Source organism: Rhinoraja longicauda, chromosome 27 (genome assembly GCF_053455715.1).
Source record: "Rhinoraja longicauda isolate Sanriku21f chromosome 27, sRhiLon1.1, whole genome shotgun sequence".
Lineage (NCBI taxonomy): Eukaryota > Metazoa > Chordata > Chondrichthyes > Rajiformes > Arhynchobatidae > Rhinoraja > Rhinoraja longicauda.
In genome coordinates, this window is record NC_135979.1 from 17,262,231 (window position 1) to 17,324,810 (window position 62,580).

The 62,580-nt window shown below is 41.5% G+C and overlaps 3 protein-coding genes across 6 annotated transcripts; all 3 read left to right on the forward strand.

The window, feature by feature from the left end:
• The first annotated feature begins 5,651 nt into the window (after positions 1-5,651).
• Positions 5,652-26,489, forward strand: LOC144606602 (zinc finger and BTB domain-containing protein 8B-like). Of its 2 annotated transcripts, none has more exons than XM_078422873.1 (4): positions 5,652-5,745; positions 7,491-8,461; positions 15,605-15,783; positions 23,232-26,489. In XM_078422873.1, exons 2-4 carry the CDS (start codon positions 7,531-7,533, stop codon positions 23,538-23,540), a joined length of 1,419 nt encoding a protein of 472 aa, XP_078278999.1. In that variant the 5' UTR covers positions 5,652-5,745; positions 7,491-7,530; the 3' UTR covers positions 23,541-26,489. The 2 variants fall into 2 exon arrangements, with proteins under 2 accessions (XP_078278999.1, XP_078278997.1); XM_078422871.1 differs by lacking the exon at positions 5,652-5,745 and adding an exon at positions 5,789-5,855.
• An 8,710-nt stretch (positions 26,490-35,199) lies between these two features.
• LOC144606831 (zinc finger and BTB domain-containing protein 8A.1-B-like) lies at positions 35,200-40,758 on the forward strand. Of its 3 annotated transcripts, none has more exons than XM_078423237.1 (4): positions 35,200-35,418; positions 37,186-38,135; positions 38,739-38,917; positions 39,592-40,758. In XM_078423237.1, the coding sequence occupies exons 2-4, from the start codon at positions 37,214-37,216 to the stop codon at positions 39,796-39,798; spliced, it is 1,308 nt and encodes a 435-aa protein (XP_078279363.1). In that variant the 5' UTR covers positions 35,200-35,418; positions 37,186-37,213; the 3' UTR covers positions 39,799-40,758. The 3 variants fall into 3 exon arrangements, with proteins under 3 accessions (XP_078279363.1, XP_078279365.1, XP_078279364.1); XM_078423239.1 differs by having other exon boundaries at positions 35,202-35,418; positions 37,878-38,135; XM_078423238.1 differs by lacking the exon at positions 35,200-35,418 and adding an exon at positions 35,443-35,806.
• A 5,441-nt stretch (positions 40,759-46,199) lies between these two features.
• On the forward strand, positions 46,200-60,040 carry LOC144606776 (tissue alpha-L-fucosidase-like). Its single transcript, XM_078423132.1, has 8 exons — positions 46,200-46,654; positions 48,983-49,117; positions 52,007-52,144; positions 52,886-52,991; positions 54,159-54,359; positions 55,069-55,259; positions 56,926-57,025; positions 58,966-60,040. The coding sequence occupies exons 1-8, from the start codon at positions 46,290-46,292 to the stop codon at positions 59,104-59,106; spliced, it is 1,377 nt and encodes a 458-aa protein (XP_078279258.1). The 5' UTR covers positions 46,200-46,289; the 3' UTR covers positions 59,107-60,040.
• Positions 60,041-62,580: the final 2,540 nt, after the last annotated feature.

A 62,580-nucleotide genomic window follows, 5' to 3' on the forward strand; every position in this document is an offset into this window, starting at 1 on the left:
TCCAGTGTATACAAACCTAGTCGCTCCAGTCTTTCAACATAGGACAGTCCCGCCATTCCGGGAATTAACCTAATAAACCTACGCTGCACGCCCTCAATAGCAAGAATATCCTTCCTCAAATTTGGAGACCAAAACTGCACACAGTACTCCAGGTGCGATCTCACTAGGGCCCTGTACAACTGCAGAAGGACCTCTTTGCTCCTATACTCAACTCCTCTTGTTATGAATGCCAACATTCCATTGGCTTTCTTCACTGCCTGCTGCACCTGCATGCTTCCTTTCAGTGACTGATGCACTAAGACACCCAGATCACGTTGTACGTCCCCTTTTCCTAACTTGACACCATTCAAATAATAATCTGCCTTCCGATTCTTACCACCAAAGTGGATAACCTCACACTTATCCACATTAAACTGCATCTGCCATGCATCCGCCCACTCACACAACCTGTCCAAGTCACCCTGCAACCTCATAGCATCTTCCTCACAGTTCACACTGCCACCTAGCTTTGTATCATCGGCAAATTTGCTAATGGTACTTTTAATCCCTTCATCCAAGTCATTGATGTATATTATAAATAGCTGCGGTCCCAACACCGAGCCTTGCGGTACCTCACTAGTCACTGCCTGCCATTCTGAAAGGGACCCATTTATCCCCACTCTTTGCTTTCTGTCTGTCAACCAACTTTCTATCCATGTCAGTACCCTACCTCCAATAACATGTGCTCTAATTTTGCCCACCAATCTCCTATGTGGGACCTTGTCGAAGGCTTTCTGAAAGTCGAGGTACACCACATCCACCGGCTCTCCCCTGTCAACTTTCATAGTTACATCCTCAAAAAATTCCAGCAGATTAGTCAAGCACGATTTCCCCTTCGTAAATCCATGCTGACTCGGAACGATCCCGTTACTGCGATCCAAATGCTCCGCAATTTCGTCTTTTATAATTGACTTCAGCATCTTCCCCACCACTGATGTCAGACTAACTGGTCTATAATTTCCCGTTTTCTCTCTCCCTCATTTCTTGAAAAGTGGGATAACATTAGCTACACTCCAATCCACAGGAACCGACCCGGAATCTATAGAACATTGGAAAATCATTACTAAAGCGTCCACAATTTCTAGAGCCACCTCCTTAAGCACCCTGGGATGCAGACCATCAGGCCCTGGGGATTTATCAGCCTCGAGTCCCATTAGTCTACCCAAAACTTTTTCCTGCCTAATGTGGATTTCCTCCAGTTCCTCTGTCACCCTAGGATCTCTGGCCACTAGAACATCTGGGAGATTGTTTGTATCCTCCTCCGTGAAGACAGATCCAAAGTACCGGTTCAACTCTTCTGCCATTTCCTTGTTCCCCATAATAAATTCCCCTGCTTCTGTCTTCAAGGGACCCACATTTGCCTTGACTATTTTTTTCCTCTTCACATACCTAAAAAAGCTTTTACTATCCTCCTTTATATTATTGGCTAGTTTACCCTCGTACCTCATCTTTTCTCCCCGTATTGCCTTTTTAGTTATCTTCTGTTGCTCTTTAAAAGAGTCCCAATCCTCTGGCTTCCCACTCTTCTTTGCTATGTTATACTTCTTCCCTTTTATTGTTATGCTGTCCTTGACTTCCCTTGTCAGCCACGGGTGCCTCTTACTCCCCTTAGAATCTTTCCTCCTCTTTGGGATAAATTGATCCTGCAACTTCTGCATTATTCCCAGGAATACCTGCCATTGCTGTTCCACAGTCTTCCCTGCTAGGGCCTCCTTCCAGTCAATTTTGGCCAACTCCTGCCTCATGCCTCTGTAATCCCCTTTGCTATACTGTAATACTGACACCTCCGATTTTCCCTTCTCCCTCTCCATTTGTAGAGTAAAACTTATCATATTGTGGTCACTGCCTCCTAATGGCTCATTTACCTCGAGTCCCCTTATCAGGTCAGGTTCATTACATAACACTAAATCCAGAATTGCCTTCTCCCTGGTAGGCTCCAGTACAAGCTGTTCTAAGAATCCATCTCGGAGGCACTCCACAAACTCTCTTTCCTGAGGTCCATTACCAACCTGATTTTCCCAGTCTACCTGCAAGTTGAAATCTCCCATGACCACCGTAGCATTACATTTGTGACATGCCAATTTTAGCTCCTGATTCAACTTGCACCCTATGTCGAGGCTAGTTTGGGGGCCTGTAGATGACTCCTATTAGGGTCTTTTTACCCTTACAATTCCTCATCTCTATCCATACTGATTCTACATCTCCTGATTCTATGTCACTCCTTGTAAGGGAGTGAATATCATTCCTTACTGGGGTTACTGGCTGTTCGTGCTGTTTCCTCCGATTAGGTAGCTGTGGAAGGGTCGTCGGCGGTCGTCTCCTTGTTTAAGGAGTCCAGAGCCTCAATCAACTGGTGTCCACCCGCGGCCTTCTCCTCTACCTCCTCAAGAAGGTCCCTGATCTGGGCTGCCTGTGCCACAATCACGCGGTCCAAGAGCTGGACCGGCGGTCTGGCTGACATGTTACAAAAGGCAGGTCCAGCTCTTGGACCGCGTGATTGTGGCACAGGCAGCCCAGATCAGGGACCTTCTTGAGGAGGTAGAGGAGAAGGCCGCGGGTGGGCACCAGTTGATTGAGGCTCTGGACTCCTTAAACAAGGAGACGACCCTTCCACAGCTACCTAATCGGAGGAAACAGCACGAACAGCCAGTGACCCCAGTAATAGCCCCATGGTGAGCATGTACCCCGATCCTGCACATCCTGGACATAGTTTAGTGTAGAGGGGAGGGTGGTTTAATTAACGTGGGTGTAAGTGAATATGTGTTGGCCAATTTTACGATGTGTCGTACGTTCCCCATCTTACAGTCAAGCATATGTCTTATAAGCACAGTGCGTTTATGATTCAGAGTCAAAGTATTCACGTAATTATGCATATGTCTAATAGAACTGTGTCAAAGTATTCATGTAATTATGCATATGTCTTATAGAACTGTGTAAAAGCATTCATGTACCATAGTCCCAAGCGCTCAATAAAAGCCTTTTTTTCCGTTTAAACCCTGGTCTTCAAATCTGGTCTGGTTGAATTTTTCTGCACTATCAACGCTCCTGCATCTAAGTCCAGTGTCTAGAACCGTAGGGGGTGAGTGGGTCGAACCACACACGGGGAACCAGTGTGCGCGGCCTGGTCGAGGGACCAGAGCAAGGCACAGGGACCTTAGGTCGGGCGAAAGCTCGGCACAGAAACCCCTTACAGTACCATAACAACATTTAAAAGACAGTTGGACAGGTACATGGGTAGGGAAGGTTTAGAGGGACATGGGCAGGTAGGTGGGACTAGTGTATAAGGGATGGCATGGGCAAGTTGGGCTGAAGGGCCTGTTTCTGTGCTGTATGACTGATTCAGAGGGGAGGCTGATGGGGTGGATGATGAGAAGATGTTTTCCTTAATGGTGGTATCCAGAACTAGACAGCAAAGCTTCAAATTCCTAGGGGTTAACATCTCAGGTGGCCGCCCTGGACCCAATACTTAGAAGTCGTATTGCCAGCACTACAACTTTCTTTGAAGTTTCAAGAGATTTGGTATGCCTCCAATATTCTAGCAAACCTTTACAAATGTACTGTAGAAAGTAACCTAACTTAATTGCCTCATGGTATAGCAATTTCAACGCATAATGTCCATCACGAGCATAGTCCTCATCATCAAAAGCATCTACATGAGAAGTTGCCTCAAGAAGGTGGCAGGATCCCCACCATCCGGGTTTGCCCTCTCCTCACTGCCACCGAGCCATTTGATCCATTAGAATAAGAGATTGACATGCGAAGAAAGATTGAGAGGGTTGACCTGAACATATTGAAGGATAGTGTAGGTAGACACAAAATGCTGGAGTAACTCAGCGGGTCAGGCAGCATCTCGGGAGAGAAGGAATGGGTGACGTTTCGGGTCGAGACCCTTCTTCCCTTTGATTTAAACGAGCATCTGCAGTTTTCTTTCCTACGAAGGATAGTATAGGATCTACTGAATCCCACAACAGAAAGCAAAGCACAAACAACACTTAGCTGAGCCAGACACCTTGTTTCACATTTATTCCAGAAGCCCCTTTTATCTACATTCTCACCAATCATAACCCGTGTGCAGATAAGGCCAATTAGTGCCTCTGACCGTGGAGTTGTTATTGAGTTCTTGTGGCTGGACCTACCCATGAAGCTGCTGGCGAATCACCAGCAGTGACAGGCTGTATGCCACACCAACGTGGGCGTGAAGGCGCCACAAAAGCACAGAAGCCTGAAGCCCCAAACCAGTATGCGCTGGAACAGCTACTTTCCTTCAAGTATCAGGTTTTTGAAATGGGGGGGGCAGGGTGTGGTGGAGAGAGACGCCCCTCCAAATAAGGGATACTGGGTAAATGTCTAAATGTAAGTAAATGTCTCAGTGAATGTCTGTATCAAATGTAACCTCCGGAAATGTCGGATGGGCTTGTTTAAAAATATGTTTTGTGAATGATATTTATTATTTGAATAAAGTATTTTTTGATTTAAAAAAAAATCAGGTTTTTGAATTGACCTGCACAACTCTGACCCTACCTCCATAATGGAACACTGGTGGACTACCGCTGTCACTCCTGCGGGACTTGTTTATTTTTGCATGAATGTCTTGTTTTTTTGCCTTTTTTCTTTATTTTAGAATTTTACTTGTAATTTATGTATAATTTGTTTTTTGTGTGCTTGTCTGAGTTTATGTACCTGTGATGATGCTGCAAGCAAAATGTTTTATTGTACCTGTGCCTCAGTCTGACAATAAACTTGAAGCGTCAAATAAAGAGTCGTTCATTTCAGTTAGAGATGAATTTTCTTCTCATAGTTGGTTGGTAAATCTTTGAATCTCACTATCGCAGATCTGTGGAGGAGGCAGAACCAATTAATATGTTTAAGGCCAAAATTGACAAGATATTTAAAATCGAAGTGAGTCAAGAAGTATGCGAAAGTGCGACTGAAACCAAAGATTTCAGGTTTTTACTAAACCACGATCTTACTAAATGTCGAGGCGGGCTTCAGAGTACAACTAGCCTACTCTTCATTCTAATGTATTAAATAAATCCTGATAAAAAAAACCATGGAGTTTCAATTACTTTAAGTTAACAGTCGGCATTTACTCCGCAGTTTTATACAGATGTCAGAGGAATGCAAGATCTCATCACAAAAGGGACAATGGCAACACATATTGTTGCCGCAAAGGTATTGGTGTTGCTGTGGCTGGTCCAAACGTTATAATAACACCGAACACACCTAGCCATTGCAGAGGGCGCAGCTGAGGGATGGCTGGTGAGTTTGGCGCATTTGCAGACTGCGGAGCAGCCTTCGGGCGGTTTGACAATCCAGGACCGCCGTGTGGTGGGAAAACAAGGTCATTTCTGTCCATCCTCTTTCTCTCCCAGGAACACCGCGTTTAGCTGGTGCTGCCAGGTGAAAATTATGCCGATTGCCATGTTCGATGTCAAGAAGTGAAGGGAACGGAAACCCATCGCCGGCCACTTGCCATTCCACAGACGTGACCCGCGGCTGGTTCGGCGCGCGGCACTCTGGGGGATGTAGTTCCTCCGGGGCAGGTTGCCGTGGCGACTAATGAGCGTGTAAACTACAACCCCCGGCATGCTGAGCGCCGCGCACGCTCATAGGCCTTCGGACCATGAAACCAAGCAGGGCGGCTCACTTGTCCCGCCCACCAGCCAGTTTTCCATTGGCTGCGGCGCTGCCCGGGGCTTTTAATTGGTACGTGTCTTTATCAATCAACGAGTGCCGCCGCGATTTCCGGTGTAAAATTAGGTTGGCAAGACGTATGGCCATCGGTTTGATCTCTGCCTTCACGAAAGGGAGGAAAGGTAAATAAAGAAACAAATACATCATTCCGGCTTTTTAACGAGTTGACCAGATAACAGTTGAGCTGTGACGGATGTCTGTGGAAGAGAATCAGAGATTGTAACCCTAAACTCTGACCTCTTGGAGTATTCATTGGGAACTGCTAAGAGCTGCGTTGCAGCAGGTATAGCCACTGAAATAGTTTTATGTCTAATTACTGGATTCATGTAATTATTAGTGCCTGGTATTTTACAGGGTGTTTCTTTTCTGAAGGCTTCATGTAATGGATCAATAAAATCCGTGACGTCATATAAAGAACCTTAATTTTTTTTAAATTAGCCCATCAGAATTGAACCCGAAACAATAGCCCACATCAGCTTCCTGAGTATTGCTAATTAGTAGCATTCAAAATATAGACCTTCCTTTATTTAAAAAGTATTCAGCTATTTGCTGTCTGATATTTTCTGAATCCGTTTTTTAATTTGAAATTGAGGATGCCACCGTTGATCAGACCTAACAGCTTCCTGGAAAACCATTACAGTTTTTTAGATAGCAAACTGAAGGTGTTTTTGTGTAAAATATGTATTTATGAATGAAAATATTACTATTTAAATAATATTGTTATCTAATGTTATGAATGACTTTCTTTTTGTCAACAGAACTTTACTATTAATACCATACTATAATAATGATTTTTTAAAAATCTGCTTCCTCTATTAAATGGTACTTAATCCTGCATCTGAAGTCACAGGATTTGATTATGCATTTATTTTAGTCTTGCCTATTCACACCGTTCAAACAATTTAATATGAATGGCAAGCATCCAGTTTATCTGGTGGTAAATGTGCATTTGTTGGTCTCTTGTCTAAAATTCAAATTGAATAGTTTTATTTTGTTCAGAGTATGACTGAAAATGTTGATAAATGAAATCAACAATGGTTTGATAGTGCCTGTTTCTTCGTTGGCAATCTGCATTTATTAAAGGTGGACACAAAATGCTGGAGTAACTCAGTGGGACAGGCAGCAACTCTGGAGAGAAGGAATGGGCGATGTTTCGGGTTGAGACCCTTCTTCAGACGTCTCCCATTCCTTCTCTCCAGAGATGCTGCCTGTCCCGCTGAGTTACTCCAGCATTTTGTGTCTACCTTCGATTTAAACCAGTATCTACAGTTCTTTCCCACACCTCTGCATTTATTAATGTTGACCTGAAGGGGTCATTCATTTCCTCGTGTAGCTACCAGTCAGGTATTTAGATTGTATGGTCTAGCTTTTATTAAGCATGATCGCACAGCACAATACTCTTCACAAGTATGCAGTGAATTACTAAACTACGACGGCAAGTTTCTAAACCAAATAAAATAATTGTTTTAGGCTCTTTTTATGATGGCACAAATTTTATTGAGCCATAACAAGCAGCTTTCAGAAAATAATAAACCAACTCCAATTAGGCTGCACTCTGACACAATGGACTAAATGAATGGACCTTTTTCCTCCACGTGATTATTGTGAGACCTTTTCCATCATTGGTATTTTATTCTTGAAAAACTATATTCAGCTTGGGCCGTCAATTGCTTGATGTTGATACCAAGGGTCAAATGGAAAACATTTTTTTTTGCTGTTTCATTTTGGTAAGCTCGTGCCTTTTGTTTATTTTGCAGGCAAAGAAATAGCTTTCGGATAAAGTCTTGCTCATGAAAGATGGAGATCACATCATATTACACTAAACTTCTGGGAGAACTAAATGAGCAGCGTAAGCAGGACTTCTTCTGTGACTGCAGTATTATTGTGGAGGGAAGAATCTTCAAAGCTCACCGGAATGTTCTATTTGCTAACAGTGGCTACTTCAGAGCCTTGTTAATTCACTATATTCATGACAGTGGACGTCCTAGTACTGCTTCCTTGGATATTGTTACGTCTGAGGCCTTTTCAATTATTCTGGACTTCCTTTATTCTGGAAAGTTGAACCTTTGCAGTAAGAATGTTATTGAAGTTATGTCCGCTGCTAGTTACCTGCAGATGACTGATGTGGTCAGCTTTTGTAAGTTATACATTCGATCTTCTCTTGACATCTGTGTGAAAGATGAAAAGGATGATGACTGCAGTCATGTGGAGAATCGAAATAATATAAATGCCTTTGGAGAGGCGGTGTCTTTTTGTGGGAGTCAATGTTCAAACCCCGTTACATCAATTCACCAACAGAAAGATTCGAACCCTGAGAATAATAAAGGACTCAACTGGAATGAATGCAGTACTTATCCCATAGATCTGGCACAAAAGGATCAAGATAATCTTTCTCCAGATAAAGTGCACCCTCCATCATTACCTAAGCTTCCAGAACCAAAAGTTGAATTTGACGACGATGAAGAAGAATCAGTAGACAGGTTCCGACAGTTTACACCATCTGGCACAGAGCAGGCTGAGGACAGACTGCAGGCTGCCCCAGCAATGGAAATAGCTTATGAAAATTATCAGATGAAGCAATTCCTGGAAGTTCTACTGAGGACAGGGAATGTCCAGCGGAAAGAGGACATCATGCAGCACTTTTCCCGAGGGGGGCGGCCGGATGATGGAGGGGGCAATTTCTCTAATATGATGGATGTACAGAGCGATTGGTATGGGGAAGATGCAGGTGAGATCTTTATTACTAAGGAATAATTACCAGCACTGCAACAGCATTATAATACAGGAGTGTTTATCAACGAACGGTAAATCCTCTGGTGATACAGAAAATGACTAACCTAAACATAAATACTAATATGGAGAACATTTTATCTCCATAAGAAGACTGGGAATAACTAAGTACCTAAATAACACTAAATAGGTCTGAAGAAAGGTTCCGACCTGAAACATCACCTCTTCCTTTTGTCCAGGGATGCTGCCAGACTCGCTCAGTTACTCTAGCATTTTGTGTCTATCTTTGTTGTAAACCAGCATCTGTAGTTCCTTCTTACATTCTTAAATAACATATAGGCCTGAGAGAAGCTATCATTAAACTGAAAAAAATCTGGGTTAATTTGGAAACATCAGCCATGTTAGTTTTGAATTTTCATAATGTGGCACTGAGGCCACATTTTTTTGTTTTTAATATCCACACTCTTAAATTAGGTTTGATTTAACATTGGTTACATTCCTCATGATCATAAAATGACCATGCAGAGTCCAGTGCATTAGGGCAATTAATATTTCCCGACATAAAGTTGTCTGGACACCAATCCATAGGTTGGATGTATTTCTTCCTATCAGCAAATGACTGTGTGGGGGAGGGTGGTGTTTGATTCTGTTTTCCCAGATAAGAACAGAAACGGGAATAGACATAAAAATGCTGGAATAACTTAGTGGGACAGGCAGCATCACAGGAATAGATTGTGCTTCCGCTCAAGCCTAGTCTGCTCTTTATTAAATTGGCCGTTTGTGCCTCGTTCACTAGGCTATCCTAACACTATCTTCTGATTCCCTTAAAGTCTGGAAATATATTGAACAAGGTATCAAATATGCCTACGACAACGTGCATCTGCAGCTCTCAGAAGTTATGAATTCCAGAGATTTCTAACTCTCTTAACTCTGCATATTACTCCAGATAGGACGCGATGAGAATTCTGTTCGGCTGTAAACTAACTTCCAGCTTTCTTTTCAAACCTCTTGAGATTTTAAAAAAAACAACATTCCACCAAGCTTTTTCTTTTTTCAAAAAAGGTTGCACTACATCTTAACTTGGATCCAAAATTCTGATCATCCACAATATTGAGCTTCTTGCTATTGAGAAAATACTCCAAGCTTTCTTTGCTAGATTTACATGCTACAATGTTGCCTGGTCAATTACCCTATAATGTTCTTTGCAACTTTGTACTTCCCTGCACGTTATTTATGCTCCTGCTAAACTCTATCATCAGTTAGCTTACATTTGCAATTTTCTGTTCCTTTAGCTATGTAATTTGCAAATGTAATGAAAAGCTCTAGCCCTTTCCTGATTCTTGGGAGGACATTGCTAGTCATATTTAGCCAATTTAAGCAAACATTGGTTCTCCTTACTTTTTTCTGCACACTTGAAGGTCATTCAGTCCATCATAGATAGTCTCCAGGGTAGACACAAAATGCTGGAGTAACTCAGCGGGACAGGCAGCATCTCTGGAGAGAAGGAATGGGTGACATTTCGGGTCGAGACCCTTCTTCAGAGTGATGTCAGGGGAGAGGTAGATACATAGATAAGGAAGTGTAAGGTGTGAAAATAGGGCAAGGGGAATGGAGATCAAGGAAAATATAGAATAGATCATTGTTAGCTGAGAGAAGGGAGAACTTCTTCAAAGTAGACATACCTTGAGGAGACTTCACAGTGGAGCAGACAAAATGTGTAGGAAAGAACTGCAAATGCTAGTTTAAATCGAAGGTAGATATAAGAAAGTGCAAGGTGTGAAAATAGGACAAAGGGGTCTCCCCCTTGTCCTATTTTCACACCTTACACTTCCATATCTATGTATCTCTCTCTCCCCTGACATCAGTTTGAAGAAGGGTCACGACCCGAAACGTCACACATTCATTCCTTCTCTGCAGAGATGCTGCCTGTCCCGCTGAGTTACTCCAGCATTTTGTGTCTACCTTGTTTTTAAACCAACATAACAGGTACATAGGGTGGTCAAGAAGGTTCCTGATACATTAACCTTCAATAGTCAGGGTATTGAGTATAGAACTTGGCCTGTTATGTTACATTTGTACAAGATGTTGAAGAGACCGCACTTGGACCATTGTGTTCGGTGTTGGTCACTCTGCTGCAGGAAGGATGTTGTTAAGCTGGAAAGTGGGCAGAGAAAATTTACAAGGATATTGCCAGGAGTTCAGGAACTGAACTATAGAGAGGTTGTATAGACCAGGACTATATTCCTTGGAACTCAGGAAGCTGATGGGTGATCTTATAGAGGTGTATAAGAAGTATTTTATGCAGAGTAGGGGAATTTAGACCAGAGGACATAGGTTAAGGGTGAGATTGGAAAGATTTAATAAGTACCTGAGGGGCAAATTTTTCATAGAGGGAAGTGTCGGTACGTAGAACGAAAGGCAAGAAGGTGTAGTTTTTGGGGTTGGGTAATTTTGGGTGCCTGTTTAGTGCTTTTATTGTTGGACTGTGGGTGATTGAATTAACATTTTGTTCAAGATGGCCGCGCCGTTGTGTTTGGCTGCCTGCCACTGTATGTTTCTTTTTTTTTCTTCCTGGTCAGATGTGCAGCACTTTTGTCAACGTGGGTTGTTTTTAAATGTGCTATACAAATAAATTGACTTGACTTGACTTGACTTGTAGTTGAAGCTGGTATAATATCACATTTAAAAGACTTTTGGACAGGTACATGGATAGGATATAGTGGACTTTGGGCTGACGCAGACAGGTGGGACTGGTGTAGAAGGGGCCCGTTGATTGACATGGGCAATAAGTTGGGCTGAAGGGGATATTTCGGGGCTGTATGGCTCTGACTTCAAATCTGGAGCTGCTCCCTGCAATAATAGGGTTAATAAAAGTTGCAAAGAAACCTCGAGTCATTACATTAAAATGACCACACAGACTTGGATGACTTGGACCAATCTGAAGTATATGGGGTTTACCCTCTGGTGAGTAGTCGTGAGGGGTTCTCCCATTCTCTCATTTTGTTTCAGTATCTCTTTCAGCAACATTTTTAACTGATTATTAAATGCTTCAGTTACTAATCTGGGTAATGAATTCCAGAGCCATTTATGATTTTAATGTTTCCCTGCTCCTTGGCCTAAATCTTGTGTTTAATCTAATATCTGCATCTTCTCAGCCGAGCTATCGCGAGAAATAACAATTTAAAAATAAAGTAATAATTATACTCTGAGTAAAGTTTGGGTTATGGGGATGAGCAGAGGGATTTGGGGATTCGCCTTTACAAACATAAAAAACAGTGGCAATTCCTCCTTGATCAGTTGTAATGAACACTCGATATAGTAAATTGTGTGCTGTGCTCCACTTTAAATTCCAGAAGCAAAGTGCAGTGCATGGGTATTATGCAATGCATAATATTTTTATATGTTCTCGCCTCTTGCCACAAAACACAATATTCTCTTATTTCGATATGGAGGTAGACTGAGAAAATCAGGTAGGTACTGGATCCCAAGAGAAGGAATTTGTAGAATGTCTAATTGCTGGTTTTATTAGAACAGCTTGTGGTCGAGCCTACTAGGGAAAAGGCAATTCTGGATTTGATGTTGTATAATGAGCCAGATTTGATTAGAGAGTTTAAGGTGAAGGGACCCTTATGAGCCAGTGATCATAATATGATAGAATTTAACCTGCAGTTTAAGGGGAAGGAGCTGAAATCGGATGTATCGGTATTACTGTTGATTAAAGGTGACTACCGAGGCATGAGGGAGGACCTGGCTGAAGTTGATTGGAAGGGGACCCTAATAGGAATGATGGTGGAGTAGCAATGGCAGGAGTGTCTGGGAGTAATTCAGAAAATGCAGAATCTTTTCATTCCAAAGTGGGAGAAATATACTAAGGGGAGAATGAGATGACCGTCACTGACAAAGGAGGTCATGGACAACATAAAAGCAAAAGAAAGGGTGTATAATATGGCAAAGATTAGCAAGAAGCTAGAAGATTGGATAGTTTATAAAACAACACCAGAAGGCAACTTAAAAAACAAAAAAGGGAGAATAGATGAAATACGAAAGTAAGATAGCCAATAATATAAAAAGGGATGTCAAAAGTTTTTTCGGGCATTTAAGAGTAAAAGAGAGGCAAGAATGGATGTTAGACAGCTGGAAAATATGCTTGAGAAGTAGTAACGGGGAATAAAGAAATGATGGACAATCTGATTTTTAGAGTCCATTATTAAAGATGACGGCGTACATGAAGCACTCCGATAAAACAGGCCAAAGTCAGCATGGTTTAGTTACGGAGCTATCTTGCCTGACGAATCGGTTGAAAATCTTTGTGGAAGTTACAAGTAGGACAGACAATGGAGAGTCAGTGGAAGTTGTTTACTTGGATTTTCAAACGGCCTGACTTGAACAGGTCGGGAGAGCGGGTTAAGAAGTGACAAATGGAATACAGCGTAGCAAAGTATGCAGTCATGCACTTTAGTAGGCGAATAAAGGTGTAAACTATTTTCTAAATGGAGAGAGGATTTGGAAATTGGTGGTGTAAAGGGACATGGGAATGCTGAAACAGGATTCCCAAAAGGTTAATTTGCAGGTTGATCCAGTAGTAAGAAAGGAAAATGCAATGTTAGCCATCCATTTTGAAGACTAGAATATAAAAGCAAGGATGTAAGGCTGAAGCTTTGTACGGTGCTGGTAAGGCCACATTTGGAATATTGTGACCTGTTTTGGGCCCCATATCTGAGGAAGTATGTGCTGGCATTGGAAATAATATACACAAAAATGATCCTGGGGATGATTGGGTTAAAGTGTGAGGAGTGTTTGACGGCTCTGGGCCTATATTCTCTGGAGGATAAGGGGCAAAACCTACCAAATAATGAAAAGCTTGGATAGAGTGGATGTGGAGAGGATGTTTCCACTAATGGGAGTCTCGGACCGGGGGGCGCAGCCTCAGAATGCAAAGACAAATCGAAGGTATCACAAAATGCTGGAGTAACTCAGCAGGTCAGGCAGCATCTCAGGAGAGAAGGAATGGGTGACGTTTCGGGTCGAGACCCTTCTTCAGTCTCAAGAAGGGTCTCGACCCGAAACGTCACCAATTCCTTCTCTCCTGAGATGCTGCCTGACCTGCTGAGTTACTCCAGCATTTTGTGATACCTCAGAATGCAAAGACATACCTTTAAAATGAGGATGAGGAGGAATTAATTTAGCCAGAGGATGGCCAGAGGAGAATCTATGAAATTCATTGCCACAGATGGCTGTGGTGGACAAGCCATTGGGTATTTTTAAAGTGGAGATTGATAGATTCTTGATTAGAAAGGGCATCAAAGGTTACGGTGAGAAGGAAGGAGAATAAGGTTGAGAGGGAAAAACAGATCAGCCATGACCAAATGGCGGAGCAGACTCAATGTACAGAATGGTCTAGTTCTGTTCCTATGTCTTATGATATAAAATTAATTACGTTTAATACAAGATATGGAAGTAGCTGGGCAATTTACATTGTTCCTCGTTTTTCAAAAATGAATTGCAACATCCAATTTGCCAATAATCCAAAGAGGAATTTCTCCTTGTTTTATTATCATTTTGTGGATAAATATTCCAACACTCTCTGACCTTCCCTGTAACTAAGCCTTCTCTGATTAAGGGTATGGTTATTTTTAACAAAGGATACCACTTCACAATGATAATTGATTTGCATCTTCCATTTATTTGATAACATCACCATCATGGTAATATGCTTTTACAACTTCTTTTGTTCTTTAGCATTATCTTTCATTTTAATATAAAGTGCAGGTTTGACCCTAATTTCATGTAGGTCTACCACGTGAATCATTGAAGTATACAATGAACAGTAGTAGTCTGTAATGCAACCCTGGGAGGCTTAGTTAATCACTCTCATGTACATGGGGAAGCTGTCCTTAGATTCCATTTTCTGTGTCCTCCCTTATAATCTGCTTTTAATCCAGTTTACTACGATTCACAATTCCATCTCCTTTAATGTTCAGTAGTATTCTGTTTAGGTCCTTGTCAAAGACAACTGGAAGGTTTGCTTATCCTACATTTATTGAGTTTTCCATCTGGGATACCATTCATCTCCTTGAAGGACCATCTCAGTATTGTTGAATATTAATTTCTTTTCAGGAATTTGTTAGCTGCTTCTCATTATTTTTCTTCCTCATAAGCAAATTAATCTTTATTGAAAGATTCTAAAATGTTCCCCACTGTAGATGTTAAAATGTAATTACACTGACTTTATGAAAGTGGATATCTCACTGGCCATTATTCAATTCTCTCACATACAGCTACAATTAATGGAAATATAAAAGTGCGAAGTGATGTATTATCAAAGAAAGCAAGACACTAACAATTAAATCGCATAATTTAAAGGGGATTCTGGAACAGAAACATGGAGAATTAAATGCACAAATACTTGAATGCTGAGATAACTGTTTTAGGATGCAATCTGATTTTAGGGCGTGGGAAACAAAAAATTACAAATCAAGGAAGTGACATGTTGGTTTTATTTTAGTACTTTTTTCTGTTACTACTTGGATCATATACTGTATTGTTCATGTATCAACTCAGTTTTGATGTTTACAGCTAGATTTAGCAACGCTCCTTTCCTCTCTCCCTGTCCTAACAATGTAATATGCATAATTAAAATTTAAAACCTTCTTGTTATTAATTCTATCATTTGTTTAAATAAAACCCTTTTGTAGTTTCTTCATTTATAGATTTCTTCACAGCCTATTTTTATTCTTGAAAAGTTTTTGATCGATCCATCATTCAAAGTTGTGTGGAAATCCTTGCAAAACTTTTTTTCCCCAAATCTCTTCTCGTTGACTCTAGTTTTGAAATTACTGGATTAGATATTCACCAGGTTAAATGCCTGGGATCCAATGTTTTAGATTACACATATTTAAATGGAATTGTAAGATCCTGTTTGAAGGTTGCTGAATTCTGAACCTATTATATTCAAGGGGAGGGTCATGGGTTACAAATCATTATTGATTGCCAGTGCTTCAAACAGATGTTGGAAAATTAAATCTGGATAATTTATTCTTGGAGTTTGCCAACAATATCCTATTTCAATTTACTTCTATTTCTGACCACAATTCCATTTGGGTTGTTCTATGTGATAACACTTGATGGTTTCTATTTTTAGGGAATGGGATAATTGTGCCAAAAAAGATCTACAAGTGTCCGTTTTGCACCTACACAGCAAAGCAGAAAGGAATCCTGAAACGGCACATGCGTTCACACACGGGAGAGCGCCCATATCCATGTGAGACCTGTGGAAAAAGATTCACCAGACTTGAGCATCTTCGAAGTCATGCTTTAAGTGTGAGTAAGAACTCATGACTGAACCATCCAATCCTCAACGATTGTTAAATATGAGCCCATACTTTGAAACATGCATATCTCGGCATTTGTTTTCCTGACTAATTTAAACAATGTTAATTATATCTTAGAGCCATTCTGTGGATTTATAGACAAAATCTAGGTTGCTGCTCCATTCTTGTGATGGTAGCCCATGGGAACACTTTTTATTCTCCCTCTCTTCCCTGTGCACCACCTGGATGTGAACCCATTTCTCCCCTTCCCTTTCCAACTATATTCTTTCCTCTGACGTCACATTTTCCGCCTCTTCTATTCTTATCATCTTCTCTAATGGTAAATGAGCCATTAGGAGGCAGTGCCCACAATATGATAAGTTTTACTCTACAAATGGAGAGGGAGAAGGGAAAATCGGAGGTGTCAGTATTACAGTATAGCAAAGGGGATTACAGAGGCATGAGGCAGGAGTTGGCCAAAATTGACTGGAAGGAGGCCCTAGCAGGGAAGACTGTGGAACAGCAATGGCAGGTATTCCTAGGAATAATGCAGAAGTTGCAGGATCAATTTATCCCAAAGAGGAGGAAAGATTCTAAGGGGAGTAAGAGGCACCGGTGGCTGACAAGGGAAGTCAAGGACAACATAAAAATAAAAGGGAAGAAGTATAACATAGCAAAGAAGAGTGGAAAGCCAGAGGATTGGGACTCTTTTAAAGAGCAACAGAAGATAACTAAAAAGGCAATACGGGGAGAAAAGATGAGGTACGAGGGTAAACTAGCCAATAATATAAAGGAGGATAGTAAAAGCTTTTTTAGGTATGTGAAGAGGAAAAAAATAGTCAAGGCAGATGTGGGTCCCTTGAAGACAGAAGCAGGGGAATTTATTATGGGGAACAAGGAAATCGCAGGAGAGTTGAACCGGTACTTTGGATCTGTCTTCACTGAGGAGGATACAAACAATCTCCCAGATGTTCTAGTGGCCAGAGATCCTAGGGTGACAGAGGAACTGGAGGAAATCCACATTAGGCAGGAAAAAGTTTTGGGTAGACTGATGGGACTCAAGGCTGATAAATCCCCAGGGCCTGATGGTCTGCATCCCAGGGTGCTTAAGGAGGTGGCTCTAGAAATTGAGGACGCATTAGTGATTATTTTCCAATGTTCTATAGATTCCGGGTCAGTTCCTGTGGATTGGAGGGTAGCTAATGTTATCCCACTTTTCAAGAAAGGAGGGAGAGAGAAAACGGGAAATTATAGACCAGTTAGTCTGACATCAGTGGTGGGGAAGATGCTGGAGTCAATTATAAAAGACGAAATTGCGGAGCATTTGGATCGCAGTAACAGGATCGTTCCGAGTCAGCATGGATTTACGAAGGGGAAATCGTGCTTGACTAATCTACTGGAATTTTTTGAGGATGTAACTAGGAAAATTGACAGGGGAGAGCCGGTGGATGTGGTGTACCTCGACTTTCAGAAAGCCTTCGACAAGGTCCCACATAGGAGATTGGTGGGCAAAATTAGAGCACATGGTATTGGAGGTAGGGTACTGACATGGATAGAAAGTTGGTCGACAGACAGAAAGCAAAGAGTGGGGATAAATGGGTCCCTTTCAGAATGGCAGGCAGTGACTAGTGGGGTACCGCAAGGCTCCGTGTTGGGACCGCAGCTATTTACAATATACATCAATGACTTGGATGAAGGGATTAAAAGTACCATTAGCAAATTTGCCGATGATACAAAGCTAGGTGGCAGTGTGAACTGTGAGGAAGATGCTATGAGGTTGCAGGGTGACTTGGACAGGTTGTGTGAGTGGGCGGATGCATGGCAGATGCAGTTTAATGTGGATAAGTGTGAGGTTATCCACTTTGGTGGTAAGAATAGGAAGGCAGATTATTATTTGAATGGTGTCAAGTTAGGAAAAGGGGACGTACAACGTGATCTGGGTGTCTTAGTGCATCAGTCACTGAAAGGAAGCATGCAGGTACAGCAGGCAGTGAAGAAAGCCAATGGAATGTTGGCATTCATAACGAGAGGAGTTGAGTATAGGAGCAAAGAGTTCCTTCTGCAGTTGTACAGGGCCCTAGTGAGACCGCACCTGGAGTACTGTGTGCAGTTTTGGTCTCCAAATATGAGGAAGGATATTCTTGCTATTGAGCGCGTGCGGCGTAGGTTTACTAGGTTAATTCCCGGAATGGCGGGACTGTCATATGTTGAAAGACTCGAGCGACTAGGTTTGTATACACTGGAATTTAGAAGGATGAGAGGGGATCTTATCGAAGCGTATAAGATTATTAAGGGGTTGGACATGTTAGAGGCAGGAAACATGTTCCCAATGTTGGGGGAGTCCAGAACCAGGGGCCACAGTTTAAGAATAAGGGGTAGGCCATTTACAACAGAGATGAGGAAAAACTTTTTTAGTCAGAGAGTTGTTAATCTGTGGAATTCTCTGCCTCAGAGGGCAGTGGTGGCCAATTCTCTGAATACATTCAAGAGAGAGCTAGATAGAGCTCTTAAGGATAGCGGAGTCAGGGGGTATGGGGAGAAGGCAGGAACGGGGTACTGATTGAGAATGATCAGCCATGATCACATTGAATGGCGGTGCTGGCTCGAAGGGCCGAATGGCCTACTCCTGCACCTATTGTCTATTGTCTCCTTAACTCTCACATTTTGTCTTTTCACTTCTGGCCTTTGTCCAGTAATCTGCCCATAACCCCCTGTTCCCACCCCCTCACCAGTATCCACCTATCACTTGCAGAGGCTTTTTCCCGCCTCCACCTCTTTTCCAGCTTTCTTCTCCCCCACTACAATCAGAAGAAGGATCCCGACTTGAAATGTTGTCTGTCCATTTTCTCCACAGATGCTGCCCGACCCACTGAGTTACTCCAGCACTTTGTGCCTTTTTGGTAAACCACCATCTATGGTTCCTTGTGTCTACCTTTTTTAAGGAACCAAGTTGATTTTATAATTTTAACTTGAAACTTGTCTTAATAAAATCTACCAGAGAACCATATTTTAACTCTGAAATGTATTTTTCTAACTTTCGGCTTGGTCATGATTTATTGAAAATCTGCAGAATAATGTTAGAAATATGATATTGCATCTCCCTCAACTACCACCTCTGGCAGTCCGTCCTCTATATATTAAAAAAATACAAGGAAGGTTGGGGATCAATGATTTTTTGTGAACTATAAAAATAATCAAGCTAATATCGAGAACATTAAAAATTCTAAAGGTAATTAATATATTAAAAAATCAGTTAACAGCAAAAGTAACAGTTGCTAAACACTTTAACTCCCCCTCCCATTCCCACACTAGCCTTTCTGTCCTGGGCCTCCTCCATTGTCAGAGTGAGGCCCAGTGCAAATTGGAGGAACAGTACCTCATATTTCAATTGGGCAGTTTACACCCCAGCGGTATGAACATTAACCAAGTAACCCTTGCTTCCTTCTCTCTCCATCCTTCCCGCTTCCCAGTTCTCCGACCAGTCTTATTATCTCTGACTACATTTTATCTCTGTTTGCTTTGTTGTTATCTTCTCCCAGCTAACAATGATCTATTCTACATTTGCCTTGAGCTGCATTCCCTTTGTCCCGTTTTCACACCTTACACTTCCTTCTCTATGTATCTCTCTCTCCCCTGACATCAGGCTGAAGAAGTGTCTCGACCCAAAACATCACCCATTCCTTCTCTCTAGAGATGCTGCCTGTTCCGCTGAGTTTCTCCAGCGTTTTGTGTCTATCTGCAGTTCCTTCATACACAACAGCATAATTAGCTTCTGATTATAATGATACAAGGACAGTGATGAAGGGAAATATTGCCCCATTCAAAATGGATACCACCAGGAATGGAATTAAAAAAATAAATTGCCTGATTTATTAAAACCAGAACTTCATCTATTTGTCAGCATAGAGGAAGAGGACAGTATAACGAAATCCAAAAGTAAGTTATGGGGGGAAAACGGTGGACAGATTTTAAGATGGTTTCTATTCCTGTGTATTCGGGGGGAAAAAAGGTGAGGAAATTGTAGATGCATTAGTCATAATTTTCCAGTGTTGTAGGTTCAGGAATTGTGCCCAAATAGTGACGGTGCCACCAATGTCAGTTAATTTTTTTAAGAAAAAAAGAAAAACAAGTAACTGAAGACCTCTCATTTTCCACAGCCTGAAAGTTGCCCAAACCTATCATCAGGATCCTTGCTATATTTCTTTGTTATTATACTTGCTATATTTTATCGAATGCTTTTTGAAAGTCTATTTTAATCGCGTTCTCTGCATTTCTCTTGGATGAAAAGTGGATGAAATATATACTTCCCTTTAGAAATCAGTGGTGGTTTTAGTTTGAATTGAGCTCCACCTAATCTATCCACCAATCTTAGATATTTTTCATATTGCCGTTTACCTTTCTAGCCTTTGCGTTGCCTGATTAAATATTTCTTATTACTGCTCTACAATTCTGTTCAATATTGGCGTCCATTTATTTTGTCAAAATGTCTCAATCTGTTGTAATTTTTTTCCCAGTCTACATTGAATCTAGTTATAATCTGGCCATAGTTTCTTAAATGTTTGACATTTTATCCTGTAACCATGTCTGGTACTGCATGCTTCTGCAGATAGCAATTTATTGAGTAAGGAAACCATCCTGGGCATACTATTAAACAAAAAAATCTGCTTTCATCACAGACTTTAAAAGAATGCAATCTACTTTTCATAAAGTTTACTCAATGTTAACGTTTAAGCAGACTGTTCTGGTTTGTCTCCAGCTGTTGCCCTCAGTTCATTTTGACTGTTTTACACTGTACTGTCAAGTGGCTGCTCATTTATTGCAAGAAAGTGTAAGAAAATAACTGCAGATGCTGGTACAAATCGAAGGTGTATTTATTCACAAAATGCTGGAGTAACTCAGCAGGTCAGGCAGCATCTCAGGAGAGAAGGAATGGGTGACGTTTCGGGTCGAGACCCTTCAGTTCTGTTTCTTTGTCTGTACGATTTTAAATTAGGCCCAGAAGTAGTAATGTGCTGAAAATGACATGCCATATGGCCATTGACTGGTTCACCAAGAATGAGTTCAGGCCTGCTGTAGTAGGTTTCAGTGGTACTCGAGGCCCAGGATTTTAGGCATCAGAAAAATGCAAGTTCATGAATCTGTATTTGCTGTCCCTGGGATAGAGGCCTGCCTAGGGCCTGGTGTGTTGCTTTTGTTATTGGGGAACTGATTGAGATGGACTGGGGAAGGAAACGGGGAGTAAAGTTCAATAAACTGAAGATCAATGTAACTTGGAGACATTTGGGGGGGGGGGGATCCAGGAGTTCGGACAGTCAGAGCGTTTAGAATGTTAGCATTTGGACTTCAGCTGATTTTTGTCAAGGTGGGGACTGCAGTTAAGTATAGGATTTGTTATACACTGAAGAATGTCAGTATAAGTGGTCATCTGCAAACTTGGTTATCTGACTTTTTAATCCCATCATTCAAATTATTCATAAATTTAGTTCAAAGTTGAAGTGTCGCCACAGAATCATCACATTCTGCCAATTAGAGAACCTGCACATTACCCCTCCTCAGTCTCCTGCTGCTCAAATTGTTGATTGCTATCCATTCAACAATCCCCAATGTTTGTTAACAGACTCAAGTTAGGGACTTTATCATATGCTTTTTTTGTCCATTTTTAAGAAAAAATATCTATAGATATTCTTCTATCCAATATTTTAGGCACCACTTAAAAGCTTCAGTAAGGTATTTCAAACATGACATTCCCTATTCAATTTTATGCTGGATTTTCAATTATCTGAATATTTTTTTCATGCCTGGCTGCTTTCACATTCATGACCTGGTATGCAAAATATTTTAGAAGACTGCCCCCAACTGACACTTTTTTGACTAAAGGATACAGTAGTTTGTTTTCCAGAATTTGTGATCCTCACATTAGAATTTATATTGAAGGGCATTCCCTTCAATTTTCTGTTATTCTTGCTGTTTGATTGCATATATGTCAAGTATCACAACTGAAAAAAATACTGCATTGCTAACATCATAACTTGAGCAAATCACCTTCTGGATTCCAAAAGATGCAGAAATGCAATCAGAAAAACAGTGCAAGGGCAAGTCTAATAAACAAATACCACAGATCAGTGTCAAAAATGCCTTGCATTAAGGGCTTTTGATCCCAGTCCTGGATGTACAAGCAGTCATTGATCAGCAGTGTTTGGGTAAACAAAAAAGCACAAGGCATCTGAATGTCACAGATGGTAAAGACATGTGTGTATAACTGCCCCATAATGAAAATAACGATTCAGATTTGTACTATATCAACTTAGTTTAATTTAGTTGACATAGCAAATTGGCGGTTCCAACTCCCTGGTGCACAATTCCATTGATCACTTCCATCGTGGTCCAAGTAGATTAAATTCAGCCGTGTACCCAAACAGCCCAATATCTAACCGCACAAATGCTTTACCCATTGGTGTTGCAAGAGGAACTGCTTGTGATCTGGAAGGGTATTCTATCCTTCGCATGAACTATTTATTCAACAGAAGGCAGTCTGAAAAACATCGGTGCAATTAGACCAGATATAAAATGTTATGCTATTTTGTTGCATAAACAGCAATTTTGTAATGAGCAGTGTTAGCCGTGGGTCAAATGGTGAAATCATTACCTTGAGGAATCAAAAGGTGATTTATTATTATTTAAATGAAGAGAGAATACCAATGAGAACATTTCTAAATCAAAATACTACTGGGAGGTATTCAGCAGGATGTGTGTTCTGATGTATGAATCACAGAAATATTAGTAGGCCGGTCCAACAAGTAGTTATGAAAGAAATTGGCATGTTGCCCTTTATTATGATGAGGTTAGAGCTTAAGAATAAGGATGTTTTGTTAATTGTACAGGATGTTGGTGAGACCAGCTGAGTACTGTGCTTGGTTCTGGTCCCATAACCTAAACATTACATAGCAGCATTAGAGGTGGTCCAAAGGAAATTTGCCCGACTAATCCTCGTGATAAGGGGGTTTCCTCTCAAGATAGACCTTGCAGTTTAGAAGAATAAAAGATGATCTTATTCAAATCATAAAATGTTCTTAAGAGGGCTTGACAGGGTATTCACTGGTGCAAGTCACGAACAAGATTATTAACTGTATTTAAGACGGAAAAGGATCGAGGAATAGAAAATTATGGGGAACTGGAGGAGTAAACGACAGCTTAGGTCAATCAAGGTCGTATTGTATGGCGAGGTTGACTTGGGGGGCCTAGTGGCCTATTCATATGCCCTTGCAATCTTGCAAGGTTACACGGTATAGATTTAAACCGTAATCTAGAGAGGGAGCAGAAAAATCTACACTGGGTATACAGTACAGTATTGAGAGTGCTCAATAAAGACTGGTGATAATTGACTTATTTTAGTTCTAGCTTAAAATGCTGAAGTGCACCATTCAATTAAAACATCTATTTGACTTCCACTTTCCTTAGGTGCATCGTTCTAACAGACCAATAGTCTGCAAAGGATGCAGGAGAACATTTACCAGCAACCTGCAGCATGGCGCAAGGCGGTTTGGCCTCTGCGATAGCTGCACGTGTGTGATGACAACAAATGAGGAAACGTCTCCAGTCAATCTGAGCCAGACTGAGCAGATTTTGGACACCCAAGAGAAGGAAGACAAAGATGCTAACTGGCCTGTGTATATAGAATCAAGTGAAGAGAATGAGTCTGCTGGAGACAATGTGGATGACAAGCAGCAGATCCAGAGAGGTTTGACAGATGGTGAAGGATTTATTTAGTGCTGCACTTTACTCCATCCTTTCCAGATGGATTGCAAATTCTCTTCCCTAAGCATCACAGTGAATAAGTGCAGTTACATACCATTATATAGAGTTGGAAACGTAAAGGCCAAAGAAACTCCAGCCAATACAGGTCCCTTATTGGTTTTCAAATGGGGCATGAACATGAATTGATACTTGCCCAAGGAGTCTAATACGAAGTTGGTAAACTGGACAGAATATTACGGAATGATTGCCAATCTGATTGGGGAAGCTGGGAAGACTCTTTCTGGGATAATTTCTAAGTTGGAAAGAGCCAAATACTTGCTGCTCCAGAACCAATTCCCTTTCAGTCTTTGCTGACCGTTTGTGAATCAATTTTTCCAAAAGAATCTCAACAAATATAATGGGGCTGTGCTAATTCTACTTTACATGACTTTTTCTGGGCAAATAAGCATTGGTTGACTGGTGTCATAGGCTGATCACTTGGTTCAAGGTCAAATAGCTTGAATTGTTCGGTGTTGAATAACTATGTGAAGAACGTTTTTTTAAAGCACTAAAAATTGTGGTATTAGTGCATCCAAATCTTCAGCTTTGAATTTTACTTGGATATTTTCTAACTTGTACATAGTGAACATTGTGTTGGTGTTCCATCGGTTGAGTAAAAAGTCTGTTCACCAAGATTATTGTTTTGGGGCCAATAGCCAGAGCCAAGGATTTGCCCAGTCCTGGGTGTGAAACTGAACGTTGTTTAACCAGGATATGACACAGATGGAGGGAGGCTGGGTGGACTCCAAACAACTGAAGAAAGTTCTCCAGCACTTGACTATATATTTATAATTGTAACCATTCTCATTATTGTCTTTTTCTGTTTGTCTTGTCTTTCTTTTTATTGTATGTGGATAAAATTGTTACTTTTCCCTCCAAGAACTGCTGTAATAATGAGAGTTTGATGAACCCTTTTCTTCACGTTGAAAGGTAAAATTAAAGGGCTAGAAAATAGTATTTTAAATGAACTTGGAAAGAATCTGAAACATGTCCAATATAAAATACTGTTCTGATCTGTCAGAACTGCTTTAGACTGCAATAATTATTTTTGATTCACATTCGACCTCTCAAAGGAAACAAGTAGAAGACCAGACTGGTTGTCTAAAAATAAACCTCACCATTGTTGCTCTAACGGACTGTATTACTGTTTGATAGCCCTAAATCACTAACCTGTCTCTGTTTGTATTGTCCACATAATAATGGGGTGGAAACGATATCCCTGTGTCTTGATGCATCATTCCCTTGGTGTCAGATGTTTGCCATTAATTCTGGCACCATTTTAAAACTTCTCTTTTTAATAATTACTGGTTGGATGTGATTTTAATGTATGTGTGCATGTTATAAAGTTTGTTTCTCAGTTGTAATGAGTCTAATGTTCTTTGACTAGCTCGAGAGAATCCTTTAAGCTTAAGGCCAGAATCATGCTGCACTAATCTCCAAAATATGAACAAAATTATGATTGTATATTTGTTTTCCTTATCCCATTGGTATTGGGTTCAAACATACCCCTCCCTCTGGATCATATGATGAAAGCCATTTTGTGATGTTTTTATTATTATTTGTCATCTATCTGCATAAACTTACTTGGAAGACCAAATCGTACATATAAGGTCTCTGGTGTACCAAATAATTCCAATAGGTTTCATGGTAATATTAACAAATACAATTTGACAGCAGGTTGCAGAATGAGATTGATCAAATAACCAAATACTTGAACAGAGCTTTTTTGTTTGTTTAAGGAAAGAGATAGAAGAATAGAGAGGTTTAATGATAGAATTCCAGACCCTAGGACCATGATAGCTGATGTTATAACCAACACTGGAACAATTTTAGGATTTATAGTTTGGATGTCAAAAGCGATTCAAGAAGTTTACCAGGCCCAGACGTTGACAGTTAAATAGATCAAGTGAGCAAGTTGGTACTCTTTTTAATTTGGGTATCTGTATGTTAAATCCAGCTTACAGTCTTAGAATATGGATCTCATCTAACTCCAATTGGTGGTAAATGTGAATGTGTGGCCAATAAATTATGAATCATTATTATGCAATTCTATTTGGATACAGATAATATGAGAGAAGTTATGTTATTGCATTAGTTAGCGAATCAAAAACAACCAACATAAGCAACCAAAAATTTTGTCCACTCTAATAGTGGATAGTCAATAGAAACTTGAGTTTTTTTGATGAAAAGGATTTTTTGATCTGTAGCTAAGGTGGGTACAGCAATATTATTAGTGTAGCAGATATGATGGTAAATCAATTACTAGCAATCAATAAAATTGGAAGACTCAGTAGATTTGGAGAGAAATTCATTCTCATGCTGATGTAAAGGAAAGGAACCTTTACCAGTAATGAACCGAGATGTAGCTCCATGTTTGATGATTAAAATTATATGAGTATTTCCTTTCATGCTAAGATCCAATTCAACTTGAAAGCTTTCTAAATTTATTTTTTTCATTAAGCTTTAAACTTTGTAAAATTTGTTCAATATTCCAATAAAATTTCCAGAATATTTTCAGTTTGAAGTGCAGACGGCTGCATAATATTCTGCAGTAAGTGCGATTAACGTAGATGTAACAATTAGCTAATGTTTTTCCAAATGTTTGAGGGCAAGGAATAAATGATGAGGAGGGAAGAATGAGTTGCGTATGAATAAGGTCTTGACTGCTGTTTAATAAGATTCTGGTTCAATTGTAATTTCAACTCTTGAACCCCAGTTGGCAGAAAAATGCAACAGTTTCAAAATACTTGGTTATCAATAAACCCCTTGCAGTGAAATCCATAAAAGTAGATTATATTTTTGTTTTGTATACACCATAATATTAGTGAGATATGAGGTTGCATATTGTAAATAAGGTGGGCATACCATCCTGTGTACTTGTTATCAATGATAGCTCCTTGCTAAGCAAGGCCTTGTTTTAAAAAAAACTCATTTGTTTCCAAATCCTTACATGGCCTTATCTTATAATTTTTATAAACTTCTTCAGCCAATGAGAAATCTTGCTACCTCCACATTTAGATGTTTGATTCCCAAATGGTATTATTGAAACATTACATATGAAACATATTACATATTTCATATTACATATGAAACATATGGCCATCTTACCACCAGTGCTGCCAAAGTCCTAATTTCTAGATTTCCAACCTTAAATCATTCTGCTTGTCTTTTCTTTCCAACCAAATTTATCTCCTTTTGTGACATGGTGTCAAATTATACATTTGGACCTTTTGCTGTGCTAAAGGAATAGAAATACAAAATGTATTTAAGCTTAATGTTTCAATTGTTATTATCAGTACTACAAAATAACACAACCACTGTTCCACAATTTAAGCATCTTAAATCCAATTGGATGATGTCATAAAATTCAGATATAAAATAACAAATCCTGTTTAAATACTGTTTTCCGGTGTATGTTAACCTCTCTTAAAAATGGGCTCAGTGAAAAATAAAGTAATTATCAAACTTGTACAAGTGTACAAGTTACAAGTGCAAAATTATTGCAGAGGCATAATCCTTTATAGCAAGCAAGAGTTGTTGGTGGGATTGAATGTTACTATTGCAAAATTATTATTGTCAACTCGTAGAAATATTTTTAAATGCATAATAAGATAGGATTTGTTTTCCTGAACTACCCATGCCAGCCATTTTACCTGGCGAAGCAGTAGAATTTATGACTATGATTACAGATTCATCAAAGTGTACCGGATGAAATAATAATGAGCTTTCCTGCTTTAGACTGACTTGCTACTGATTCTCACCTGACTAGATTTTCCTTTAAAAAAATATATTAGTCATTCTTGACGCCCTTTGTTATCTACCTTTGGATCACATGCCACAATGTATAGTAATGTTTGACTTGGGTACTTGGTAGGCAGCATCACAGCATTGTTCCATTTTTGCTGTTCTGCGATGTGGGAGTGGTGATTTAATTGCCATCCTACACTAGGATATTTGCATGTGCAGCTTGTGGCGTTTGTTCTTTTCAATTTTGCCCAGTTTTTCCCAACAGTTCTGTAACTCTTGATCCCACTATCTGGCAAAACTGTCTCACCAAAATCCTGTATTGCTACATTGGTTGAGATTTATTTTCCCAGAAGGAAACATGCATTTAAATAAGATTATATTTTTAACTACTCTGATTAGAAAAATTGACGTCCTTAGCGATCTTGCCTGCACAATTACTGATTCCATATCATATGTTTAAATCTGGCGTTTATAACCTGTTTTCAGTTGTAATATATTTTCATGACATTTAATGCTGCAGAGCAAACATCTTGGTTGCAACTCTGCGATGTACAGGATGTGATATGCTATTGTGAGTTGGTGGGCATTTTTCTCTATGCAAAGCTGTTGCTTCTGAATACCTGTTATCCTATTTCCTTCAAAGTACATACAGTTTTCCATCTTTCATACTTTCATGAACCATCCGTTATGGTGCTTCAGCATTGAAATTCATAGACTTTGACCTTTTGGGAGTTGTTGATGTCATTGTGCCAGTAGATGCAAGAAAATTGTAAAGTCAAGTATTTTATGATCATTCCAACAGTTTTTGACTTTTTCAAAATTGGTAATTTAACAACTGTTAACTATATTGCAAATGTCAGACAAAAAAGAATGTGGCATCTTTAATTGTTCTCATTGCCATATCAACAAAACAATGTGATCTAGTGCTTAAGGTTAGCTACGTTGTAGCCATGTATCTCTATTACAGTTATTAAAATGCATTTTCATATTGTACAGTATTTAGTTTAAATATTTTGTATTATTCAGATGTGATGCAGTCAATTCCGAAGCATGGAAAATTGAGGTAAACATTGAGGTATATAGTTAAAATATTTCCTAAATGCCAATTATTCAATTGTATGGCCATGTAACCTGAAGATGCAACAATCTTGATCTTTACTGGATATGATGTATTTTACATTTGTCCTCATTTGAATTTATCTAATTTAACTGGTGGACTCAGCACTGTAGTGAGATAAACCTGTCTGATTGTTAGGCTGCTTTATTTTACAGACAGCAAATCAACATTAAGGTCATTTTCTTCATTAGACTTCTACTTGTTTCAAATAAGAAAAAAATATAGTAAGCTATTAGCTCCTTTTAAGTGAAGTGACTTTTGGCTCCTCCGTCTACGCCGCATCTGCGCCCGGGATGAGGTGTTTCACACTAGGGCGTCAGAGATGTCCTCATTCTTCAGGAAACGGGGCTTCCCCTCCTCCATTATAGATGAGGCTCTCACTAGGGTCTCTTCTACATCCCGCAGCTCCGCTCTTGCTCCCCCTCCCCCCACTCGCAACAAGGACAGAATCCCCCTCGTTCTCACCTTCCACCCCACCAGCCAGCGGATCCAACAAATCATCCGCCAACATTTCCGTCACCTACAACGGGACCCCACCACTGGCCACATCTTCCCATCCCCTCCCCACTCTGCGTTCCGCAGAGACCGTTCCCTCCGTAACTCACTGGTCCACTCGTCCCTTCCTACCCAAACCACCCCATCCCCGGGCACTTTCCCCTGCAACCGCACGAGATGCAACACCTGTCCCTTTACCTCCCCCCTCAACTCCATCCAAGGACCCAGTCTTTCCAGGTGAGACAAAGGTTCACCTGCACCTCCTCCAGCCTCATCTATTGCATCCGCTGCACTAGATGTCAACTTATTTACATCGGCGAAACCAAGCGCAGGCTCGGCGATCGCTTCGCTCAACAACTGCGCTCGGTCCGCATTGACCAAACCGATCTCCCGGTGGCCGAGCATTTCAACTCCCCTTCCCATTCCCAGTCTGACCTTTCTGTCATGGGCCTCCTCCAGTGCCATAGCGAGGCCCACTGGAAATTGGAGGAACAGCACCTCATATTTCGCCTGGGCAGCTTGCAGCCCAGTGGTATGAACATCGACTTCTCCAACTTTAGATAGTTCCTCTGTCCCTCCCCCTCCTCCTTCCCAGATCTCCCTCTATCTTCCTGTCTCCACCTATATCCTTCATTTGTCCCGCCCCCCTGACATCAGTCTGAAGAAGGGTCTCGACCCTAAACGTCACCCATTCCTTCTCTCCCGAGATGCTGCCTGACCTGCTGAGTTACTCCAGCATTTTGTGAATAAATACCGTCGATTTGTACCAGCATCTGCAGTTATTTTCTTATAATATTTGGCTATTCAGTTATCTCTACATAACCAACTGCAGATACTGACATGCAGGCTTTCCACGTACAGTTATTTTTGGAATGTTTGACAACCCTTTTCTCTCCTTTTCTCATGCAGGGGTTCATAGCAGGTAGAAGAGCAGTGTTCCTGACTCATTTTCCAAAACGGAAACTTTCTAATCAGCCTGACAGGCAAGATGATTTTACCCTTTCCAAGAATACACTATCATCAGAACACTCAACGGTGGCCTCAAGGTAATTCAATCTTCACTCCCACAAAAGGTATGGATGTTCTGTTAGCCCCATTAAAGAGTAAAACACTAGTAGTTAGAGACATCTAAAAGTTTCCTTTCTAAACATAACAATTTTTCCAAATTTGCCTTATTTAAAAATGTGACGTTGATTATTAAAATTTCTGCAAAGGATTTGCAGATTTTTTCTGACATTTCTTAGAAATGGGCTGGCACGTTTCTAATTTGACCTGACATGACATGTCCTCTTTAAGATCATTAATTCATGAATAATTTGGATAACTGTACATAACTCTAAACTGCTTGCAGCAGTAAGCAAATTATTAATAGACAATAGTTGCAGGAGTAGGCCATTCGGCCCTTCGAGCCAGCACCGCCATTCACCGTGACCATGGCTGATCATGCACAATCAGTACCCCGTTCCTGCCTTCTCCCCATATCCCCTGATTCCGCTATCATTAAGAGCTCTATCTAACTCTCTCTTGAAAACATCCAGAAAATTGGTCTCCACTGTCTTCTGAGGTTGGAATTTGAATGTAGGCTTTCGCATAAGTCAGAAAATAAAAATCTTTTGAAGTATGACAGATGCTCTAATTGCCGCAAAATACTCGAGGATATGAAAGACCGAGGCTGTGGTGTTTAACTATTAATCTACTCAGTCCTTTCAAGACTGCTGCTCTTGTGATCCTTTTGCTCTGAATTGCTCCCTAGATGTAGTTAAAATATATTGGTTTAGATGTTTCCCCCCTTGTTACCTCGGTGACCTGTGGGGCATATAACAGATTTTTTTACTTATTATAATCACAAAATCATTTGGTTGCAATTTAAGTTGTACAAAGTGTATAAGATTCTCACAAATGACAGCAGATTATATAAATATTTAAGTGTGAGGAAAAAAGGCAGAAAATAAGAGAATTAAGAAATCCTCTCAAAATATGGAATTATTAGTGAACATTTTCACAGATATAAAGTTAGGAATTTTAGAAGCAGAAGGGAAGCAGTATATAAATTGAGAATCTAAACTACCTGACACTGAAATCAGTGTTGGGTCCACTGTTGTTTGTCGTCTATTTGGATGAGATGTAGTTGGTATCGGTAATAGATTTGCAGATGAACCCCACATTTGTGGTGTAGAAGATTATCCAAGATTATAACTGAATCTAGATGAGAAAGTAGATCAAGGAAAGACAGATGGAACCTAACTCTGGTAAGTGCAGAGTGTTGGATTTTGGGAAGTTACACCAGCACAAGATGTGTATGGTAAATGGCAGGGCCCTGGAGCATTGTGAACCAAGACATATGGGTAGAAGTACATAGTTCTCAGATAGTGGTGGCATAGGTAGACTGTAGTGCAAAAAGTAATTGACATGTTTGCCTTCATCTGTCTGTGTACTGAGTACAGGAGCTGTCATGGAAACATAGAAGTATAAGAAAATAACTGCAGATGCTGGTACAAATCGATTTATTCACAAAATGCTGGAGTAACTCAGCAGGTCAGGCAGCATCTCGGGAGAGAAGGAATGGGTGACGTTTCGGGTCGAGACCATTCTTCAGACTGATGTCAGGGGGGCGGGAAACATAGAAAATAGGTGCAGGAGTAGGCCATTCGATTCTTGGGACGGGATACTGATTTTGGCTGATCATCCAAAATCAGTATCCCGTCCCGGCTTTTTCCCCATATCCCTTGATTCCCTTAGCCCCAAAAGTTAAATCTAACTCTCTTGAAAACTTGTGGTATATGTTGTGGTATAGCTGTACAAGATCTTTAGACATGGATAGGAAATATTTCCAGGGATTATGGGCCAAATGCTGGAAAATGGGATTAGCCAAAGTTGGCAACTTGGTTGAGATGGATGAGTTGGGCTAAAGTGCCTGTTTCCACACTGTATGCAACATGAAAGTTCTTGAGATCAAGAGATAAAATCTAAATTAATTCTGAAAATGAAGCCATCGAATACATTAATAGCGTAAACTGTTTTGTATGTTTATATTCATTGTCATTGTACTGCTGAATGTTTTCTAATCAAGAACACGATTGCTGGTGTCTGGATTTATGAACAACAAATGTAAACGCAACATTGGATGATAAATAGAGTGGAATTTGTCAAGGTAGCAGAACCCAATATAATTTGAAATTAACTGCAGCATCAATGGATTTGAATCAAACCATCATAAACATTGCTCCACTGAGTTGTGTGACAGTAACTAAAGGAAAGATATGCCCAAGATGAATTAAAAATGATAAGAAAATTGCTGCAGGTTTAGATGAAGGCAATGAGATTACCACGGGGGAAAAAAGTCAAGCCTGAGTGACACTGGACATTTAAAACAATCACAGGATTGGATAAACCGAGAATGAACAGCAACTTTCTGAATTTGAAAAGTAGGACTTCAAGGACCACAGCGGAGCCAATCACATGCTGATTTTAAAGAACAATGCACAATTGCAAAATAATTAGAAAATAAAGTAGAATTTGAGAGAGAAATTTGAAGTTTAATAGAAGGATACCATTATGACAAAATGGCCAGAGCAGAGAATCAAATGAAGTTGGCAAAAATAAATTAAGAATAATCAAATAAACAAAATGTTGAGATTCTTATTTTTGCTCTCTTCTAAATGTGCTTTATATCACTGGCATCAACATCTTGGGTAACATAAAATTTCCTCTGCAAATATTTCCTAACGCACCACTTCCTGTTCAAGCGGGGAAACGGGAATAAAATTGGCCAGTTATCTTGCAATTATCAGTAGAGAAGACATTACCATCTATTACTGTGAAAATCAGTGATGGCAAAAGTCCTGCCAATCCCATTGTAACCGATGGAAATGCCTCAATATATGTATCATCTTCCATGAAATCTTTTCGCAACTAAAAACATAGCACAAAAAGTAAGGAAATTTGTGTTTGGTAGATTATTTCTTTGTTGTAACAATGCTTCTTGGCAATAAATCTTATACTGTTGGAAAGCCTGTTTATTTCCCTTTTAAATAGTGCCACATTTGTAAGGAACATGCATGTGTGGGATGAGCAGCAGAGCTGAGTATGTGGGTTGCGCCCATGAAAAATCTGCCAAATCTTCTCTGCCAATGCCAAACAGCTTATTCTGCCATTGACTCTTGTTTGGTGTTGTTTGGTGGATTGGATGATTGAAGTCTGAAGAAACAAGACATATTGGCAATTTAACAATTTATTCATTTAATAAACAGGAGCCTCAGTAGCGTGTGGAAGAACCATACACAGCCACAACAGCCTGGCACCTCCTCCTCATGCTGGTCACCAGCCTGGTCACACACTGTTGTGGGATGGCATCCCATTCTTCAACCAGCATTTGTCGCAAGTCAGCCAACGTGGTTGTGTTGGTCACTCTGGCACGAACAGCACGCCCAAGCTGATCCCACAAGTGTTCAATGGGGTTGAGGTCAGGATTGCTGGCAGGCCATTCCATCCTCTCCACTCCCAAATTCTGGAGGTAGTCTCTGAGAAACCCTACTCTGTGGGGGCGAGCATTGTCATCTTGGAGGATAGAGTTCGGTCCCAGACTGTGGAGATATGGGATTGCCACTGGTTGCAGAATCTCATCTCGATATCTCTCTGCATTGAGATTGCCTGACAAGCCTAGTTTTTCCAGTGAGGGAGATGCCGCCCCACACCATCACACTGCCTCCACCAAAAGATGTTACTCTATCGGTGCAGCAATCAGCATAGCGTTCTCCGCGTCTTCTCCACACTTTGACCCTATGATCCAACTGCCGTAGGCAGAATCTGGACTCATCGTTGAACATAACGTTCCTCCACGTGTTCAGGTTCCAGTGCACGTGTTGCCGACACCAGCGCAAACGGGCCTGACGGTGAAGGGCAGTCATGGCAGGCCTCCTGGCAGCCCTATGAGACCGGAGATCGGCTGCGTGCAGTCTGTTCCGAATTGTCTGGGCAGAGAGCCGTCGGCCATATCATCCTGCAAACCTTGACTGCAAATCTGTAGAAGACAGCCTACGGTTCCTAAGTGCTGACAGGGTGAGGAAACGGTCTTCGGGTGTCGTCTTCTTGGGACGCCCACTTCGCGGCCTGTCTCTGACATCCCCCGTTATATGGAACTTGGCCTTCACTTTGGAGATGGTACTAGGGCTCACTCCAAATAATGCCGCAACTTGGTTTTGCGGAACACCAGCTTGAAGTTGCCCTATCGCACGGGCCCTATCCAGATCAGTCAAACGTGGCATGCCAATTCTTGCAGCAGACACCTACTGACCACTGTAGCAGGGCCCATGCTCACAGATGCTGCCAATCAGGCACCTGATTGTCAGCACCTGGGGGTACCTACCAGAAGCTCAAAACAAGAGTCAATAGCAACAGCAGAATAAGCTGTTTGGCATTGGCAGAGAAGATTTGGCAAATTTTTCATGGGCGCAACCCACTCAGCTCTGCTGCTCATCCCACAAATGCATGTTCCTTACAAATGTGGCACCATTTAAAAGGGAGATAAACAGGCTTTCCAACGGTATAAGATTTATTGCCAAGAAGCATTGTTACAACAAAGGAATAATCTACCAAACACAAATGTCTTTACTTTTTGTGCTATGTTTATTTGGAAATGTATTCCCCACGTCAACTTCTCTTAACATCTGTTCACTCCACGCCCAGCATAGAAAGTGAGCAGTTTGTAATTAGGTGTGAATTTGTTCTACCTAGTTTTGTGCGGTCGCACTCCGTATGGGAACGGACCCGTTCGCGATGTGTAGTAAGGAACTGCATTTGCAGGTTTAAACCCAAGATAGACACAAAATGCTGGAGCAACTCAGCGGGACAAACAGCATCTCTGGAGGTCGTCTCGACCCGAAACGTCACCCATTCCTTCTCGCCAGAGATGCTGCCTGTCCCGCTGATGCTGCCTGTCTCTAGCATTTTGTGTCTATTCAAGCCAAGGTTCGTGATTTTTTTTTCAACGTTCAGGCTGCATGAATCCACAAACATGCCGGGGGCACCTATTACGTTGACACAACATACTGGAGTAACTCAGCGGGACAGGCAGCGTCTTTGGCGAAAAGGAATGCGTGACATTCCTTATCTCCATTGATGCTGTCTGTCCCGCTGAGTTACTCCAGCATTTTGTGTCCATCTTCGGTGTAAACCAGCATCTGCAGTTCCTTCCTGCACCTCGGCTATGATGTAGACGGGAGGAGCGACGCCCCTGCTGCCATGTGAGGCGACCCGAGGGAGGGTCCGCGACAGACGCTGCCTGATTTTCCAAAACACCCGAGTAAAAAACAGGAAGCGCGGTACTCGGGATAAACATCGCGCCGTGCTGATCTCTGTCACACTCCGCCTTTTAAGTGCCACCGGTTGTAAATGTAGGCGTTAAAAGCACGTCCGGGTCGGACCCGGTGGAAAGCGTCGTCTGTCCCGGATAAGGGGCTTTCTGCTCCGCTTGAATGGGAGCCCGAGGTGGAGGTAATAGCAACAAGCCCATGAAAGGGCGAAGGGCAGAGACATGTCGCTGCCGCCGCGGATAATGCAGCCTCTGCACTGGCCGCCGGTGCTGCGCTCGGTCCGCCCGCTGGCCTCGTGCGCTGGCGGTTGATCCGCCCGGGGGCTCCGCTGATCACGTGCGCTGTGGTCCGCCCGCGTCACGTGCGCTGTGGTCCGCCCGCGTCACGTGCGCGGGCTCTTGATCCGGCCGGGCGGGCGGCGCGGGTGTCGGACGCGGGCGGGTGAACCCCGGGCGTTCATCATTGTTGCCGCCACCGCTCTGGTTAATCCTTGACCCGGCCATTTGGAATCAAGAGTCATTCACACACTGCATTGCATCTTGGCAATTCTTAACTTGCTTCACAGGCAGGTGTGGACTCAGCTCACGCAGGACAAACACGACTTCGCACATCCTCCCCTCATCGCAAACGCGCACTGCAATTCATGTCTGCGTGTTGGGGGAAACCTTTGCATATTTATTTACAAAGAGTAAACTTGTCTACCAACTCTACCTCCAATTTTATGACTTTAATGCCCAAAGTTGGACTGCACCTAATGAGTGAGATCAAGGGAAGTGTGAGGCCATGTCTACTCATACTCAGCGAAGCACTATTCACACTTTCCAGCAAGAATCAAGAGCTGAAGTTGGGACTTGGAACACCATGAAGTGGTCTCTTCTCCAACACCAGCCTTCCTTCCCCATCACCACCCTTCTCCATCACCGTCCTTCCTTCCCCCATCTCCTTCCCCCATCTCCTTCCCCATCACCACCATTCCTTGCACTCCGTTGGTGACAACAGAGTCATCCAGCAGCCTGCACTGGTATAATGTATTTCACACAATCGCAGGGGAAAACAGGATTCAAAAATCAGACGAAACTTGATTGCAAGTCACCTAAAAAGATTGGATTCATTGAAAATCTTTTTTGAAAACTACAAATGTAAATCTGAAATGCAACCAAAAAAGTGCAGGAAACGTCAAGCATGTTTGTCTGTGTCTGACGAATGGTCTTTGAAATGTTAACTGTTTGTCTTTCCACAGATGGTATCTGCTGTGTCAGTTTTTTATGGTTTTATTATAAAAGGGTTAATTTGGCCATGAGAAAAACGGTTTAAGGAACCGGTTGAAAGTGGGAATCAGCAGTCATTTACAGCAGTAGATGGTAAGGTGTTTGGAGAGAATATCAGGGCATGTCCAAGACAGCTGAAGGATTGGCTGCCAGTGGATGACATTCCTGGAGAGTTATAGGGTTGGAAGAGTCGGGGGAAATGCAAAGCTTAATTTGGCCTATCACCTCTGCCAGTATCAATTTTGAGGATCTTAGATGTAAAAAAAGTTTTTCTATACAACATAAAAAATATGAGATGTGGATTCACTTCTCATCTTTCTAAGCTTAAGCCCATTCTATTCATTTATTTAATCTATGGCTGCATCCTCAGTTTTTTCGCCATGAAACTAGTAAAGCTTGGTCTTAAAATAAAATGTGCTTCCTTAATAGTATTTAGGTCTTCATGAGGGATTGGAGTGAATGTAACCTCCTCATTTGCCTTTTGGTTGTTTTGATGCACATTTTAATTTTGTGACCTCTGGATAGTCATCCCCTTCCATCAGATGACAGAAAGCTGTAGCAAAACACACACGGTCCTTTAAGTTCTGCCTGATTGAATCGCTTGCAATATATTGGTGTATGTTATTGGTATGGATTTCCTTCTAATCTTAGCAAAATAATATTTTTCATATCCTTTACAGACTCGTGTAACCTCAGGCAGCTCTCAGAATGGAGATCTCCTCACACCAAGCCCGTTTATTTCAACAATTAAATGAACAGCGCAAACAAGAAATGTTTTGTGACTGTTGCATCATTGTGGAGGGAAGAGTCTTTAAGGGTCACCGTAATGTTTTATTTGCCAGCTGTGGCTACTTCCGTATGCTACTTCTGCATAGTGCCCAGGATGTGGGGCAGCCTACTGTAGCCACGTTTGATGTCTTTTCTGCAGATGCATTTACAATTATTTTAGATTTCATATATTCGGGAACACTGTCACTCTCAAGCCAAAATGTTATTGATGTGATGTCAGCTGCCAGCTACTTGCAAATGACAGATGTGTTCATTGTTTGCAAGAACTTCATCAAATCATCACTGGACATAAGTGTAAGAGAGAGATATTTAAGTCATTCCAATAATGGTGAGATTAAATGCGGAGAAGCAACATCTTTGCACACCATCAGCCGGAATCGGGAGACAAATTCTTGCCATACTCAGAAGAACTCCAATCTTGGAAGTCTTGTTGGACATTCCTGGATAAGTTTCAACTTTCATCAGGCAATTTCAAGCCTTCCCTTTTCCAGAGACCAGTTGTCAATTTCTATCACCAAGAATCAAGAGCGTGTGGATGTTTCTGAACTTGCTGTTTACAAAGCCAGTACCTTGTGTGTTTCAGGTGCAAATGCAAGAACATCTGAACACAAAAATGCTGTTCCCCACAGCGATAGGAAGAGAGTACCAGGTTTGGAACCAATTGCCCTTCCAGTGAGTAGTTTTTGCAGACATCAGCAGATACATATGCTGCCTCTGCCACAAGATTACAGTGATTCAATTGAGCAAACTTCTCAAAATAGAGATCGAAAGACAGAAGACTGTAATCCACCAATGCCTAAAATTGTGGAAGTTGTAGATGAATGGAAAAGAGAAATAGCAGGTAGGCATAGTAGTCCTTTAATGCCAAAGATCGAGCCAGGTTGTTGGGGTGTGGTGTCTGGGTATCTTATCTTAATGGAATTCTGCTTTATCATTTACCTTACGAATCTGACAGCCATGAACCACTAATAAACTGTTCAACTGCATACATGTCTGGCTGAATGGAGTAATTTTAAAAGTCCATTCACTGTTGTCCATTTCATAAATTTCTGATTACTGCTGCAACTGCTTCCATTTGTATAGACACAATAAACATTCTAAGGCATTTTGCAGGGGTTATCCAAGTAAACACAAAACCTTGTGACGAGATATTAGAGCAGGAAATGCAAATATTGCTCAATTTGCATATTTAGGTTAAGAAGAAAATGTCAGATATACGGAAGGAAAATAATACCTTGATACATACTATGAGTAAGATAATTTAACTTTCAGTGTCATACATTTCAGCCTCTGCCGATTTTCAACCACGTTAAATCTATTAGTAATGTTCTGATGTTATGATTTGTGTTTCTATTTGCATTATTGTGGTCATATGCAGATTTACAGTTACAGATATTTTCAATTTGGTTAAAGATCACACTAAGCGTCTGAATTTCTTTCTAAGGAGACTGTAATGTATTACGAAAGGTGAAATTCAAGTGCCCTTTCTGTACACATACTGTGAAGCGGAAATCTGACTTGAAGCGACATCTACGATCACATACAGGAGAGAGACCATATTCTTGCAATTCCTGTGGCAAGCGATTCACACGACTTGAGCACCTCCGCAACCACCACCTGAGTGTAAGGTCTTGCTGATTACTGAAGTTGGATTTTTTTGTTTGTTGCAGCAGACAGGAACTCAATATCCTGCTTGTGCTATGTTTTCTGAAGAGAGAAAAAACACCTTTTGGACAATAATGTAAATAATAATGGGGAGGTGGCAGAAATATCAGCTGGTCCATACTGGCATTATCTCTTGGATAACATAAAATGTGAATAAGTGGAACTCTTTTTCTGCCTCATGATCTGTTTTGGTGGTTTCCTTTGTAATATTTACCTTTCCCCTTAATATGTCTAAAAGTAGCCCTGCTTAACATTAAACATCCATTAAATCACAGACCATTTATGATTTAAAGGAATTTCTAAAACTTTTACTGTATAGCTATTTTGCCTGGACCTCTGAGCATCATGCATTAGTATCACATTTGTGTCTCTTTCTATTGTAAAAAGTGAATCTTTATGATTTACCAGAGCTGCAATTGAACTTGCTGAGTCTTGATTTTGTTAATTGGTACTGTTTGCCAGCATTGCAACAGGACTTTGCTTTTACTTTTTCTTAAATTCATCATTTTACTCTCCTCAACATTTACAATGTGCCTGATTATCAAGTGCAATGAGTTCTATTTGTTATTAATGATATTTTGTGTTTCCTTCTCGTTTCATTCATGTCATTGTGTTGTTTGAACTTTTCCCAGGTCCACAAATCTAGAGAGATCATTACTTGCAAAGTTTGCAAGAAGCCATTCACTGGCATTGCAAACAAAACTTTACAAGATGGTGCCAAAACTTTAGGTCTGTGCATTAACTGCATAGATCCAACGAATTCTGATGAGCCTATCAACTTAGATTCACATACAGACCATGATACAGAATTTCAGGAAAGTGACAAAGAGTCTGGCTGAATTTCTAAAGAGCCTGATGGTGAGACTGAGATCCTGAGTTCAAGGGGAGAAGATCCAGAAAGCTGCCCGGTTCATGCAGTACGAGAAATTCTGGCTGACGAAGATGAACAAGTCTAAGTTTATGATACTGTTGAGAAGAGTAACTGAGGAAACCTTCCGTGCCGAGTCATTTCTATTAAAGAAAGAAAAGTATAAGAGTTACCTGAGGGGTTCAAAATGTAAGTTGTATCAATTTGACATTTGCCCCTTAATGATAATTAATGATAACAATTGTATTTGTTGTTTCTCGTTTATGTTCAATAGGGTAGGTGGGATGATAATTGTTCAAATTACTGAAATTCTATTGTAAAGCTTAGTTAAAGTGTTCCATGTTGGACACTGTATAAGTTTTTAAAACAAAAAGACTAAATCCTATAGTGAAAAATCTCTTGTTAAAGAGAAAATGGATTCACAGCATTGGAGTTAAACTACTGTAATATCTTTGTTTCGCCATGGTGTAACGTTAAAATGTATTTATGTTCAAATATTCACCATCATGTTGCTCTGGTGGAGAGCCAGTGTGGGCATATTTGCATCAATGAGCTTCTGTACTCTATCACTTCAACCTACTTTTATATACAACATTTTTTTTGCTCAAAATGGTCTTCAAGATGTATGTTTACAAACCAGATGTCATTGAATCAGACATGAACAAAAATATAGAGCCCTTGTGTTTGAATAATTTTAGAAATGTAAAATTCTGGGTAAGAAAAAGGAAGATTCGACTATCATGTTAATTCAACTTGCGAAATGGTACTACTGATATTTATCCATCAACATTGTTACCTGATTTTGCTACTAAGATTTCAGGTATTTGCAGGTGACATAACATTTTCCATTGTACTTGCTTATTATTGTCACCAAATTGTCATTTTGTTTTCAGCACACCCTCGCTGTCTGCAGGTATTTTCACTGGGTATGAAACACTTTTTTTGTAGTAAAACAAAGTATAACAGAATTGACTATTGTGGATTGATTATTTCGTACAATCCTGTTGCAATATACAGCTCAAACTGGATTAGCCAAAATCCTCGGCAAAGAACAGTATTTTCAGTTCTTCTAATAATCAAGTCCAGAAACAAAGGCATGGGTAAGGGTTTGATCAGTAGGTGAGCATCAACAGGGATGCAGTGGAGCATTGAAAATAGATAAAAAGCACCATTCTGATGAAGGAGCATATTGAGAGCTGCCTGGTACTTCCAAGTTGCTGTATTACTTTGCTTCAGAAAGTGACCAGGCAATGGGATGGACTCAGTGGCAGGGGTACAGAGCTAGTGATAGAGGCTAGGGTTTGTTCTTTTTCAATATTTCATGGAGGGATATGCCTGACTGATCAGAGCTGCGAAGTTAAAACTTTGATCAATGCAATTATTTTAAAATAAGCCTTTTTATTTTACACTGTTCAGAAGAAAATAAATTATATTCCGAGAGTGTTGAAAAATAACATAAAGGACAGATCTGCTCACTAAACCAGCTCCACAACCTACTCAGACACGAACAGTGTCGTACATTGCTATGTAAATTCAAACATTAGAAGAAATCTGCATCTAACATTTATCCTCGCACAGAAATCCATTTACTTCTGAAGACCTATGGTGACACTCTGCTCCTTTGAATGCATTATTCTCACACACACACACATACCTTGAGGAAATCCTGAATTTGCTCTGATGCAGTAGACCTACCTCAGCGGTGTAGTTTGCAGCCTTCTGCACTGCAATCATTTGAATTTGATGTGGATTTACGATATGTACTAATCCTGTTTTTTTAAATCCAGAAAATCTAAAACGTAATTAAATGAAGTATAAGCAAGTTTTTAAACGGCATTAAGTACCATAATTGCTGCTGCGTCTTCGCATGCCTCCTGAAATTGAGGAAGACCTGTTCAGGGATGACTGATGAGGCTTTTGTGGAAACTGCAGATTCTTTCACTGTTTAGCCAGGAGGTGCCCATGGGGAAATGGGTGGATGATTTGTAAGATGGTCTGAATTCTTGTCTGGTGAATGTTCTTTAATATCATACATCTTAATAACATTAAGGTTACTGAACCCTTGAATTGATATCACTTAAAACCTGCTATGATCTATTGTTGGATTTTCTCCAAGTCACGAAGGATATAAAGCATTGCCGTTGACTGCAAATTCTGGTCCATTGGCTTCAATAGAACCTAGCTGTGCTAGTGGTGTATAACACACAGTCAATACTATATTGTGCTTCTAACATAAGCCACCAATTGACCTCGGTTTATTTATGATTTTCATATTTGAAAATGAAGTTTGGAGTGGGTTCTGTATTTTTGATTATAATTATTTGCATCCACAATTTATATTCTGTCATATGTTGATATGTCAGCCATAGTGATTGCCTACAGTACAAAGCTTGCCCCCCCGAAAGGCGTTGCATGGCAACAGTACGGGACCTCGTCTGCCGTGCAATCCCTTTATTATAAACCGGGATTATTTACAATTAATTGAATTGTATGCTAATCTGAAGAAGGATCCCGACCAGAAACGATGAATACGTGGCTTGAAAAATGGTGCAAGGGGGAGGGATTCAAATTTTTAGGACATTGGAACCAGTTCTGGGAGAGGTGGGACCAGTACAAACAGGACGGTCTGCACCTAAGCTGGAATGGAACCAATGTCCTAGGGGGAGTGTTTGCTAGTGCTGTCGGGGAGGATTTAAACTAATGTGGCAGGGGGATGGGAGCAGGAGCAGAGAGACAGAGGGGTGTAAAATGAGGGTAGAAGCAACAGGTAGCAAGGTGAAAAGTAAAAGTGGTAGGCAGACAAATCCAGGACAAAAATCAAAACGGGCCATTTTTCAACATAATTGTATAAGGGGTAAGAGAGTTGTAAAAACAAGCCTGAAGGCTTTATGTCTCAATGCAAGGAGTATACGTAATAAGGTGGATGAATTAAATGTGGAGATAGTTATTAATGATTATGATATAGTTGGGATTACGGAGACATGGCTCCAGGGTGATCAAGGCTGGGAGCTCAACATCCAGGGATATTCTATATTCAGACGGGATAGACAGAAAGGAAAAGGAGGTGGGGTAGCGTTACTGGTTAGAGAGGAGATTAAAGCAGTGGAAAGGAAGGACATTAGCTTGGAGGAAGTGGAATCGATATGGGTAGAGCTATGAAACACCAAGGGGCAGAAAACGCTAGTGGGAGTTGTGTACAGGCCACCTAACAGCAGTAGTGAGGTTGGGGATGGCATCAAGCAGGAAATTAGAAATGCATGCACTAAAGGTGCAGCAGTTATAATGGGTGACTTCAATCTACATATAGATTGGGTGAACCAAACTGGCAGGGGTGCTGAGGAAGAGGATTTCTTGGAATGTTTGAGAGATGGTTTTCTAAACCAACATGTCGAGGAACCAACGAGAGAACAGGCCATTCTAGACTGGGTATTGAGTAATGAGGAAGGGTTAGTTAGCAGTCTTGTTGTGCGAGGCCCCTTGGGCAAGAGTGATCATAATATGGTAGAGTTCTTCATTAGGATGGAGAGTGACAAAGTCGATACAGAAACAAGTGTTCTGAACTTAAAGAAAGGTAACTTTGAGGGTATAAGGCGTGAATTGTCCAAGATAGACTGGCGATTGATGCTGAAAGGGTTGACGGTGGACATGCAATGGAAGGCATTTAAAGGTCGCATGGATGAACTACAACAAGTGTTCATCCCAGTTTGGAAAAAGAACAAACCAGGAAAGGTAGTGCATCCGTGGCTAACAAGGGAAATCAAGGATAGTATTAAAACAAAAGATGAAGCATACAGATTAGTCAGAAAAAGTAGCATACCAGAGGACTGGGAGAAATTCAGAGTCCAGCAGAGGAGGACAAAGGGCTTAATTAGGAAAGGGGAAATAGATTATGAGGGAGAACTGGCAAGGAACATAAAAACAGACTGCAAAAGCTTTTATAGATATGTCAAGAGAAAAAGATTAGTTAAGGCAAATGTAGGTCCCTTGCAGTCGGAAACAGGTGAATTGATCATAGGGAACAAGGAGATGGCAGACCAATTGAACAAATACTTTGGTTCTGTCTTCACTAAGGAAGACATAAACCGTCTGCCGGAAATAGCGGAGGACCGGGGGTCTAATGAAATGGAGGAACTGAGGGAAATCCAGGTTAGTCGGGAAGTGGTGTTAGGTAAATTAAATGGATTAAAGGCAAATAAATCCCCAGGGCCAGATAGGCTGCATCCCAGAGTGCTTAAGGAAGTAGCCTCAGAAATAGTGGATGCATTAGTGATAATTTTTCAAAACTCTTTAGATTCTGGAGTAGTTCCTGAGGACTGGAGGGTAGCTAATGTAACCCCACTTTTTAAAAAGGGAGGGAGAGAGAAAACGGGGAATTATAGACCAGTTAGCCTAACATCGGTAGTGGGGAAAATGCTAGTCAGTTATTAAAGATGTGATAGCATCACATTTGGAAAGTGGTGAAATCATCGGACAAAGTCAGCATGGATTTACCAAAGGCAAATCATGTCTGACGAATCTTATAGAATTTTTCGAGGATGCAACTAGTAGAGTGGATAAGGGAGAACCAGTCGATGTGTTATATCTGGACTTTCAGAAGGCCTTCGACAAGGTCCCACATAGGAGATTGGTGTACAAACTTAAAGCACACGGTATTGAGGGTTCAGTTTTGAGGTGGATAGAAAATTGGTTGGCGGACAGGAAGCAAAGAGTAGGAATAAACGGGTCCTTTTCGGAATGGCAGGCAGTGACTAGTGGGGTACCGCAAGGCTCAGTGCTGGGACCCCAGTTATTTACAGTGTATATTAATGATTTGGACGAGGGAATTGAATGCAACATCTCTAAGTTTGCGGATGACACGAAGCTGGGTGGCAGTGTTAGCTGCGAGGAGGATGCTAAGAGGCTGCAGAGTGACTTGGATAGATTAGGCGAGTGGGCAAATGCATGGCAGATGCAATATAATGTGGATAAATGTGAGGTTATCCACTTTGGCGGCAAGAACAGGAAAGCAGAGTATTACCTGAATGGTGACCGATTGGGAGAAGGGGAGATGCAACGTGACCTGGGTGTCATGGTGCACCAGTCATTGAAAGCAAGCATGCAGGTGCAGCAGGCAGTGAAGAAAGCGAATGGTATGTTGGCATTCATAGCAAGAGGATTTGAGTTTAGGAGCAGGGAGGTTCTGCTGCAGTTGTACAGGGCCTTGGTGAGACCGCACCTGGAGTATTGTGTGCAGTTTTGGTCTCCTAACCTGAGGAAAGACGTTCTTGCCTTAGAGGGAGTACAGAGAAGGTTCACCAGATTAATCCCTGGGATGGCAGGACTTGCATATGAGGAAAGACTGGATAGACTGGGCTTGTACTCGCTGGAATTTAGAAGACTGAGGGGGGATCTTATAGAAACATATAAAATTCTTAAGGGGTTGGAGAGGCTAGATGCGGGAAGATTGTTCCTGATGTTGGGGGAGTCCAGAACCAGGGGTCACAGCTTAAGGATAAGGGGGAAGTCTTTTAGGACCGAGATGAGAAAACATTTCTTCACACAGAGAGTGGTGAGTCTGTGGAATTCTCTGCCACAGAAGGTAGTTGAGGCCAGTTCATTGGTTATATTTAAGAGGGAGTTAGATGTGGCCCTTTTTGCTAAAGGGATCAGGGGGTATGGAGAGAAGGCAGGTACAGGCTACTGAGCTGGATGATTAGCCATGATCATATTGAATGGCCGAATGGCCTACTCCTGCACCTATTTTCTATGTTCTATGTTTCTATGAAACGTAATCTATCCATGTTCCCCAGAGTTGCGGTCTGACCCGCTGAGTTACTTACTCCAGCACTTTGTGTCTTTCCTGGGTAAACCATCATCTGCTGTTCTTTGATTCTGTATTGCTTGCTGCATCTGCTCTATTTTTGGTTGAAAGTCTGTGCTTGAAGTGACGTAACCAAAGATAATATAAGAAAATAACTGCAGATGCTGGTACAAATCGAAGGTATTTATTCACAAAATGCTGGAGTTACTCAGCAGGTCAGGCAGCATCTCAGGAGAGAAGGAATGGGTGACGTTTCGGGTAACGTCACCCATTCCTTCTCTCCTGAGATGCTGCCTGACCTGCTGAGTAACCAAAGATAATAGTCAGAGCAGAGCAAGATAGACCACTCGACCCGTCGTATGTCATGGCGCCATTTTAGTAGGCAGAAACATTTTAAAAGAAAAATAACAAAAATATATGAATTGAGAGATGAGATATATTCTGCATTTTTAGGGTATCATCACACATACTCTTCCCCCAAAACACTAATTACACTGCGAGAGGCAGAGAGAACGGCGGGTTTTGCTTACTAAAATGGCGGGCGTTACGCTACTTTGCGTACTGCACTTCAGTGTAGGCGGTATCGACGGAGTGGTTCATGCTGCTCCTCTAGTATCCTTGGACGTAACAGGAGCGATCAGTTCCTGTTCTGTTGACAAAGGATGCAGATCATGGGGTGCAAGAGTTTCTTGAGTTTCATTTGCCTTACCGGGTATTTATGTTCCAGGGCTCTTTGTGATCGCCCTTACCAACCGAACTGGAAGAGTATTGACAGCAGGCCTTTACCCCGCTGGTACGATGAGAGCAAGTTTGGGATTTTCATCCACTGGGGAGTGTTTTCCGTGCCCAGCTTCGGCAGCGAGTGGTTCTGGTGGAACTGGAAGGGAAGGAAGGCATTTAGCTATGTGGCGTTTATGGAACAGAACTACCCACCGGGGTTCGAATACAGCGAGTTCGCTCCTGAATTCACCGCCACCTTTTTCGACCCGGATCAATGGGCGGAACTGTTCGAGGATTCCGGAGCCAGGTTCGTGAAAAGCGCAGCCAGAGCCGAGCAAATGTGTCAGCAGCCAGTGTCGAGAAAGATTTGGTGTAAAAATATCTTTATTGATAAAAAAAAAAAAGACGGGAGACTAGAGATGTCAGTGTGAAAAAGGGTCTCGACCCGAATCGTCACCCACTCCTCACTAGAGTCTAGATGCTGCCTGTTACTCCAGCTTTTTGTGTCTATCTTTGACTAGAGATGTGTTTTTGTCCGGTCTGGGCAAAGCCACCAATGTTACATTTATTGCTGAATTTGAATAATCAACCCGAACTTTTTCACGTGAGCTCTTCCTCATGTGACCGGTCATATGACATCCGCCAGCATCAGCTGCTGAAATCGCCCACGGTAGTGTTGAAACAAGGATGTGTTGAACCAAAGCAGACGTTAGCACATATCTACAGATGTTGCCTGTCCCGCGGAGTCACTCCAGCATTTTGTGTCTATCTTCGGTGTAAACTAGCATCTGCAGTTCCTTCCTGCGCCTTTCCCTGTTTAGTTTTAATATTGTCACGTGTCCATGGGTACAAAAAGCTTTGTTTAGCGTGCTATCCATGAAGAGGTTCCCCACAAAACATTTCCCCCTCCCCTCCTTCCCCCTCCCCTCCTTCCCCCTCCCCTCCTTCCCCCTCCCCTCCTTCCCCCTCCCCTCCTTCCCCCTCCCCTCCTTCCCCCTCCCCTCCTTCCCCCTCCCCTCCTTCCCCCTCCCCTCCTTCCCCCTCCCCTCCTTCCCCCTCCCCTCCTTCCCCCTCCCCTCCTTCCCCCTCCCCTCCTTCCCCCTCCCCTCCTTCCCCCTCCCCTCCTTCCCCCTCCCCTCCTCCTCCTTCCCCCCCTCCTCCTTCCCCTCCCCTCCTTCCCCCTCCCCTCCTTCCCCTTCCCTTCCCCTCTTCCCCTCCCTTCCCCTCTTCCCCTCCCCCCCTTCCCCTTCCCCATCCCCTCTCCCCTCCTCCCCCTCCCCTCCTCCCCCCTTCCCTTCCCCTCCCCCTCCCCTCCCTTCCCCTCCCTCTCCCTTCCCCCCCTTCCCCTCTCCCTTCCCCTCCCCTCCCCCTCCCTTCTCCTCCCCCTCCCTCTCCCCTCCTCCCTCTCCCTTCCCCTCCCCCTCCTTTCCCCTTCCCTTCCCCTCCCCCACCCTTCCCCTCCCCCTCTCTTCCGCTCCCCCTCTCTTCCCCCATGTGCCCCACCTATGCTCCTACCTATTTATCCCACCCCCCTTATGACTTTCCTCCCTCTAGCTTTGCAATTTCCAACTCTTATATCTGACCTGTGTTCCAACCATCTACCATACCCCGCTCCTTGCTCGTCCATCTATTACCTGCGCTGCTTTGTCCTGCCTCTCCCCTCTTCTAGCTTTTTCCTCCCCACCCCTCCCCCGCAACAGTCTGAAGAAGCGTCTTAACCCGAAACGTCACTATCCTTATTCTCCAACGACGCTGCCTGACCCACCTACCTTACTCCAGCACTTTGTATCCTTTCTGTCAGAACATGTTGAACTTGGCACTGCCGATAATTTATCTCAACACATTCCTCTGAGAAAGAGAAGGAAGGAGCAGTGGGGTGGAATGGCAGAGCTAGTGCAAGTGGTCACACAAGGAAGTGCAGATGCTGGAATCTTGAGCAAAACACAAAATGCTGGAGAAACTCAGCGGGTCAGGCAGCATCTGTGGAGCAAATGGATATGCATTGTTTCAGGTCGGGATCCTTTTTCAGACGTGTGGAAGTCTTGGGTGATTGTTTTTCACCTTCCATCACAGTGAGGAATGTGGAAGAGTCACTGTGGTGGGTGTTCATGTTAAAATGTATTTTATGTGTCCTGTTGCTTTTTACTGTTATGACTGTATGGCAAATGAAGTTCCTCGTATGTTTCAAAACATACTTGGCTAATAAAGTTTGATTGTGATTGTTTGCAGTGTTTAGGATGTGATGACTGGCTTTTCCTGGTGAGTGCATCTGAGTAAAGTCTGCTTTTCCTCTACTGTTTGTAAATTTTGAATAGTAACCTAAGTAACCTCTGAAAATGCATTATTTTTGTTAATCACATGCCTGTTGCAAATTTGTTGCAGAAAACATATTTCTTTCTACCTGAAAAAACTTGTGAATAGGTAACCTTTACAGTACATCTAAATTAAAAGCACGTTAAATGTTCACACATTTCACTCAAATTTATAAACTCTTGCCAAGCATATAACTCGAACTGCAAGCATTGGTCTGTATTTTAGCTTAAATAAAGCTGACTTGCAGATATATCTAAGGCTTACTTGCCTTTTGGCCTTGGTTGTTAATGACTAATTGTTTTCCTGTGGTTTATATTTTCAGATATGTGGTGCTGACAACGAAACACCATGAAGGGTTCACAAACTGGGGATCGCCAGTGTCCTGGAACTGGAACTCCATTGACACAGGACCGCATCGAGATCTAGTGGGTGATCTGGCAGCTGCTGTTCGTAAACGGTCTGTATTTAATATTATGTATTTGGGGAAGGTTCATTGTATTTATAATTGCCCTGGTCTATACAGACAACGCCCATAATAATTATACAGAATCTGTTTCCACTGCTACCTTCGGCAGTATATTCCAAATCCTAATCACTCGCCTGTTTGGTTGTTTTGCCAATAGCCTTTATTATTGCCTCCCCATTTCCTGATCCTTCTGCCTACGAGAATCTTTATTTCTATCAATTCTCACCTGCTAGAGTGCGGTCCTGACCTCCGATCTATCTCATTGGAAACCTTTGAACTATCTTTAATCAAACTTTACCTTTTATTTGAATGCTGTGGACAGGTTGATTATGAACATGTAAAATCTTGTCTTTGACTGGATAGCACGCAACAAAACTGTATCTTGATACACATGAGAATAATATCAAACTAAACTAAAATAAACATCTTTCATCATTTTTAAATACATCCTTTAGATTCAATCACAACCTCTTCTTTTTCAAGAACAGCTCCAGCTTCTCCAATCTATCCACTTTACATTTTAATGCAATAATGATTGATAACCCAATAGATATGACCATGATACAGACCTCTACAGGCAGGCCAAGTACAAGCTGAGAAGAGGAATCAGAGCTGCCAAGGAAAGGTACGCTGAGGAGCAAGTTCTCAGCTAATGACGCTTCTTCAGTTTGGAAGGGCTTGCAAGAAATCACCAGATACAAGAGGAAAACCCCATGCTCCTTGGACATTTGTCAGCTGACCAACGACCTGAACGAGTTTTACTGCAGGTTCGAGAAACAGAAACATAACCCTGGGACCCCCTTCCCCCACCCCTAATCATCACTTCACACGTAATCCAAGACTGACTCCAGTTTGCAAAGACTGGATCTGTCCCCACCCACTCCTCCCCAAGCAGCAATTCACACCTACCCAGAGACTGGCTGGAGTTTGCAAAGACTGGCCCTATTCCCCCCCCCCCCCCTAAAAGCCGGAAATCTCCAGGACCGGACAATGTTTTCCCCTCTACCCTCAAGCTCTGTGCCGGACAACTGGCACCGATCTACACAGACATTGTCAACCAATCCCTGCAAACCTGCACTGTCCCTGCCTGCTTCAAGGTCTCCACTATTGTCCCTGTACCCAAAAAGACATGGATCACTGGTCTTAATGACTACAGGCCTGTCGCACTTACCTCTGTAGTCATGAAGACCTTTGAAAGACGTGCTGGCCCAGCTGAAAAACATCACAAACCCCCTGCTGAACCCCCTGCAGTTTGCATACCAGGCCAATCTAGGCGTGCACTTCATCCTTCAGCACCTAGACTGCAAGGGGATCTTGCCAGGATTCTGTTTTGTGGACTTTAGCTCTGCCTTTAACACCATTGTGCCAGAGCTACTACACTACAAACTCTCCCAGCTGACTGTACCTGAGCCCCTCTGTCAGTGGATCATCAACTTCCTGACGGACAGGAAGCAGCATGTAAGACTGGGAAAGCACATCTCGGGCCCGCAAACACTCAGTTTAGGAGCTCTGCAAGGCTGCGTACTGTCCCCTCTCCTTTACTCTCTCTACACCAACGACTGCACCTCCACAGACTCCTCTGTCAAGCTCCTCAAGTTTGCGGATGACACTACCCTGATTGGACTGATCTAGGATGGGGAGGAATTTGCCTACAGAGGGGAAGTGACACAGCTGGCGTCCTGGTGCCATCGCAACAACCTGGAGCTCAATGCTCTCAAGACAGTGGAACTAATTGTAGACTTTTGAAGAGATCCCCCTCCCGTCCCCCCACTCACCATCAACAACACCATAGTCACATCTGTGGAGTCATTAAAGTTCCTTGGAACCATCATCTCCAGGGTCCTTAAATGGGGGGCCACCATCGACTCCACAGTCAAAAAGCCCAACAGAGGATGTACTTCCTGCGGCAACTGAAGAAACACAATCTGCCAACGGCAATGATGGTCCAATTCTATACTGCTATCGTTGTTTGCCATTCTTGACGTTCATAGAGCAGATTCATTGTACTAATTAAGGTCTAAAGTATGCCTGAAAGCAAAAAATGCTGAGAGTAGCTGAGGTTTCTATTCTTAAAGACTAAGCCTTAATTTTATTCTTTATATATTGTATTGCTGTGGGTAATGAGCTGGCCTTTAAGCATTTTTTAAAGTGGCCTGTCCACTTCATTTTTTCCCCAAAATAATCGTTATTCCTAAAATCATAAACAGGAAATACAGTATAAACAGTGTATGTCTTTCTTTATATTCTATGTACAAACACCAATGCCACTCATGTGGTCTCCCTGAATAACACTGTTCAAGTGTTTGAGGGGCTGTGAAACAGGATGCACTCCTTCAGTATCTGGTGGAGGCAGGATGCTAGATCGTGGTCCTTTCTGAAAAAGCCTTTGCAATTCTTCACAAGCAGGTGTGGCCCTAAAGGAGCACTCCTGCAGCCTGGAATGGCTCAGTCAATAACATTAACTTACAGTCAGCTCTTTGAACTGGAAGAGTATTAAGTTTCAGACTAACTAAAATGCATTCCTTCACTGATTTGATGATCTTGAAGTAACATTTGATATTTGTCTTGATATATGTCTGCACAATGTCTCTATTTTCACGTTTCAGTTCAGTCCTAGGTAGACAATTTGACGCACAGTTCTCTAAACTCATGGATTCTCAAATGCTTTGTTCCGCAAATTGTCTCTCCAGTTGATGCACCCTTCTTTTGTCAAAGGAACACGAAATTTAATCCTGTGATCTTTATAACCAATACAACTTTTGTTATTGTAGCTAATCTGTTTTTTTCTGGACCATTTTTAACCATGCATAGCGGTTATGTAAAAGAAGCTGAAATTCTAACTGAATGTAATATTTCAAAATTGTTGTTCTTTTGCAATAGGAAGTTATATTATGGAGTGTACCATTCTCTCTTTGAGTGGTTTAACCCTCTCTACTTGTATGATAAGCAAAACAAATTCAAGACCCAGAAATTTGTTGTGGAAAAGACTTTACCAGAACTGCACGATCTGGTCATAAGGTAATGCCATATGATAGTTTTGCAATCTTTTGTTGTAAATGTTCTCATCACTAATAAACACATTTGATGTGTACAGTGTCTCTTGTCTTATGCCTTTATCAGAGAGACCACTAGATGGTGCTTTAAATTTGCACCTGGGATCAGAGTCTTTTGAAAATCAAAATAAAACTGCAGATGCTGGAAATCTAAAATAAATGTTGGAAATGTGCAGTAGGTCAGGCAGCATCTGTGGGGCACATTACGTTTTCTTCTGTGGGGTTGAGGGCATGGCAGAGACAAGGAGAGTATTAAGAATTTCTCAGGACGGAAAATAAATGCTAAATTAGCAGGAATATTTCACTTCACGACAGCTAAAAAGCTGTCATATTGTTTCACTTAAAAAATATACTCTGGTGTAACATGAACGGGTGAAAGCATCAAATTCTCTTTTATTTCCCCCATATGATTTAACAACAATATATGTGATCAGACAAAATAATTTTAGTTACATAATTTATCTGCTGCTTAAATTTTAAGCCTTATAATATTAGTAATCCTATTACTATTACTGAAAGAATTTTGTGTTTTTAATGTTGCATTCAAACTAATTGAGATGCTGTAATTCCCTAGAGTTGAATTCCAAAAAGAACCAATGTTAATTTTAAAGTATTTTTAAAGAAGACAGTGTCATTCCTTGGTAAATAGAATCAGGTTTTTGCAGCATGAATGTCTAGAAATAATAGTTTTGTTTTGTGTTCATAGATATAAACCTGATATAATCTGGTCAGATGGGGACTGGGAGGCACCAGATACGTACTGGAATTCCACTGGATTTCTGGCCTGGCTTTACAATGATAGTCCTGTCAAGGTGCATTTTAACAATATTCACGATCCGTATCGATGATTATAATTTAACAATGATCAGTTCTCTCATTTTTAATTTCTTTATTGGCCCATTTATGATTAGGCTCATTTACCTGTGTGTTTTTTTTTACTTCTGTGTTTAACAAGATATCATTTAAAGCTGTGTGGGAAAGAACTGCAGATGCTGGTTTACACGGAAGATGGACATAAAATGTTGGAGCAACGCAGCGGGACAGGCAGCATCTCTGGAGGGAAAAAATGGTTGGGTCAAGACCCTTCGTCAGACTTCTTCAGCTTTTCATTTAAAGCTGTTGGCTTTACAATGAACTGAACTGTTTGAACAATTTCCCTATTATACAATTGATTAGCTGTGTTTTCCCCCCACATTTTGATCAACGTAGCCATGCTGTTGTCAGGCATTGGTTTTTAGTTGTGGGAGTGTCTGTAGATCATGTCAAGCTCCATGAGGGGGCAGCAACTTCACTTTATTTGAACACGTTGGGTCATTTACAAACACCAACTCAAAATGTGCGCAGCATCTTGTGTGATGAAGCAGTTGTGTGTTGTGTTTACCAACTTTGTTTTGTTTGAGTTTTTAAAAGTTTGCTTTAAATTAATGGAATTGCCTTCTTAAAATGACTTATCTACTTTTGTTCACACTTCTCGCATCAAATCTAATTACTTATATAGCCACACTAATCTGATAGTCTATAAGTACTCTGTGCTGGCCAGCTTGGTTGTTTTCATATTGGATCTTTTCATTTTATGCTCTCTTCATTTCTTGCAGCATTAATTTTATTGACCTTCCAGGTATCCTTGACAAAGTTGCATTATTTTTTGTTCTTTCTTTTCCACTAAATTTTATTTCATCGTGAGGATACTTTCCACCACATTTTATGGTATGTAGATAAAATGTATTGAAATAATTCCAGTCCCCTGCATATTGATTCTACTGGTAATAAAGTGGTGTTTCCTGTTATGCCCTGTCCATAATAATCCTTTACTGAATATCACTAGTTTCCTTGTTGTTTTGAGACCTTGCTTTGTAATAACCTGCTAGCATGTTTCTTACATTATCCACAACGGTGCTGTAAAGTGTTTTGGTAACATGGTGTGGTTGTAAAACTGTTATCTAAATACAAGTTTAAAAAATAATCATTTCTGTTACTAGGATACTGTGGTAACTAATGACCGCTGGGGAGCTGGCTGTTCTTGTAAACATGGTGGCTTCTACAACTGCGCAGACAAATACAGTCCCAGCAAACTACAGAACCATAAATGGGAGAAGTGCACCACAGTCGACAAATGGTCATGGGGATATCGCAGAAATATGATGATGCGCGATGTGATGAATCTGCCATCCCTTATCACTGTATGTACTCCAGGTTAATCAATATGGTACATCACTGGAATGAAAATGAGTCCAGGCAAAAGTGCATTGGCCTCCTGGGATAACTTTCTTAGCAAACAAATGGAAACTAAGCCACAGAGATCAGATAGTTTCCTACTTGTTTCTCAATCAGTCGTGGACATAACAATTGACCCATGTGCCTCTGACTTTGAGCAAGATGTTTCTGATCCCAGTGCAGGGATGCTGTGGTCAACTGTTAAGCGTACGAATAAATAGCCAGAAATATTAGTATTCCATCTGGACACTAAAATGTGTTCAGTCCAGCTGTAACAGTGAAAAGCCATTCCGTGCATTTTAGTGGGTTGGCTTGCATTGAATCAATGTCTTTCAAACAGATATTTATGGAGAAAATGAAGTTGCAGTCTCCCCAAGACTGCCATTAAATGATGATGCTTTGAGTTATATTAATGCATGGAATTTTCAAATCATGGGAAATGTTTTACAAAGTATTTTTTGTGATGCTGTGGATGCTTACAGCGAGTTAATCATGTGCAAATACTATTTATTTAGCAAACTGTGGTGATGTGCACAGTAGCAATCCAGTAGGTTCTCTTGGATGGTGTTGAGAAATTGTGCAAAAATATAATGGTCCATTGTTGTTATGAGGCCTGGAATTGGAATCGGATCTGTGGTATTGGAGATCATTACAAAATCTCTCTCTTTCTGGCAGAGTTTACTGGATACCATCTCTTATGGTGGCAACTTCCTGCTCAACATCGGTCCAACTAAAGACGGCATCATCCCTCCTATTTTTGAGGAAAGGTTGCGTGGCCTGGGACAGTGGCTGCGTGTTAATGGTGAAGCAATATATGCATCAACACCATGGAGAGTTCAGAAAGAGAACTCTACAAATATAATATGGTAATATCCATCAGGTTTAAATGTAGCAACTATTTATTTTCACTTTGCACCATTCTTTATTCCTATATTCAGTCACTTCATGTTTAAAGATGGGAGGCAAGATGGTGCAATGGTTAGTACTGCTGCCTCAGCTCCAGGGATCTGGAATTGACCATGACCTCGGGTGCTGTCTTGAGTGGAGTTTGCACATTCTCTCTGTGATCACTTTCTTTCCTCCCTCGTCCCAAAGAGATATTGGTAAATTAATTGGTCACTGTAAATTACCGCATAGTTCAGGTAAGTTGCAAAATTATTAAATGGGAGTTGATTGATTGAAAGATACAGTATGGAAACAGGCTCCAACTGAATAATAGAAGTGGTGTAGAATTGCTTCAAATACAGAAGAATGAAATGGATCAGTCGCTTGAACTATTTGGAAGGTATTTATGCACAAAATGCTGGAGTAAATTAGCAGGTCAGGCAGCATCTCAGGAGAGAAGGAATGGGTGATGTTTCGGGTCGAGACCCTTCTTCAGACTGATGTCAGGGGGGCGGGACAAAGGAAGGATATAGGTGAAGACAGGAAGATAGAGGGAGAACTGGGAAGGGGGAGGGGAAGAGAGGGACAGGAACTATCTAAAGTTGCAGAAGTCAATGTTCATACCGCTGGGCTGCAAGCTGCCCAAGTGAAATATGAGGTGCAGTTCCTCCAATTTCCGATGGGCCTCACTATGGCACTGGAGGAGGCCCATGACAGAAAGGTCAGACTGGGAGTGGGAGGGGGAGTTGAAGTGCTCAGCCACCGGGAGATCAGGTTGGTTAAGGCGGACTGAGCGAAGGTGTTGAGTGAAACGATCGCCTCCTCCATCCTCATCTATTGTATCTGCTGCTCTAGATGTCAACTTCTTTACATCGGCGAAACCAAACGCAGGCTCGGCGATCGTTTCGCTCCATTCGGACCAAACCTGGACTACAGGCTCCAACAGTCTATCTGCCACTTTTCACAACAATTCTCTTTTCGTGCCCTGCGTTGTACTCTAGCTGCGATGCGCCGGCACCAGCAGGCCCTCGCTCTGAGTCTCCCGCAGCTCCGGGCCTCACTAACCCACATCTGCAACGGGCCCCAACTGTACTTCATCCTACGCCGGATCCTGCCCCCCTGACATCAGTCTGAAGAAGGGTCTCGATCCGAAACGTCACCCATTCCTTCTCTCCTGAGATGCTCCCTGACCTGCTGAGTTACTCCGGCATTTTGTGAATAAATACCTTCGATTTGTACCAGCATCTGCAGTTATTTTCCTACACCTCCAGTCACTTGAACCAGATCATGTCCGCATTTATACCATACTTGGGTCAGACCGCTAGGGGGGCACTTCACAATAGCTATGGAACTATTCTCATGCTGTGAGCTTGCTGTTTATGCTTCACTCATGTTTCACAGAAGACTTAGGTCATAGGTGATAGGAGCAGAATTAGGCCATTCGGCCAAACATGTCTACTCTGCCATTCAATCATGGCTGATCTATCTCTCCCTCCGAACCCCATAACCCCTGACACCCGTACTAATTAAGAATCTATCTATCTCTGCCTTAAAAATATCTATTGATTTGGCCTCCACAGCCTTCTGTGACAAGCAGTGTTTTAATTCACTGCTCACCTTTGCATTGTGCTCATTTCTTCCTTCTAGGTACACCAGTAAAGGATCCTCAGTTTATGGAGTGTTCACAAAGTGGCCCACTGACAACATCCTACAACTGGAATCGCCAAAGACCTCGCCAAACACCAGTGTAAGTATATAGAATTTGTTTAATTCCTAACCAGCTTCTTGGCCTTTACCCAACCTTTCACAGTTGGCTCCAATGATTTCAATCTGTTCCAATTGACAGTCATCATGAGATCTGTTTGCTTTTGCCCTGGTTTTCATGAAGTTGCTAATTGTACTGACATTACTTAAGTTTGGTAATTGTTGTCCTAAGATTGAACATAGCACAAATGTATACATAATTTTCCTCCTTTAACCCCTCCTGGTCCTTTTTATTAAATTATCCAACATTTGCGACTTGTTTGTCTTCTAGGTCACTTACAATATTTTAATTCTTCAGCTGTGTTCCTTGTCATTCTGAGTCTCCTTATTTTTTGTCTCCAATAGTCTGTCTAGGACGTCTTTGTTGAATATCAGAAAACAATTTATTTTGCTGAAGGAAATTATAATATATTCCCCTATGATTAAGGATATTCTAGTCTGATAGCTCCCTCATGCTTTCTCTACTTGGATGTCTCTGCCCATTCACTGGTAACAAAACCATAAACCGATAGTCATTGTACCACTTATAGTACTCTCAGAAATTACCTACATGAACCCAGGCCACCTCATGCTATTGTGGGCAATCCAATATCCTTCTTGAATCATTGCTTGCTGCTGACAATTTGTAGTCATCAGTTAGAAATTCTTTACTCCTTCATCACTTTCTGAAATTTCTAGCTTCATCTTTTATTCTAGACACTTCAATATCCCAGGAGTAATCTACTTTATTCAGGTTGCATGCTTGGCTTGTCCTGGAATATAATACAACAAAAAAACTAAACATCCCCAATTAACTTTCCACTTCCTTCATCTCAATGGTTCTCCAGCAATTCGTCTTTTTTATATTGCTCTTTTGATAGTTCTTTTCTCACTCATCTTTATCCTTCCATAACTATATAATTTATACTTAATGTTATGATCATAAAGTGCAAATTAGACCCATAGTAAACTTGGCCTACTGTCATTTCCTTCTGACCTATATATTGATTAAATACCGTTCTCCCCATTTAGGTTTCCTCACCTTTTAAAAAAATAATGTTGGCAATTTATTTTAAGGCTCTTTGAGAAAAGGATCTTGCAATAAATCATCTCACAAATACTACGTGTCCCCCAAGTCTAGATTGATGACAAGAGTTAATATTTATTGCAACTGAAGTCATACCATGCAGTACATCAAGCTTCATTTTGTCATGTTGATGTTTACGATGTTTGTCATGCCAGACGCAGGTCCATGCAAGAGCATCTTGTGTCAGGTTCCAGGACATTACCCTGTCACCTTTTCTGATTCTGTGGCATTGTTCTTGAATCTCCCAGAAGCACGAAAAAGCCTGCACATTTGTTCTCTATTCCAATTCTGCAGCCAGGCTTCAGATTTAGATTAATTTGTAATATGCACTTCGTGCAATGAAATTCCTTGCATTTTCCTTGCATCCTAGTTTGCATGAAGCTTAGAGTAAACAGTAGACATGCTGATGATAAATACAACAAATAAATGCAAAAGAGCAGAATGGTGCAGATTGTAGTGCAATCTGAAGTAGTGCAAAAACTACAAAAGTGCAATAATGGAAAAAGGCAAAGTTATGAGTACAATGTACATGGCAGCACCTCTTGGAAGGGGTTTATTAGTTCTGGAGTCTGTTAGAGAGAAGAAGCTGTACTTCAGGCTTTTGAGCTCCTTTGTCATCTCCAAGAAGGTAGAGTAAAGGGAATGACCAGGGTAACGGGAATCCTTCACTTCCAACTTCCTGATACTAATGCACCGTGAAGATGGGCTGGGTGGAAGGAAGTGATAGGCCCATGATGGACTTGGCTGTGTTCACCACTCTGCATGATAAGGTGATCAAGAGGAAAACAGTTGTCACCAGACTGAGACGCATCCTATGAATTGTTCTCTTGTTTCATGCTCTTGTGCTATCTCTCCAGGTGACAATGTTGGGAATCCTAAAGCCTCTGAAATGGACAACTTCTCCCACCAAAGGCCTTCTCATCTCCCTGTCCCATCTTTCTCCACTTACTGCTCCATCAAAAAATGGCTGGACAGTGAAAATGGAAGGTGTTTCATAATCAGCAAAAAAACAGTTCTACTGAGAATGACAAGGGAATGTATTTTTTATAATTTTGAAAGTGATGAAAGAACATGATTAAACTATTAATGATTTTGCATGAAAATTATACATTGAATTAAATGATTAAATGGAGATCACATAATTTTGTAAATCAAAGCACATTACCCGACAAAGTACAATGTAAGGTGAAAATAAACTATCTAAATTACAAATCTTTGACCATAAACTCCATATGTTGAGGTTGAATGAGCTATACTGTGACTTTTACACTTTCATAATTTTGTATTGCTTCACATGACTTGTAATGTTTTTTTAATGTGCTACCTGGGAAAGATCCATGATCGAACTTGAGTTTTAAATATTTTAAAAGGTTGATTTGGATCGAAAAAATGCACGTTATCGCTGTTAAACAATACCAGAAATCAAAGTAATATCAGTAGTTATTACTGCTTATTTACATTTTTATTGAAAATAAACTTGATGTACAAACTTCTACAATAATCAGATCAAATATTTTTACTGAACAGAAGATTATTAAAAACTTGTGTGATTTTTTTAGGATTTTAAAATTAATCCTTCAATTACTGCTTTCCAAAATTACACTCGGGCTGTGCAGAGAATCTGGCCATGGTGTTTCAGGGTATATATTGTTTCAAAGAACACTGATGGCACTCGTGGAAGGTGGCTTTCTCTGCCAACTTCACTTTAATATTACAGGTTTGCTTTGGAAGTAAGGAAGATGTGTAACTATTTCAATGCTTTTCTTTTTAATGGGGCTTTCTACATCGTTTGCTGATTTTTGTAAATGCTGCAGTTTGACTTTATTTGATGCGGTCACAGTAAATAAACAGTTGTCCTAGAAACATGCAATTTGTTATTTGCTGTTATATTAATCTTGTTCGGGAACTCTGTTAACGTGATCCTTAATAAAGAATAACCAATAATGTTTTGTTCATTACATGCTAGCTGTTTCAAACAAACACAAATAGAGTCATTGAGTAATCGAGCATCTTGGCCCAAATGCCTCTGAAACGTTCTTATCCGTGTGTATCTCTCCAAATGACTTTTAAATGTATGGTTGCCTCACTCAGGTGGCTCATTCCATATGCCTTGTGTGAGGAAGCTGTCCTCTCGGGTTCCTATTAGGATGCCCAGGACTTTGCCCATCTCTTGCAATTTCACACATGGATGACCCCTTTGTCACACCTTTCGCTTAATATAAAATCTCTTTGGATTCTCCATAATCTTATCTGCCAGAGCTATCTCCTGCCCCTGCCCCCCCCCCCCTTTTGCCTTCCTGGTTTCCTTCCCAAGCAAGTTACTCAATCCCCTATACTCCTCAAGGGTACTCTTGATCCCAGCTGCCCTTTCCTGACCACTTTATCTTGCCATCTTACTCCTGCCAGGCATATCCTTCACTCTAACAAGTACATGCATATCTTGAACTCTCACACCCTCACTTAAACCCACTTGTTGACCAGCCCTGTCCTTTCCATAACTATTTTTAAGCTCATGGAATTGTCAGAGTCAAGTGAAATTGACCACCCTGTTCATAATACTGGATAACTGAGACTAAAGATTGAAAATAATGTTTGTGGTTTTGTGGCTGAGAAGATAAATTCAAAGAGGCATAATGCCCCAATCAGAGAGTATGCATGAGTTGAGATTTTGTTTTGGATTGTTTAGACAATAGGTGCAGGAGTAGGCCATTCGGCCCTTCGAGCCAGCACCGCCATTCAATGTGATCAAGGCTGATCATTCTCAATCAGTACCCCATTCCTGCCTTCTCGCCATACCCCCTGACTCCGCTATCCTTAAGAGCTCTATCTAGGTAGGGTAGGGTACTTCCTTATGTAGGGTACTTCCTTTTAGCCCCATGAGAGAACTGGATGTGAGCCATTCCCAATGGCTGAATGGGAGATACCAGAGGGCGTACAGGTATGTAGGTTAATTGGCTGGGTAAATGTTAAAAAAAAAATTGTCCCTAGTGGGTGTAGGATAGTGTTAATGTACGGGGATCACTGGGCGGCACGGACTTGGAGGGCCGAAAAGGCCTGTTTCCGGCTGTATATATATGATATGATATGATATAATGGTTGACAACTGTATGTCAGGTTTGAGGCCAGTGTCTAGTGGAGTACCCCAAGGATCTGTGTTGGGTCCACTGTTGTTTGTCATTTACATTAATGATCTGGATGATGGTGTGGCAAATTGGATTAGTAAATATGCAGATGATACTAAGATAGGTGGTGTAGTTAATAATGAAGTAGAGTTTCAAAGTCTACAGAGAGACTTGGGCCTTTTGGAAGGGTGGGCTGAAAGATGGCAGATGGAGTTTAATGCTGATAAGTGTGAGGTGCTGCATTTTGGTAGGACAAATCAAAATAGGACGTACAGGGTAAATGGTAGGGAATTGAGGAATGCAGTGGAACAGAGGGATCTGGGAATAACTGCATTGTTCCCTGAAGGTGGAATCTCATGTGGATAGGGTGGTGAAGAAGGCGTTTGGTATGCTTGCCTTTATAAATCAGAGCATCGAATATAGAAGTTGGGATGTAATGTTAAAATTGTACAGGGCATTGGTGAGGCCGAATCTGGAGTATGGTGTGCAGTTCTGGTCGCCAAATTATAGGAAGGATGTCGACAAAATGGAGAGGGTACAGAGGAGATTTACTAGAATGTTGCCTGGGTTTCAGCACTTAAGCTACAGAGAGAGGTTGAACAGGTTGGTTCTTTATTCTTTGGAGCGTAGAAGGTTGAGGGGGGACTTGATAGAGGTTTTTAAAATTTTAAGAGGGACGGACAGAGTTGACGTGGGTAGGCTTTTCCCCTTGAGAGTGGGGAAGATTCCAACAAGGGGACATAACTTTAGAATTGAGGGACAAAAGTTTAAGGGTAACATGAGGGGTAATTTCTTTACTCAGAGGGTGGTGGCTGTATGGAATGGGCTTCCGGTGGAAGTGGTGGAGGCAGGCTCGATTTTATTATTTAAGAGTAAATTGGATAGGTATATGGATGAGAGGGGATTGGAGGGTTATGGTCTGAGAGCAGGTAGATGAGACTAGGTCAGAGAGAGTGGTCGGCGTGGACTGGTAGGGCCGAACGGGCCTATTTCCGTGCTGTAGTTATATATGGTTATATGGAAACAGCAAAATCTATTGGCCAGACAATTTCCCAGCTGTAGGACTGAAGGCCTGTACTCTGGATCTAGCATAGTTACAATGCTGTCATGTACCTAGTATGAAAAACCATCCAAATAGGTTCTGCTCGCACTCCAAGACCACCTCCCATAAATCCAACTCCATCCCCAGGACGGAGCCAGCCTTCCTGATGAGTTTGTTAATCTATTGGCATCTGCAGCCTTCGCCCTGCTGCCCCAGTACACGACGGTGAAGATGGCACTGACTTTATACTCCCTGGTAAACTGCACATCCACACCATTGATGGTATAATGGCAGTTTCTATACCATCT

Excerpts from the sequence above, each read along its gene's own strand:
- LOC144606602 (XM_078422873.1), top strand. The coding sequence starts at position 7,531 with ATGGAGATCACATCATATTACACTAAACTTCTGGGAGAACTAAATGAG. Across the intron at positions 8,462-15,604 it reads TTGGTATGGGGAAGATGCAG|GGAATGGGATAATTGTGCCA; the intron begins GTGAGATCTTTA and ends TTCTATTTTTAG. Across the intron at positions 15,784-23,231 it reads TTCGAAGTCATGCTTTAAGT|GTGCATCGTTCTAACAGACC; the intron begins GTGAGTAAGAAC and ends CACTTTCCTTAG.
- LOC144606831 (XM_078423237.1), top strand. The coding sequence starts at position 37,214 with ATGGAGATCTCCTCACACCAAGCCCGTTTATTTCAACAATTAAATGAA. Across the intron at positions 38,136-38,738 it reads ATGGAAAAGAGAAATAGCAG|GAGACTGTAATGTATTACGA; the intron begins GTAGGCATAGTA and ends TTTCTTTCTAAG. Across the intron at positions 38,918-39,591 it reads TCCGCAACCACCACCTGAGT|GTCCACAAATCTAGAGAGAT; the intron begins GTAAGGTCTTGC and ends AACTTTTCCCAG.
- LOC144606776 (XM_078423132.1), top strand. The coding sequence starts at position 46,290 with ATGCAGATCATGGGGTGCAAGAGTTTCTTGAGTTTCATTTGCCTTACC. Across the intron at positions 46,655-48,982 it reads TTCGAGGATTCCGGAGCCAG|ATATGTGGTGCTGACAACGA; the intron begins GTTCGTGAAAAG and ends TTATATTTTCAG. Across the intron at positions 55,260-56,925 it reads AACTCTACAAATATAATATG|GTACACCAGTAAAGGATCCT; the intron begins GTAATATCCATC and ends TCTTCCTTCTAG.